General features: G+C 41.6%; 1 protein-coding gene across 1 annotated transcript; it reads right to left on the bottom strand.

The window, feature by feature from the left end:
- Nucleotides 1-37,062: 37,062 nt before the first annotated feature.
- Nucleotides 37,063-53,839, bottom strand: ST8SIA3 (ST8 alpha-N-acetyl-neuraminide alpha-2,8-sialyltransferase 3). The gene is made up of 5 exons (XM_055102784.1): nucleotides 53,771-53,839; nucleotides 52,975-53,514; nucleotides 51,461-51,583; nucleotides 48,515-49,072; nucleotides 37,063-45,988 (listed from the first exon to the last, which is right to left on the bottom strand). Exons 2-5 carry the CDS (start codon nucleotides 53,151-53,153, stop codon nucleotides 45,706-45,708), a joined length of 1,143 nt encoding a protein of 380 aa, XP_054958759.1. The 5' UTR covers nucleotides 53,154-53,514; nucleotides 53,771-53,839; the 3' UTR covers nucleotides 37,063-45,705.
- Nucleotides 53,840-72,089: the final 18,250 nt, after the last annotated feature.

Here is a 72,089-nt window from a genome sequence, read left to right as displayed (position 1 = left end):
AAGTGAACACTGATTACACAAAACAACAGTGTGTTGTGGGGTGTAACATATATTTATGTTAAGTATTTACCAACTCCAGGCCATAAAGTCACTTATCCTCATTTCATCTATAGAATAAGAGGATTATACTCCCTTCCAGCTTTCTGCATTAGGAGGCAAGCTATACTTATCCCCATTTCACTAATGAGGTATATAACATCCGGAGAGGCTAAGTCACTTGTCTGGGACAGGACTAGAAATAGTTCTCATGCTTCCTGGTCAATTATCTCTCTCTTTTGGATTTATTTATTCATTTGATCAAGATGTAAAAAATTTTAAATTACTCTGCTGATCATTGGGATACAAAGCTGAATGTGACAAGACAGATTTTACTGTGAGAATTCCAGCTTGTGACAGTTTTAAAGTGCTTTGCAATAGGAAGGAGACTCTACCAATGCAAACTACTATTGTTATTGAATATAATCTACAACTCATATAGCATTAACTCTGAAGCAAAAAATCTCTAATTGAAAGACTTTTCCCTTATCTAGTGAGACAGAGATGGATAGATAGATAGATAGATAGATAAGTAGTTAGTATATAGATAGAGAAATAGATCGAGAGAGTGAGAGAAGAAATGGATCTCTAGGTTTGAATAGCATCCTGCCAGCTATGGCTGTGATAAGAACCTATTGCTGGAAATTTAATAATAATACTTTTTTATATCACTTTACAGTTTCAAAGTATTATGTTATACTTTATCTCATTTATGTGTCACTACAACTCACTGGGGTAGAATACAGGGAAAACATTATTATTCATGGTTTATCTGTGAAGAAACTGAAGCCAGGAAAGGTCAATGGGCTACTGAAACTCACAGCTGGTAAGTGGCAAAGCAAGGACAATTATTACTTATTCTATTCCAGTTCCTGGTCTTGGCTCAGGGATCCCCCTGCCTCACCCTCAGCCATGTTGAAGACTAGAGTCAGACAAGACAAGACTGATGATAATTTTGCAGCTGGCATATTTTGGTGGTGGCTAGATTTCTGAGTGGCCAAATGTTGGCTATAACAATGCAATGACTAAACCCATACTGTGTGTTCTACTATGCAATGACTTTACCTGTTTGATCTCATTTAATCCTTACGACAAACCTATGAGATAGAAACTGCTACTATCCTCATTTTACAGAAAGGGAAACTTAGAATTAGGTTAAGTAATTTGATCATACTGCTAATAAATGGCGAAGCTGGGATTTGAATGGAGGTCTGCCTGACCATGCCTCTAATTACCACTCTATATGGTCATTCTATTACAAGTTCTGTTATTTAAGTGTGTTAGGATCAGATGTGAAATTCATCTGGAGACTGGATAAGAGGAGGAGGAAGCAGGAATGAAGACCTTGGACAGCAGCATGGTGGGTGCTTGGACTCTGTGTCTCATCTCATGGTCTTGCTAGTGAGAGGAGTGTTTCTCTTTAGCCCTGAAACCTTTAAGTCTCATGAGCCACTGTCTGTTTATACAGCTGGGTCATTTGCATATTGGTACACACAGCATTGAAGAGGATTGAAGAATTTGCTTGACATAAAATTGACCATTTACATGGGATGGTCTGATAGAGTTTCTGAATTTTTTGCTAAAAAATGACCCTTTACCTGGCTTTCCATGGCATCTGAAATTTCTGTTTCTTCTCATTTTTTTTTTTAAGGTCAGCCAGTGAAGATCTTGTGAAAAAACAGGCACTATCCTGAAAAGGAACATAGACTCAACTATCAAAACTTTAGCACTAATGCTTCCATCATGTTGCTCTGGCATAGAGCAGTAACTCAGGGAATGGAACTCTGCAAGGATATGTTTTCAGGTTCTATGCAAAAGTCAGCTTGAGATATGGCTGCTGTGATTTATGGGGATCAGTGTCTCAAATTAATCAAGTATGAGTGAATCTTATAGGTCTTCCAGGGTAATATCAGTGTAGATCATTAATGTGAAGAAACAACATTTTATAATAGGAATGAATGAAAAAAAAATTCTGTAGTATGTTTCCTCTGTGAAACAGAGAGCTGTCATCCAAACACCAAATGCTACAGAGTATCTTAGGTAGTTATTCTTTTTTTTTTTTTTTTTTTTTTTGAGGCGGAGTCTCGCTCTGTCGCCCAGGGTGGAGTGCGGTGGCGCCATCTTGGCTCACTGCAAGCTCCGCCTCCCGGATTCACGCCATTCTCCTGCCTCAGCCTACCAAGTAGCCTGGGACTACAGGCACCCGCCACCACGCCCGGCTAATTTTTTGTATTTTTAATAGAGACTGGGTTTCACCATGTTAGCCAGGATGGTCTCGATCTCCTGACCTCTTGATCCGCCCACCTCAGCCTCCCAAAGTGCTGGGATTACAGGTGTGAGCCACTGCGCCCGGCCTGTCTTAGGTAGTTATTCTATAATGATTACAACTTTTTCCATGATAACAGGTGGCAGCGCATGCTTTGGACTCAGTCCTCTGGGGAGAAATCAAGCTGAACAAAGCTCCTGGCCTGGCATTTGCAGTGATTATTTATATGAGGGACATTCCAAGTTTTGCAAGTGAGATGAGTTCTGGAAATTAATGTGTGTTAGGAAGGCAGTAGAAAGTAAGATTTGAGATAACTCTGGGAAAGAAAGCTGTTTGGTTGATGCAGAGACTGGGACACTAATAATAGATAAAGAGAGAGAGATGAGGGATAAGGGAAAAAGCCTCACTCATGGGAAGGGAATACATAGCTTAGGGCTGTCTAAAATATCCTTATCTAGAGATATACTGGCATTTATTTGAGGGTTTCTTGAATTTCTGTCAACGTATTTCCTCATAATATATATGCCAACATTGAAGTGGATCAGTGACACAGAGATCCAAATTCATGGAATCACTTTAAGGAGACAGATAGACATGTTTCTAAACCACCCAGCTATTTGGCTAAATTCAGGTCCCACTTAAAAATATTAACCGGATTTAAGATAATCTTAGAGGATTTTGATTCCATTAAAAAGTTTGAGCATAGGCTAGATATAATCCTTGGTTTCTCATGTAATAAAATGCAAAGGAAAATGGGTGCACATACACCAGCACCCTGAAATATCAGGTGGTTAGAAGTAACTCTTGAATAGAATACTTTCAGACAAATAGAAGTGCATTTGAAATCATTGGGTGATGTCTCAGGTGGTTTGGGGAAATGTAGCTCCTTCTCCCCTTTTCCAGTCTAATGCAAAAAATAAAAGATCTCTCTTCCACAGAACATTACAGAAGCACTTTCTAGTAGTGACAGGTTACCAAGGCATGGTATTACTCACTGATCCCTGCCTTGCAAGTTCAGGCAAAAGGTTTTAAGCATTTACCAAATGGCATACACTGCACTAGTTGCTTTGTAGTTAAAAGAAACGGAAAAGAGGAACTGTATTCACGTTGGGGGCACAAGGCCAATCCCCTGAAAAAATGTAAAACATTATGTATTAAATATGTTGCACTGTAATCATAATTGTTGTCATTTTTGTAGCATGTTCGAGTTTTCAAAGTCATTGGCAGGCATTTTATCATTTGATTTTAGCCATATGTGGTGTGTTCACCATGTGCCAGATATTGTAATATATGATTTCGTCTAGTCTTTCTAAGAAACCCATGAGATAGGTATTGTTGTCTTTACCAAGAAGAGTCTCATGAAAGTTTTGAGGGTAGTCAGAGCAAGCTTTTAAAATAGATTAGAAAACAGGGTCATGGAGGTTAAATGACCTTCATAGAGTCATTTGACTTTAATGACCTAGTCTTCTTATCCCTTTCTCATGGACTAGTCTACGATGACACCAGCATGTGAACTTTCTGACATTAAAATATCAGAAATGTCCTTACCTTACTGTCTTTACTGGCCCTTTTTGTTAGAAGGAACAGAGTGTTTTGCAAAGTGTATATTTAATAATCTCTGTACCCTCATAGATTTAAAATGAGGCATGGAGGGAGGATTACCCACCTAGGTTTTGAGAGGGTAGGTAGGTTTGAATAAACAGAGAACTTAAAGGAGATGGGGCCAAGACAAGAAACTCTCCTGCTCTCTGTTCCAGTGCTGTTCTGCTTGGGGCATGTGATAATGGGTGTGAGTGAGGCTGCCTGAGGTTGTGTACTGGGAAACAGACTTGGAAACAGAGTTGAAATAGACTTGACACAGAAAGTTATTGCAGGTGTTTTCAGGAGATACACCTGTAAGCTGATGAAGCAACTGACCTGTATTCCTGTGGCAAAGAAGGTCTCAGGTGGCTCTACACAGAAGTTTGGAGCTGGGACAGCCTCTTGGAGCTAATCCTGTTTGAAGCACGTGGTCAGACGTCCGTATCCCTTCATAAGCCAGTCATTGGCCATAGGCTGTCCCCTAGGAGGGGCCATCATCCTGGATGAGGCAGTTCCCTGCAACTGAGGTAACTGCTGGTGAGTAACTCAGCTGTGAGTCCCCAGCACTCAGTATTCTTAGCAGCAAGGGGTTGAGTGTGTCTGTGCTGAAGAGAGGATCTGGGTGGAGATCTCCTTAGTGTGCCCCATCCAGCCCTCATGTCGCTCAAACCCACTTACTTCTTATAATAACTGCACTATGTTTGGGAATGTCTTCTACTGAATTTTGGTTGGTCTCGTTTCCTGAGAGCTTACAAGTGAAAGTTTAGTAAGAAATACTACAGCGCTTGCTGCTGCAGTTTGGTCTCAAGGCTTATTACTGCTCCCCTCCTTTTTTTTAAACACACTCATTCCCCTCCACTCTGGCTATTCCCTGTGCTGCACTGGGTAACTTACCTGCTGGAAGTAATGAAACCCTCATCCCAGAGGGTCCTGAGCCCCAAGTTACTGTGCCCTTCTCAGTCTATGGTTGCTGTTCTTGTGTATTACCATTAAGTGGTGAGCATGGGAACATCAAGAGACCTCTTAGTGGACCACCTGACCGCCAAGCATATTCTTCCCTTCTTCTATTGTGTAGCAGAAGCTAAGCCCCTCCTGATGGGCAGGGTCGATTACCCTTGCTAGTTGGTTGGTTGATTTCTTTAGTTTATTGCTGGTTTCTTGGTATGAGGATCCCAAAGTAATTGAGTGTGAGGATTGAGTGTGAGTGTGAGTATAAGGATCCCAAAGTTGTAGCTTAAAGTTCAAAGGGACTCTTAACTATGTCCCCAGGTACAAGTGTTCCTCTTTTGGGAGTTAGGATCTTTAGATCTACAGAGCCTAACCTTGAGTGGATAGAAAACAAATATCTCAGGAGGGTTACTGGTTGCAGTATTGGTAAATCATTCCATCTCTTGGTTCCTGGACCTATGTATTCTACCTGCTGGGGACATAGAATCATATAGGTCATTTAGGGTATATGTTGAGTCCTGGATGATAGTGCACCATCCTTCCAGGGTATAATATCCAAAATGGCCCCTTTGCTGTATCATTAAGAGGGCATGCCACTGGTCTTTCCGGCCAGTGTCTTCCCAGTAGTGCAGTATGTGATAGAACCAGTGGATTCCATGGTCACGTATCCCTTTGTCATACTACCTCTGCTGTAAAATGGGTCACTTGGTCTTGAGGTAGTGTTTTGTGGAATCCCATGTTGGCGCATTAAACACCTTGCAAATCATTGGATAGCAGTAGCAGAAAAGGAAAACACATAGCTGCAATAGGTGTCTATCTCAGCCAAGATAGATTGCTGCCCTTTTCAGGGTAGAAGAGGTCCAATGTAATTGACTTGACACTAAATGCCTGGTTGATCTCTTTGAGGGACGGTACCACCACTGGGGGCTCAGCACTGGTCTCTGTTGCTGGTAGGGTGGACATTTGGTGATGACAGTGGCAAGCAGCAGCAGCAAGTAGCTTTGGTAAGCTGGGGCCATGCATAGGCTTCATTCGTGCAATCACTGCTACTAAATGTGATCAGGCACCATCCCAGCACTGGAGTGGCTGATGAAAAAAAATAGGCTGAAGTCAGTTGGCCAATTCATTCTGTCAACTTGGTTGTTTGGTGTCTTCCATCAGAGATGCTATGTAATGAGAATCAACAAATAATATAAAGATTTTCATCGTTCATCTTCTTTTCCTATAGGTTATTCACATGCCTCTTCCTAGACCTCCTTGTCCTCAGTCTTCCAAATGATCTGCCAACCCTCTGAATAACCAGCTAGGCCATTGTCCATGAGTTATTGTATAGCCTAGCTTTGGACCACTTATCTTCCCACGTAAGGTGGATGATGGGGCAACACCTGAAGCTCTGACTACTGGGAAGATTTGCCTTCATTGCAGTCTTCTGGGTCACCCAAGAGTGTGTTGAAGTGCAGCAGCAACTCAGCCTTTTTTCTCCTACATCAGCTGGTCCTGAAGGCCTCCCTCACAGTGAAGAAATGGTGCTGGGGCAACAGGGGTGGAGGATATGTGGGCCTGGACCACCTGTTCATGAAGCTTACATGTGTCCTCTGAACTTGCTCATGCCTCATCCCTGTTGTTCCTCTTCCATCTTTTAACCAATTCTTTTTTTGTGTGTCTTAGCAAGATGTGATACTGATAGTACTATGCCACCTGCAAAGGCTCAAAAACCTGTGGAAATACATTCCATATTTCCTGTGTGGAGGACTTAGTAATAGCTTGTGAAACAAATGTTGGTACAAGTTGTCCATAGTTGAGCTACGTCTGGGAAATTTGACAAGAGGTAAAAAGAGAATTTCAGAGGGAGCCAAAATACCTCTAGTCTTCAAGCAGGTAGGACTGGCTGATGGCTAGATGATGAAGGAGGAAAAGTTTGATTTTGCTTTCTATATAATTTTGTATTTGAATATTTTCATAGTAAAAATTAGAGAGTGCTTGGGCTTTGGTGTTCAAAAGACAGAGATTAAAATCCTAGCTCCACTGTCTTCCAGCTGAGTGACCTCAGGCAACTTATTTAACCTGTCTGAGATTCAGTTTGCTAGCTAAGATTGTAATGACAAGTACCTACCTCATAGGGTTACTGTGAGGCTTACAAGACATATTCTTTGTAAAGTGCTTAGCTTCATGCCTGACACATAGGAGGCATGAAGTGCTGAATGAATGAGTGGATAACTGGTATTATTTTGAGCTGATATGTATAGGGTACCCAGTGCAGCACCTGTTGTGAAGAAAAAGTGAAGGGGATGAGAAAAAAGGATCAAGATGAGTTTGAGTACCTCAAATGTTAGCACCTCTGCAAGCTGGAAGGTGATAGGTACTGAGTGATGGGCAAAGGGTGAGCCTGGTGACATTTATATGTCTTACAACTCCTCTTCCCCCAACTCTCTCTCTGTGTTTGAGGTGTCACCATCCCCAGTCTTGATGCCCCATCCCTCCTCAACTACTCCCTAGTTTCCCTGAGTCCTCCCCGCCCCATTCTTTGTCTTTTCTGCACTGATTCAGTATGTTTCTCCTGATGGGATCACCCTCCTGCCTTTCCTGCTTATCAAAATCCTACTCATCCCACCTCCTCTATTCAGCCTTCTGGGGTGAATCGCCCATGTAAATCTTCCTCCTTGCTACTTTGTATCAAATGGTCAGGCCTGCAGTTAGTACAGAAGGGGTCTCTGCTTACTTCACTTGTGTATTTCTCATTTTCCTCTGAAGAATTTAGAGTGGTCATTACAGGGCTCAAAAAAAAAAAAGTACTGGCTCAATACATGTTTGTTGAATAATTATCATTTTGTCTGTTTAAGCCTTCTCGCAAATAAACAGGGAAGTCCCTGTGTAATTTTCAGAGTGACTTTGGAGACATCATACTACTTGCCTGAGTCTCAATTTCATTATATATAAAAAATGGAGTGTTGAAGTTGATCACTGAGGTCCCTTTCAGTAAGAAAAGTACATGATTCTATGAAACCTGAGGCAAGAACTCATAGCTGTCACCCAGATGTTTGCATGGCTGGCTTCTTGTCATTCAGGTCACCTAGTCACTCTAACATATGACCCCAGCTTTTAATTTTAGATAGTGATACATTTTGCCTCCCTCCCTTTGTTCTTTCTTTTTGTCTTTGTTTATTGTCTGTCTCCTTGCTAAGATGTGAAATCCAAGAGGTCAGAGCTTATGTTTGATTCACAGTTGTATCCTCAGCACCTACACCAGTGCCTGGCACATAGTAGGTGCTCTATAAATATTTGTTCATGGAATGAATGAGGTCCATTCAACTGGATAAAGACATTTATACTTGAACTGTTAGTAGTCCAGACTCCTTACCACTGGAGAAGTTATTCTAGTTCATCCCATTTTCTTCTAGAACCGGACATAATTGGCCTGGGTAAATAGCAGGAAGTGCCACAGCACCTTCAGCTGCTTAGACATTATGTTTGGCATGTGTTCTTGCCCTTACATTAGTGCAGTGACTTCTTACAGCCCTAGCTTCTGGAATCACATATGATGGTGACTCAGCCTTGGTGACATCAGCCTTGGTGACATCAGCCTTGTGGTGATGATCTGAGGATTTGTTTAAACTTATGCATTCTTTGGGCCAGTCTTCTCTCCTTTTCAAGGCAGTCTGGACTTATCATTTAGTAAACCTTGTGGATACCTTTTCATCCCCACTGGCTGGTTCATTGCACTGTCTGGTTGACATGGTTTCCCAAAAGGTTGTTAGCTTGTTTGTATAATGGCTGGTTCCGTCTGCAGTGCTTCATTATTTTCTTTTTAAATTTTTGTGGGTACATAGTAGGTGTATATATTTATGGAGTACATGAGGTGTTTTTTTTTTTGTTTTTTTTTTGTTTTTTTTTTGTTTTTTTTTTTTTGAGACAGAGTCTCACTCTCGCTCTGTTGCCTAGGCTGGAATGCAGTGGCACAATCTCAGCTCACTGCAACCTCCACCTCCTAGGTTCAGGTGACTCTCCCACCTTAGCCTCCCGAGTAGCTGGGATTATAGGCATGCGCCACCACACCTGGGTAATTTTTGTATTTTTAGTAGAGACAAGGTTTCACCATGTTGGCCAGGCTGGTCTTGGACTCCTGACCTCAGGTGATCCACCCACGTCGGCCTCCCGAAGCTCTGGGATTACAGGCTTAAGCCACCGCTCCCGGCCAAGATGTTTTGATACAGTCATGCAATGCATAATTGTCACATCATGGAAGATGGGGGTCTCTATTCCCTCAAGCACTTATCCTTTGTGCTACAATCCAATTATATTCTCTTACTTGTTTTAAAATGTACAATTAAATTATTATTGACTATAGTCACCCTGTTGTGCTATCAAATACTAGGTCTTATCATTCTTTCTAACAATTATTTTTGTGCCTATTAACTATACCCTTCTTCCCCTTCCTCTCACCCCCATCTCCCAGCTACCGTTCTCAGTCTCTGCTAACCATTCTTCTATTCTCTATCTTCATGAGTTCCATTGTTTTGATTTTCAGATCCCACAAATAAATGAGAACATGCAAATGTTTGTCTTTCTGTGCCTGGCTTATTTCACTTAACCTAATGACCTCCAGTTTCATCCATGTTGTTGCAAATGATAAGATCTCATTCTTTTTTATGACTAAATAGTACTCCATTGTGTATATGTACCACATTTTCTTTATTGATTCATTTGTTTATGAACACTTAGGTTACTTCCAAATCTTGGCTATTGTGAACAGTGCTGCAACAAACATGAGACTGCAGATTTCTCTTTGATATACTGATTTCCTTTCTTTTGGGTATATACCCAGCAGTGGGATTGCTGGATCATATGGAAGCACTATTTTTAGTTTTTTGAGGAATCTCCAAACTGTTCTCCATAGTGGTTATACTAATTTACATTCCCACCGACAGTGTATGAGGATTCTCTTCTCTCTGCATCCTCGCCAGCATTTGTTATTGCCTGTCTTTTGGATATAAGCCATTCTAACTGGGGTGAGATGATATCTCATTGTAGTTCTGATTTGCTTTTCTCTGATGGTCAGTGATGTTGAGTGCCTTTTCAAATGCCTGTTTGTCATTTGTATGTCTTCTTTTGAGAAATGTCTATTCAAGTCTTTTGCCCGTGTTTAAATTGGATCATTAGATTTTTTTCCTATAGAATGGTTGACATCCTTATGTATTCTCGTTATTAATCTCTTGTCAGATGAGTAGTTTGCAAATATTTTCTTCCACTCCATGGGTTGTCTCTTTACTTTGTTGATTGTTTCCTTTCCTGTGCAGTTTTTTAACTTGATGTGATCCCATTTGCCATTTTTACTTTGGTTGCCTGTGTTTGTGGGGTATTACTCAAGAAATTTTTGCCCAGACCAATGTCCTGGAGAGTTTCTTCAATATTTTCTTGTACTAGTTTCATAGTTTGAGGTCATAGATTTAAGTGTTTAATCGATTTTGATTTGATTTTTGTATATGGCAAGAGATAAAGGTCTAGTTTTATTCTACCGCATATGGATATCCAGTTTTCTCAGCTACAGAATATGTTCTTGGCATCTTTGCTGTAAATTAGTTCATTGTAGGTGTGTGGATTTGTTTCCGGGTTCTCTGTTTTGTTCTGTTGGTTTATGCATCTATTTTTATGCCAGTACCATGCTACTTTGTTACTATAGCTCTGAAGTATAATTAGACGTCAGGTAATGTGATTCCTCCAGTCTTGTTCTTTTTGTTCAGGATAGTTTTGGCTATCCTGGTCTTTTGTGGTTCCATGTAAACTTTAGGATTGTTTTTTCAATGTCTGTGAATAATGTCATTGATATTTTGGTAAGGATTGCATTGAATCTGTGGATCACTTTGGGTAGTATGGACATTTTAACAACATTGATTCTTCCCATCCATGAACATGGAATATCTTTCCATTTTTTGGTGTTTTTCAGTTTCTTTCATCAATGTTTTATAGTTTTCATTATAGAGATCTTTCACTTCTTTGGTTAATTCCTAGATATTTAATTTTATTTGTGGCTATTGTAAATGGGATTAGTTAAAAATTTTTTTTCAGATTGTTCACTGTTGGCATATAGAAATACTACTGATTTTTATGCTACTATAAAGACACATGCACACTTAGGTTTATTGCAGCACTATTCACAATAACAAAGACTTGGAACCAACCCAAATGTCCATCAATGATAGACTGGATTAAGAAAATGTGGCACATATACACCATGGAATATTATGCAGCCATAAAAAAGGATGAGTTCATGTCCTTTGCAGGGACATGGATGAAGCTGGAAACCACCATTCTGAGCAAACTAATACAGCAACAGAAAACCAAACACCACACGTTCTCACTCATAGATGGGAATTGAACAATGAGATCAGTTGGACACAGGGCAGGGAACATCACACATTGGGGCCTGTTGGGGAGTGGGGGTCTAGGAAAGGGATAGCATTAGGAGAAATACCTAATGTAAATGATGAGTTGATGGGTGCAGCAAACCAACATGGCACATGTATACCTATGTATCAAACCTGCATGTTGTGCACATGTACCCTAGAACTTAAAGTATAATTTTAAAAAAAAAGAAAAAAAAAGAAATGTTACTGATTTCTGTATATTGATTTTGTATTCTGCAACTTTATTGAATTTGTTTATCAATTCTAATAGTTTTTCAGTGGAGTCTTCAGGTTTTTCCAAATAGAAGATCATATCATCTGCAAACAAGGATAATTTTGCTTTTTCCTTTCCAATTTGGATGCCTTTTATTTCTTTCTCTTGTCTGATTGCTCTAGCAAGGACTACCAGTACTATGTTGAATAACAGTGGTAAAAGTGGACATCTTTGTCATGTTTAGATCTTAGATAAAAGGTTTACAGTTTTTCCCTATTCAGTAAGATACTAGCTGTGGGTCTGTTGTATATGGCTCTTATTATGTTGAGTTATGTTATACTCAGTTTTGAGGGTTTTTATCATGAAAGGATGTTGAATTTTATCAAATGCTTTTTCATCATCAATTGAAGTGATCATTTGGTTTTTGTCCTTCATTCTGTTGATATAATGTATCATACTAATTGATTTGCATATGTTGAACCATCCTTCTATCTCAGGGATAAATCCCACTTGGTTATGATGAATTATCTTTTTAAATATAGTGTTGAATTTTATTTGCTTGTATTTTGTTGAGGATTTTAGCATCAATATTCATCAGAGATATTGGCCTGTAGTTTGTTTTCTTTCTTTCCTTCTTTTCTTTCTTTCTTTCTTTCTTTCTTTCTTTCTTTCTTTCTTTCTTTCTTTCTTTCTTTCCTTCCTTCCTTCTTTCTTTCTTTCCTCTCTCTCTTTCTTTCTTTCATCCTCCCTCCATCCCTTCCTCCCTCCCTCCCTCCCTCCCTCCCTCCCTCCCTCCCTCCCTCCCTCCCTCCCTCCCTTCCTTCCTTCCTTCCTTCCTTCCTTCCTATGTGTCTTTGTCTGGTTTTGGTATCAGAGTAATACTGGCTTTGTGGAATACATTTGGAAGTATCCTCTGTTACTCTATTTTTCAGAATAGTTTGAGTAAGATTGGTATAGGTTGTTCTTTTAATGTTTGGTAGAATTCAGCAGTAAAGTTATTGGGTCCCAGGCTTTTCTTTATTGGGAGACATTTTATTATGGCTTTAATCTCATTACTTGTTATTTGTCTGTTCAGGTTTTGGATATCTTCATGGTTCAATCTTTGTAAGTTGCATGTGTCTGGGAATTTATCCATTTTTTCTAGATTCCAAGTTATTGCCATGTAGTTGCTCATAGTAGCCACTAATGATCCTTTAAATGTCTGCAGTATCAGTTATAATGTCTCCTTTTTCATCTCTGATTTTATTTATTTGGAACTTCTCTTTTCTTTTTTTTAAAGCCTGGATAAAGGTTTCTCACTTTTAGCTTTTCAAAAAACCAACTTTGCATTTTGTTGATCTTTTGTGTTGTTTTCTTCATTTCAATTTCATTAATTTCTCCTCTGATCTGTATTATCTCTTTTCATCTACTAATTTTTGGTTTGGTTTGCTCCTGCTTTTCTAGTTCTTTAAGATGCATTGTTAGGTTGCTTAAAGTTTTTCTTCTTTTTTGATGTAAACACTTTTACAGCTATAAAGTTATTAATTTTTTGAAGTTTTAAGACTTGTTTTGTGACTTGACATATGTTCTTTTAGAATGATCCATGTGCCGAGGAAAAGAATGTGTATCCTGCAGTTGTTGGATAAAATATTCTGTAAATATCCATTTGGTCTATAGTGCAGATTAAATTAGATGTTTCTTTGCTGATTTTCTGTCTGGAAGATCTGTTCAATGCTGAAAGTGGAGCGTTGATGTCTCCAGATATTATTGTATTGGGGTCTATCTCTCTTTTTAACTCTAATAATATTTGTTTTATATACCTGGGGGCTCCAATGTTAGGTTCATATGTATTTATAATTGTTATATCTTCTTGCTGAATTGACCCCATTATCATTACATAGTGACTTTCTTTGTCTCTTCTTATAGTTTTTGTCTTGCAATGCATTTTCATCTGATATAAGTATAGCTCTCTTTTTTGGTTTCCATTGGCATGGAATATCTTTTTCCATACCTTTATTTTCAGTCTATGAGAGTCTTTATAGTTAAAGTGTATTTCTTTGAGGTAACACATCAATAGGTCTTTTAAAAAAATTATTTATTCAGCCACTCTGTATCTTTTTGATTTAGTCCATTTACATTAAATGTCATTATTGATAGGTGAAGACTTTCTCCTGCCATTTTGTTATTTGTTTTCTGGTTGTTTTGTGGTCTTCTCTTCCTTCTTTCTTTCCTTCCTATCTTCCTTTTAGTGCAGGTGATTTGAAGGTGATTTTCTCTGGTGATTTTTTTTTTTCCTAGACAGAGTCTCACTCCATCACCCAGGCCAGAGTGCAGGGGCTCAATCTCGGCTCACTGCAAACTCTGCCTCCCAGGTTCAAGCAATTCTTGTGCCTCAGCCTCCCAAGTAGCTGGGATTAGAGGTGCATGCCACATTGCCTGGCTAATTTTTTATTTTTTAGCAGAGACGGGGTTTTGCTGTGTTGCCTAGGCTGGTCTTGAACTCCTGAGCTTAGGCAGTCTGCCTGCCTTGGCCTCCCAAAATGCTAGGATTATAGGCATTTGGCCAATATGATTTAGTTTCTTGCTTTTTACTTTTTGTGTATCCGTGTAAGTTTGAGGTTATCTTGAGGCTTCCAAATACTATCTTATACCCCATTATTTTAAACTGATAACAACTCAACACTGTTCGCATAACAAAGAAGCAGAAAGAAAACTAATGAAGATACTACACCTTAATTTTGTCCCCCTGCTTTTTAACATTTTGTTGTTTCTATTTTTATCTTATTGTACTGTCTTTTTCTTGAAAAGATATCGTAGTTATTATTTTTGATTGGTTTATTGTTTAGACCTTCTACTTAAGATAAGAGTAGTTTATACATCACAGTTAGAGTGTTATATTTTGTGTTTTTCTGTGTACTTACTATTATCAGTGAGTTTTGTACTTTCAGATTATTTCTTATTGCCCATTAGCATCCTTTTCTTTCTGATTAAAGTACTCCCTTCAGAATTTCTTGTAGGACAAGTCTGGTATTGGTGAAATCCTTCAGCTTCCATTTGTCTGGGAAGGCCTTTATTTCTCCTTCAAGTTTGAAGGATATTTTCACTGGATATACTAGTCTAGGGTAAAAGGTTTTTTTCCCTTCATCACTTGAAATATGCCATGCCACTCTCTCCTGGCTTGTAAGGTTTCCACTGAAAAGTGTGCTGCCAGACATATTGAAGCTCCATTGTATGTTATTTGTTTCTTTTCTCTTGCGCTTTTAGGATCCTTTCTTTATGTTGACCTTTGGTAGTTTGATTATTAAATGCCTGAGGTAGTCTTCTTTGGTGTTCTACAACCTTCTTGTACTTGTATATTGATGTCTTTCTCTAGGTTTGGGAAGTTCTCTGCTGTTATTCCTTTTAATAACTTTCTACACCATCTCTTTTTCTACCCCCTCATTAAGGCCATAACTGTTAGATTTACCCTTTTAAGGCTATTTTCTAGATCCTGTAGGTGTGCTTCATTGCTTTTTATTCTTTTGTTTCTTCTGTGTATTTTAAAATAGCTTGTCTTCTAGCTCACTAATTCTTTCTTCTACTTGATCATTTCTGCTATTAAAAGACTCTGATGCATATTTCGTAAGCCAATTACATTTTTCAGCTCTAGAATTTGTGATTGATTTTTAAAAATTATTTCAATCTCTTTGTTAAATAGATCTGGGAGAATTCTGAATTCCTTCTCTGTGTTATCTTGAATTTCTTTGAGTTTCCTCAAAACAGCTATTTGAATTATCTTTCTGAAAGGTCACATATTTCTGTTTCTCCAGGATTGGCCCCTGGTGCCTTTTTTTTCCTAGATGGTCTTGATTTTTGTAGATGTTTGCCTGTGTCTGGGCATTGAAGGGCTAGGTATTTATTGTAGTCTTTGCAGTCTGGGCTAGTTTGTACCCATCCTTTTTGGGAAGGCTTTCCAGATATTGGAAAGAACTTGGGTGTTGTGATCTAAGCTGTATCTGCTTTTAGGGGGCACCCCAAGCCCAGTAAGGCTGTGGTTTTTGCAGACTCACAGAGGTACTGCCTCGATGGTCTTGGACAAGATCCAGAAGAATCCCCTGGATTATCAGGCAGAGACTCTTGTTCTCTTCCCTTACTTTCTCACAAACTAATGAAGTCTGTTTTTCTGTTCTAAGTCATCTGGAACTGGGGATGGAGTGACATAAGCACCCCTGTGTCTACCACCACTAGGACTGTACTGGGTCAGACCTGAAGCCAGCATAGTACTGGATCTCATCCAAGGCCTGCAGTAATCACTCCTTGGCTGCTGCGTATGTTTGCTCAAGGTCCTGGGACTCTACAGTCAGCAGATGGTCAAGCCAGCTAGGCCTGTGTCCTTCCCTTCAGGGCAACAATTCTCCCAGGCCCAAGGTAGGTCCAGAAGTGCCATCCTAGAGCCAGGGACTAGAGTCAAAAACCTTAGACGTCTACCTGGTGTTCTATGACTAAGCTGGCACACAAACCACAGGATGCAGTCCTTCCCACTCTTCTTTCCTCTTTCCAAAGGCAGAGGAGCCTCACCCCATGGCCATCACCACCACAGGCCCATGGAGGGTACTGCCAGACTACTGCTGATGTTCCCTTAAGGCCCAAGGGCTCTTTAGTCAGCTTGTAAATGCTGCCTGGCCTGGAAATCACCCTCTCACCCTTTAGGGCAGTGGGCTCCCCTCTGGCCCAGGGCAGGTCCAGAAATGCCATCCAAGAGCCAAGTTCTGGAATTGGGGATCCCAAGAGCCTACTTGGTGCTCTACCCTTCTGTGGCCAACCTGGTACCTAGGTGAAAAACAAAGTTCATTTTCCTTTTCCTTCACTTTTCTCAAGCAGAAAGAGTCTCACCCTGTAGCCATCACAGCTGGGAATGTGCTGACTGTCACCTGAAGCCAGTGAGTCTCAGAGTCTTACCCAAGGCCTTCTATGTAGTGCCTGGGTATTGCTGCTGGTTATTCAGGGCCCAAGGACTCTTGTTAGCTGGTGATTAATCCTGCCAGGGCTGTTTTTTGTTGTTTTTTTTTTCTCCCCTTCAAGGCAGCGGATTTCCTTCTGGCCCAGGGTGTGTCTAGAAATGTCATCTGGGAACTAGGGCTTGGAAAGGGAGCCTCATGACTGAGTGGTACCCTATCATGGTGTGGCTGAGCTGGTGTCCAAGATGCAAGACAAGGTCCTTCCCACTCTCCCCTCTCCTCTTTACAAGTAGAAGAAAAGAAGGATCTCCTTTGGAGCTGTGATCTGTGCAGTTTGGGGTTAGGGGAGTGGTGATTCCAGCGCTTCCTTAACTGTCTCAGCTAGTGTCTCACAGTAAGTCATGTTCCATGCCAGTCTTCTGGCTCTGGGCCCAGTTCAGCACTAGGACTTTCCTAGGAGTTGCAGTCCTTGTGGCCTACATTGGCTTTCAAGTTTATTTAGGTACCCATAGCACTTTAGCCTGTGGTGGTGAGGCTAGTGGGAGCTCAAGTTCTGACTATTGGGATTGGTGATTCTCCCCTGGCTAGGGCTGGTTTAAATGCTCTGTCTGTGGGTGGGTGTCAGCTGAGTTCAGTCTGATTCCACTTTCTGCAGCAGTGATTTCAATGCTTCACAATTGCTGTACTCTCCCTCTCCTCAGCAAGCAAAAATGCTGTCCACACCACACTACTGCTGCATGGAGAAGGGTGGGAGTGGCAGTGACTATTCAGGATGGTTTTTCCTACCTTTTCAGTGCCTCTTTCAGCAATGTGAAGTTAAACTAGGTACGGTGTATGCTCATCTGGTTTTTTTACTCTTATGAAGGTGCTTTTTTTGTGGGTGTAGATAGTTGTTAAATTGGTGTCCTTGCAGGGGGGACAATTGGTGGAGCCTTCTATTCTGCTATCTTGCTCTGCCTCCCTGTCATTATTTTCAAAGAAAAATAGTATTCACCATTGAGCATGGCTGCAGAACTCCTCTGCTGAGATTCTGGAGATGGATGCTTGCTTGAGGCCCAGGGCTAGTGGAATTTAGCACCTTCCTGAAATTGAGCGTGCTTTGGGTAGTGTGGTTGTCTGGAACAGCTAGAACCTCTAGCAAAGAGACAAGAGTCAATCTTGTCAAATTGTAGAACTAGGGTGAAGGGAGGGTGAGAAGAATGACATGTATGTGCCAAGGACTGTGTCATGCACAGTTATCTCATTTAATCCCCCGGCAAAACAAAGGAGAAAACCAGAGCTGATGGACTTAAATACCTGACCACGAGTAAGCTGAGTTAGTGACCCAGCACAGGCCTGGCTGACATCAAAGGCCATGACGTTTTTTGGTACACTATGCAGTGCTCAGAACAGAGTAGCCACTCAGGAAGTGTTTCCACTCTACTCCAGAACTGTTGGCTACTCATCTCCCCTCCCTTACTTTGATACTTCTCGTGATTTTGCCATTCTCTTAACTCTATGATCCATCTTTCACCTTGCATACTGGCTTCCTCCCCAACTCTGCCCTCATCTAGATCTTCTGGTCTTGCTACCAGTGTTTTCAGGACACTTTCTTTGCTAGGAAGTTGGTAAAAATAATGTGTGCCTCTAGGTTTATGGTGCTTATTGTGCACTTGTCAGGGTCCTTCTTGAATAATTGCTTTGACCTAAACCCGTGTCTCTGATGGCAGTTTTTTTTTTCAGGGACAGTTGCAATTAGGTAGAGGAGCTAGATTTTGGGTGGAAGGGAATTTGGATGTCTTTAAAATCATACCAGGCTGTCTGCTGCTTATTCTACTTACGCTTCATAGGGTGGAATTGAGAGGGAAACGTAGGGACAAGGAGAGTGTGTGTTTGGAAGATCGAACAAGGAGTTTAAGGATATTCCAGCTGTAAGGAAGGAACCATTAGGTGACAAGTCAAGGCTTTTAAGATTCTTGTGCTGAAAAATGAAACAAAATATTTTCTCCAAACCTCTTTGTCCCTTGGTGAAAGGATTTAATGAATAGAATGATGTGACTCTGTGTATAACAATCTACTCTCTCATATGAACCTAGACATAATAAACAGGGAAGTGCAGTAGCTTCTTAATGGCTCCAAAACTACTGCATCAAAGGTGCTCACTTTACTTCTGCCTCCCAGCCTTTCAGTGGTGCCTGCTTACTGAATCTGAGAAGGTTAAGGAACCCCAAAGGCTAGCCACTTCTGTTTCCTCCCAATGCAAGAATCTCTCCAACAGTTCCTGTCATTATCATCTGGAAAATTTTGTTTCCTTCCGAGGCAGCCTGTTCTATTGCCTTCAGGCTAGTAGGGTTAGAAAATCATCTTCACACTTGTAACTTCCTCTTCTTGGTCTCTATTTGGCCCTCAGGAGAACAGCCTCAGTCTTCTGCTGCTTCTGGACAGCAGTCTTGTGCTTCAGTTACTCAGCCTGCAGAGGGTTAATTATACATGCAGCACTGGTCTGCAGAAGAAAAGCACAAAAGGCCCCATGGAATTAAAGTCACAGAAACAGTTCTTTCTGGCTGATGGCCCTCTGCCTGTCACCCCCAAATACACAAAAGATACAGACATGGGTCAGGATTTTTGGTTGACAGTGCGGCAGAAGTCTGATAGTCTCTGCCTCTGCATATTCCTTTGAAATTTCTGGCTCCCCATTTAGTGAGTCAGCACCATGGAGTCAATCTTGGCTCTGTGTATGTGTGCGTGTGTGTGTGTGTGTGTGTGTGTGTGTGTGTGTGTGTGCATTTGTGCCTGTCATGGGGACTAGGGTGCAGTAGGGTGTTAGGAGAGAAGAAAGCTGGAGATCTAGACTTTTCTATATTTGACCAAGAAGGAAGACAGACCTGTCTGAAAATTTTGCAGAGTCCTTAAGTAAAGCTTCTGCACACAGAGTAGCCATAATCACTAAATTTGATAAATCACTGAAGATGGAGCCCAACTTTGAAATGTTCTCCTAGTGGATGTAGCATCATTCACACATTTAGTTAGTATTTACTAACTGTCCACTGAATGAATTATCCTATTGCTGAGTCTACATAGAATGCATTATCTAAACCGCCTGTGACTTTGAGATTGACTAAAAGAGAAAAGTCAGCAATACTAATAAAATAATAATAATTATAACTACTATTGAGTGCCCACTTGCTGGATACATATTGTGGAATTTGCATAATCTCCCCTCCGCCAATCCCTGCCTCTGTATCTTTCTTGCAAAGTGAATATTATCAGAAGTTCTGGGACTATTTGTGCCCGAGCTGAGACTGGAATCCAGGCTTTTCTGACACTGTAGTTTTGGTTCTATGAAGCCACACTCCTCCCCACAGGGACAGGGGCAGAAATCAGTCACAAGGCAGGAACAGCAGCTGTGTGCTGAAATACTGTGAGTGGAGTCCAGTCCACACAGCCTTATTGAGCATGCAAAGATCTCATGGGAGTAAATGTAGCCTAGGCAGACATCCTGGAGGAGATGTCTCCTTGGCTAAATCTTACAAGGAATGGAGAATTTGAATTCATAGGAAAATCGGGTTGGCCTTGACTTAGATTTGGTTTGCACAGAGATGGAAAAAAACTGACAAATAGAAAAGCTACCCTCCTTCCTCTTCCCTCCCTTTGTCCTTCAGTCACATGTCTTACTTAAAGGAAGTGGGAGAGGTCCTCTGTCTCAGGTCTCTCTTTTAGCCTGTGCTGAGGTAGCAAAACCAGCCTCCCTATGCATCTTCTTCCTCTCCCCTCAGACTGGAGTTCTCATCCTGCACTTTGTGGTTTTCATTTAACGAATGTTAATGAGATGGCATTGTAATCACCGGATTTTATAAATATCTCATCCACAAATTGGACCACAAAACCCAAATGAGCCAGCTGAGCATCTATATTCCGTGAGCCTGTGTTTTCCCCACAGTCTTAACCAAAGGATATAAAACGTGTTCTTGCTTTGAAGCCGTTCAGGCCCATGGGTGTTAGATGCTGGAGACAACTGCTGTTCGCCGGGCCCTAACTCAAGTGGCTTGCTGGGTCTGAGCCTTTCACACAGTCCTGGGTGATATAAAGGATTTAGGCTTGATCAATTATACCCTTTTCAAGTTAACGCTAGAAAAATGAGAAATTGATTTTTTTGACGAAACAATATTTTAGGAATTCAGGATATAAAAATGGGATTTGACCTCTCTTATCAAGTCAGCTATCATCATGATGATTACAGTCTACAATTATGCCATATTTTGTATGTCACGGCCTAATGTGATCAGCTTGTCAGATTTGTTCAGGGAGAGGGTAGAGCAATGATAAAGCATCCAGCTGTGTCTGCTTTGTGGGGCGAGAGGGGAAAGACTGGAGGATCCATCTCGTTCAGCGAATCTGCTAGAGTGAACATCCTCAGACACAGGTATCAGATGCTAATGATCTTGCTTAATCTCTGCACAGATCTAATAAGCAAAATCTATATTGAATACTTTTTCTGGAATTGTAGATTTTTTTCTAGTATTTCATATTTTTACCCCATGCGCTGTTATTATTACAACCAAACAATGTGATCTAACAATGAGCAAATTGGTGACGTATATTGCAGACAGACTATCGACATAACTGATGCGTTAAACAGTGTTTTGAAGGGAGGACTGAGCCTTATCATTTTTGTATCCTCAGGACTTAGCACACTGATGGCCCCGTAGAATGAATTTAATTTGTGTTTGTTGAATATTTGTAAATAATATGTCAGTTTTGAAAATATCTAAAGAATATTCCTTCGCTTTTCTATTGCAGCTTGTACTATGAAAGAAATCCCAATTTGTAAAAATTTGCCAGTAAAAATGTTGCTTACTTTGGGTAAATGACTATTTACAAGGTGATTAGTTATCCAAATGTTTGAGTGATCTGGTAAAAATTTCCTGGTGAATGAAACAAAAAAATAAATACAATGGGACAGATTTTATTAATGGAAACATGAGAGATGGTGTTAAAAGCAACAGTACAATGAGAATGGCAACAACAACCTCTCTTTAGATATGGAAATCTGAATGACCGTAACATTCTTACTATTCATTCCCAGGTGCTTAGCCAATTTTTCTCAATACCATTTGTTTAATCACTGATTTAAAATGTCATTATAATCAGATACTGAATTCTTGGATCTGCTTTCAGAATTTCTGTTTAAGAACAGAACATATTGATTTTTCTGTCTACTCATTCACTAACAATATGCTTTTAATTATAGTAACTTTTTAATATGTTTTAATATCTGCCAAGGCTAGTCATTCATTACTAATTGTTTTTCAATAATTTTTGGATTTTTTTTCATGGTTATTATTCAGGCTGAGATTAATAGTCATTTTGTCAAGTTAAGTTGGCCTTTGCCTTGATCTCTGCCTTCTATTACCATTATCTGGTTGAAATTTCTATTGGAATTTTGTTAAACTTACATATCAGCTTATTTAAAAATGGACTAATTGGTGAAATCGTGTCTCAGTTTGATGTTACATCTCCCACTAATGCTATGGAGACAACACAATGTCGCAGGAGAGCAACTAGACTAAGAATCGAAGCATGTGAATTCTAGTTTCTACCCAGCTGTGACTGCATACCTATTTGTGCTGCAGGTATCTCATCACAGACATTGAAAAACATAAACTCTTTTAGAAATCAGAGGCTTTATTACTTATGGATTTTTTTAATGATTTGTTATTGTTCTTTGATAGGCCATGCATATATTTTCAATTCTAGGATTTTGTGCCAGATTAAAAAATGAGATTATAACTCAATATATAGAGGACTTCTAATTCTTGTCAGGGAATAGGAGGTTGCAAAATACCACTGTTTCCACCTTAAAAAGAATAAGCCAGATAAGCTACAAAACCATAACTTAAAAAACCCATCAGACACAGTAGCCAAAAAGTAGAAGCCATCCAAGTGTCCATCAATGGATGAATGGATAAACAACGTGTGGTTTGCATACAGTGGAACATTGTTCAGCCATAAAAAGGAAGGGAATTCTGACGCATGCTACAACATGGATGAATCTTGAGGACATTATGCTAAGTGAAATAAGCCAGCCAAAAAAGGACAAATATTATATGAGTGAATTTCTATGAGTTACCTAGAGTAGTCAAATTAATGGAGACAAAAAGTAGAATGGTGGTTGCCCAGGGCTGGGGAAAGAGGGAAATGGGAATTGTTTAACAGACAGAGTTTCTGCTCAGGAAGATGACAAAGTTCTGGAGATGAATGGTGGTGATTGTTGCAAAACAATGTAAATGTGCTTAGTTCCACTGAACTGCACACCTAAACATTGTTAAAATTATAAATTGTATGTTACATAAACTTTACTATAAAAAATCAGAGAGCCAAGGATGGAAAGAAACCTGAAGCAAATATAACCCAGAAAGTGATGAGCTTTTCCTAGGAAAGAGGAATAGTGCAGTGGCCGGGGGAGAACACACAAAGGCAGGGATAAGAAACCAACTGGACTCCAAATAACTTAAAAAATATATTAGAGTTTTATTGAGCTATAATTGACATAACAATAAATTGCAAATATTTAAAGTATAAAATTTGATAAGTTTGACATCAGTATTCACCCATGAAACCTTCACCACAAAGTAGTGAATGTATCTATCATTTCCAAAAGTTTCTTTCTGTCCACTTGTAATCCTCCCTCTCAACCCTCCTCACCTACACTTCCATTCTCATGCAGCTGATGGTCTGCTCTCTGTCACTCTAGTTTGTATTTTCAAAAATTTTATGTGAATGCAATCATGCAGTATTTACGCACTCTTTTAGGTTTGGCTTGTTTCACTTAACATAATTACATTGAGATTCATCTATGTTGTTGGGCATATCACTAGTTCCTCTCTTTTTATTGCTAAGTAGTATTTAGTTGTAGAGCTATACCACTGTGTTTTTTTTTTTTCTGTGAGACTGAGTCTCGCTCTGTCGCCCAGGCTGGAGTGCGGTGGTGCGATCTCTGCTCACTGCAAGCTCCGCTTAGCGGGTTCACGCCATTCTCCTGCCTCAGCCTCCCGAGTAGCTGGGACTACAGGCGCCCACCACTACGCCCGGCTAATTTTTTGTATTTTCAGTAGAGACGGGGTTTCACCGTGTTAGCCAGGATGGTTTTGATCTCCTGACCTCGTGATCCGCCCGCCTCGGCCTCCCAAAGTGCTGGGATTACAGGCGTGAGCCACCGCGCCCGGCCACCACTGTGTGTTTTATCAGTTCATCTGTTGACGGGCATTTTGGTTATTTACAGTTTCTGGCTGCTACAAATGAAGACGCTGTGAACATTTGTGCACAAACTTTTGTATAGACGTATGCTTTATTTTCTTGGGTAAATAAAAAGGAATAGGATGGCAAGATCATAGAGTAGATATATGTTTAACTTTTTAAGAAACTACCAAACTGTTTTTCGAGGTGGCTGTATCATGTTACATTTGCACCAGCAGTGTATGAGAGAACCAATTTCTCTGTGTTTTCACCAATATTTGGTAGTGAGCCTTTTTGATTTTAGCCATTTAAATGAGTATGTAGTGGCATTTCATTGTGTTTTAATTTGCATTTCCCTAGTGGCTAATGATGTTGAGCATATTTTCATGTGCTTATTTGCCATCTGCATGTCTTCTTTGATGAAGCATCTGTTCAAATATATTGTTTCCAGTAAACTTTACATTAAATGTAAATTATCTGAATATCCTACATAAAAGACCTTTGTTGTCAGATTAAATAAACACACACACACACAATCTATGTGATTTTTGCATGAAACACACTTTATGAAGATACAAACAGATCAAAAGTAGAAGGGTAGAAAACCTATACCATCCATATTCTAAGCATAAGAAAGTTTGGGTAGCTTATTAATATATTAAAAAGTGACTTCAAGTCAAGAGTATTACCAGAGATAAAGAGGGATATATTATAATGATAAATGGGCCAATTCATGAAAAAATGTAATATTCCTAAATGTACTTATGCCTAATGAGATAACTTAAATATTATGACATAAAATTGACCTTTTAAAGGGAGAAACAGACAAAGATACAGTCATAATTGGTCATTTTATTCCCCCTCAACAATTGACAGAAAAATCAGTGATAAAGTAGCAGAACTGAACAACATCGCGTTCTCTGAGTTTCCTAGATATGTGGTTTGGTGTCATTAATTTTGGAAAGTTCTCAACAGTTGTTACTTCAAATATTTCTCCTGTTTCATTACATTTTTATTCTCCTGGTATTGCAATTTTACATGTGGTATACGATTTGATATTATCCTAGAGTTCTTGAACGTTCTGTTATTGTTACTATTGTTTTCACTCTTTCTTTTCTTTGTATTTCTGCTTGGGAAGTTCCTATTGACCTATCTTCGAGCTCACTGATTCTTTCCTTGGCTGTGTTCAGTCTACTGATGAACCCATCAAAAGCATTCTGCATTTCTCTTATAGCATTTTTGATTTCTAGCATTTCCTTTTAAAAATAATTAATTATTTTTAGTGGACAAATAAAAGGTGCATATATTTATTATGTGCAATATGTTGTTTTGAAACATATATACCTTGTGAAATGACTAAATTGAGCTAATTAACATACGCATTACCTCATGCTTATCATTTTTTATGATGAGAAAACTTAAAATCTCTTAGTGATTTTCAAGAATACAATACATGGTATTAGCTATAATCACTATGTTGTGAAATAGATTTCTTGAATTTATTTTTCCTACTTAACCGAAATTTTATATCCTTTTACCAGCATCTCCCAAACCCCATTCCCTAGCCCCTGGTAACCACCATTCTACCTTCTAGCATTTCCTTTTGATTCTTTCTTAGCATTTCCATTTCTACCCATTACCCATTTGTTCTTTCATGTTGCCTTTTATTTCCATTAGAGTCCTTATCATAATAATCATAGTTATTTAAAATTCCCTGTTACTCCAACATCTGTATTATTTCTGACTCTTGACCTAATGATTGTCTCTTTGGATTCTGTTGTTTTTTTTTTCATTTTGTTTTGCTTTATAGTTTTTTCTTGAAAGCCAAGCATGCTGCTTTGGGTAATAGAAACTGAGCTAAATAGGCCTTTAGTGTGAGAATTTACATTAATTTGATTAAGACTTGGATTGTGTTTAATATGTGCTGTAGTTACAGGTGCCAAAAGCTTCAGCTTCTTGTATTATCCTTGTTTTTGTGTCCTCTTGACTTTGGGCTTTCGTAAGTCCTCCTTCTCAGACAGTGTCTATGTTTTTGTGGCTCTTTCGGCTGTATGCCCCTGTTTTATACTAGTATTCTTTTGGTGTAGTAGTAAGGTATATGTAGAAAGAACATTCTCTAACCTAAATCTCAGTCTTTTAGTGGGCCTGTGTCTCAGAGAGGTGAACTTCACAAGTGTTTCTTCAGTCATATTCTTTTCCCTTTAGTTCTCTTTCCTTTCCCTGGCTGCACCACTCCCAATCTATTTTCTTGAAGCTCTGAGCTCTGTGGATTGCATTTTTTTTCTCTCTTAGGTGAGACAGGAAGGCTACAGCAGGCTAGAGTGGGAGGAATTCTCTTCCCCAAGCTGGTATAAGGCGCTGGCAAAATATTTTCCTCTGGAGGGTGGGCCTTTATTACAGATAAGGCTCGAACTGGGTATATTTTATAATGATTACATTCCCTCCACCACCCCTTCCAGACCTGTAAGCTGTAAGATTCCTTTTATATGAAGTCAAAGAACAGGCAAAATAATTGGTGGGGCCAGAGATCAGAATATGTTTTCCTCAAGGTGGGAGAATTGACTGAAAGGGGCCCAGTGGAAATTTTCAGGATTGACAGAAATATTTTGTATGTTGTTTTGGGAGTTAAAATTCATGAAACTGAACATTTAAAAACTGTGTATTTTAAATATGTAAATTATACTTCAATTGGAAAAAAAGAAAATCCAGCCTATAGATAAGGAAAAACAAGCAATGTTAGCAGAATGTCTGTAGTCATGAAGTCATGAAGATGCCAGTACAGCCTGGCTGGTTGGTGGTTGGGGTGGTCAGTTGGTGCCATCACCTCCCTTTGGGAGCTGATATCTGTCATTCACTTCCCCGGGGTTTAGTTTCCCCTTGTATGAAAAGAAGTGGCCAGACTAGATGATCAGTAAATAGGATGACCATTTTATTATATATTGTCCAAATCATGACATTAGAGTGAATCAAATAAAGCTATATTGATAATTATGCCAGTACAAGAATTGGAAACTGCTCCTGTCCTGGGCAAAGAGGGGTGAATTGCTGCCCTACAACTAAGCATTTTTAAAATGTCTCAGGCCATATGAGGTGACAGTGGCATATCAGCAACAGTCTGCATCCAGGAGTTGGATCGTATGAGTGATCTCAGGGGTTCTGTTTGATCTGATGCCGCATCAGGATCTATCAGCATGGCCGATATTGCACAGCAGTGAGAGGGGTTTTAGAAAGGCCTCCAGCCCTTCCAGTCTATGGGCTGCTGCCTTCCATGCCTGTGAAATAATACAGACTTCCTGATAAGAAGACATTGACATTTCTAGGTTCAAAACTATTGTTGAAATGAAGCTAATTTCTCAATAGGATGAAAAATGGATCCTGCTTTCCCCTGATCTGATAATATGAAAATAATGAATCTCCTTTACAACAGTCACCTTAAAAAAAAACTTGGAAGGCAACTGATTAATCTGTATTTATAAGAGCCATAGATAATAAAAACTATTAGTGTCACCTCTGGCTGCCAAAGATTTGAAGGGACTGAGGAAAAGGTCCTAAGTGACTAGGTTCTAGCCATTCTGAAATATTAGAACATCAAGTTGATGGGGTTCAATTTACTAAAAGAGACATATGACTAGAATTCAGTCCTAGAAGGCATCCAATAAGTAAATACATGTGTATTTAAGTGCTATAGGGAGTAGAAAATATTTAGGGGGCAACTGGATAATGTTCCAAAGGTTAGTGACCCTCCTTAGGGTCATGGGAGAGAAGTGGAATTTAGAAGAGGGAACAGACATCCTGCTTAGAGTTAGGAGGACAGAGACTCTTATAAATAAGTTTATTTATAAATAAATCCAGCTTCTTAGCTAGAACAGGAGGCAGTCTTCCAATTTTTGTGCTGCTAAATATGATCTCTTTGTACCCAAACATGACCCAGTGGATCTATCCTGGGCTAAGGAACCAGGAGGGGGCAATTCTGGTCCCAGGAAGGTGAGGCACACTTGGTTCTGATGTCCCTGTGCTTTTTCCAGTGTGATGTCATGCCTTTGCATGACAAGGTACTTAGAGTCCAATCTTGCATCTCTGTGACTTCATGACCACAGACACTGCTAATATTGCTGTGTTTTCCCATATCTATAGGCTGGATTTTCTTTCTTTCCTATTGAAACATAATTTACTTGAAGTCTCAAGGGACTTACAGTCCAGTCTTGCCTCTGTCATTTGCAAGCTGTGTGACTTAGGAGACATCGTTTTGCTTCTCTGAGCCTCTGAAATGTCTGAATTCCATTCTAAATTCCAATGTTAATATTCTAAATATTCTCTGGTTCTCAATCTGAGAATCCCACACTTTTGGTGCCTGTTCACCTGGAAAGTATCATCTCTTGGCGTCCTGTTTCTAGGTAGTGGAAAGGAGTAGGCTGGGGTCGTGTTGACCAAGACATTTCCTTCCTGCTCCCCGGTTTGAGTCCTGGTTCATGGAGCTGCTGGTGCCCACTCTGGTTCTCCCACCAGGAACACCACGGAGTGTTAATGGGGCACCACTGGCATCCAGCCCAAGTTGGTGATTTGGGACAACTTTCTGTGGAGACTGAGACTCCTGTGTGTAGCTGTACAAGTGTAGGGGCCTATTGACTTCTCTTGCTTAGCTTCTGTTGCTTGGCTGAACATTTTTGTTGATGGATGAAGACACCCATCACAGTACTTCCCCCAGTCAGGATGGTCACTTACAGATGGGACTGAGCCATAGACGAGGCCTTGATATCCCCTGAGGGAATTTTAGCATGTCTTTAACTGTATTCTGAATGAAATCATCAGATTTTATTGGGGGGGGGGGAGAGGATGCATGGGGGGTAGAGGGAGAAGGCAAAAAATAAATGTTTATAAATCATAAACTCAGATCATAAAAATAAATGTTCACTGGAGAAAATTTACAAAATACAGAAAGGCACAAAAATCTCAACGTGCAGAGATAACCATTGTTTTGTTGTTTGTTTTTTGAGACAGGGTGTCACTCTGTCACCCATGCTGAAGTGCAGTGGTGTGATCATAGCTCACTGCAGCCTTTACCTCCCAGGCTCAAGGAATCCTTCCACCTTGGCCTCCTGGGACTACAGGCGCGGGCCACCATGCCCAGATAATTTTTGTATTTTTTTGTAGAGGTGAGGTCTTGTCATATGGCCTAGGCTGGGGTCTTGCCATTTTGCCCAGGCTGGTCTCAAACTCCAGGGCTCAGTGATCCACACACCTCAGCCTCCCAAAGTGCTGAGATGACAGGTGTGGGCCACTACACCCAGCCAGCTACTGTTAATTAACATGCTAATTAAAGGGATAAGAGGGAAGTGTCATGATTGAACATTGGAAGGTGAAGGGATTTTTTGGATATATAGACTCATGAAAACTATCTCTACTATTCCATTAGCATCATACTGTGTGCTGACCTCTCAGAGCAATTTACTTTTGAAGAAAAGCAACAACGACCACAACAGAACTTTCTAGCTGGGCCTGAGACAGGCCAATCACTGAGGAGTAAATTATCCTACAATTTGCTGTTTAGTCTGTTTAGTACAAAGACCACAAACTGAGACACACCATCTTCCTGTTTCTGAAACTGTATGAGACACTTTCTGTTGATAGAACTGATACTGCCAAGGATACAGGATGAGCTGTTACAGGGACTTCACAGACATGATTGTAAGAAGAGCAACAGGTACATCTCAGCAATTGTGCGGTTAGCAAACACTGTGTACCTGCTAGGAATGCATCAGAGTAAAGGACATGAAGAGGTTGGGGAGGTGGTCCTGGCCCCCAAAGAACTTACATTAGTTGGGTTACAAGGTACACAGCAGAAATCTAAAGCAAAATCTTTGGACTTTGAGCTAAAGTCCAAAGAAGCAACAAATACAAGGAATGCCATCCATGGTGGGGACTTTAGGGCAGGGTGGGAGAATAATTCCACGTCAGGAGGAGGGAATAGGAGTGGGGAATGCAAGCCTATTTGTTGGGGAGGTCAGGTCTGCAGCTGGATACCAACAGGTTAAATTGGGGCAGTTTCTATATGCACAGCATCCTTCGGTTATATTTGTTTTTGAAAGCTTAAGGTCTAAGGTATTGTATTAATCTGGATAAGCTAAGTTATGCTTTGATAATAAATTAATCCCCAAATCTCAATGGTTTAACAGCAGAAATTCATGTGGCTGACTTAAACACTGCTAGAAATGCAAAATCATGAATGTGTTTTTGAAGATGCATTTTTGTCTGTGACGTTATCAGGAATCTGCCCACTCCAGCTTCTTGCCTCTCTTTCTACAGATACTTTCTCCCTACTTACAGGGACTCAGTTAATTTCTCTTTTAATTTTTCTTTCTTCATCACCATGCTACTTCCTATTTTATCCCTTGGGCTTCTTTATGTCCCCAAACTGGCAGCAGAGGAGGCTAGATTTCTAGTTCCCAGCTCCTGGGATTATTCTCATAATTGTCTGATTGCCCTCCCTAAATGGGCTTGGTTATTGGGGTGCTGTGGGCTTGGTCAGTCATTCCCAAGGGCCTGGCTCAGGTTTGGGGGCACCATCATAAGTCTGAGATTGTGGCTTGTGCATCTCAAGAGTGATCTTGGTTACAAAACAAGGTGAAATCTGGAGTTGGAGTTACATCCATACAGGGGCAGCAGAGAAGGGGGCACCAAGCTGGGAGCTAAGTGAGAGGGAACTATAGGGTCAATGTGTGAGGAAGGTTGGTGTAGGCAGAAAGAAATAAATAGAGGAGGATTTTCCTGAAGCAGCATCCTGGGACAATGTCTTAGTCCATTTGAGTGGCCATAATAAATACAGTACACTGGTTGGCTTATAAACAATAGAAATTTATTTCTCACTGTTTTGGAGGCTGGGAAGTTCAAGATCAAGGCACTGGCAGAGTTGGTGTCTGGTGAGGGCCCACTTCTTGGTACACAGATGGCACCTTTTCTCTGTGCTCTCCCATGGTGGAAGGGGCAAGACACTCTCTGGGGTCCCTTTTATAAAGGCACTAGTCCCATCCATGAGGTCTCTACCTTCATGATCTAATCACCTCCTAAAGTCCCCATCTCCTAATACTATCACCTTGGGGCTTAAGATTTCAACATATGCATTGGGGTGGGGAGCACCAACATTCAGACCATAACAGACAACGGTTTTTTTTGTTTTTGTTTTTTTTTGTTTTGTTTTGTTTTTTGAGACAGTCTTGCTCTATCACCCAGGCTGGAGTGCAATGGCATGATCTCGACTCACTGCAACCTCCACCTCCCAGGTTCAAGCAATTCTCCTGCCTCAGCCTCCCAAGTAGCTGGGATTATAGGCACCCACCACTGCACCTGGCTAATTTTTGTGTTTTTAGTAGAGACAGGGTTTCACCATGTTGGCTAGGCTTGTCTCGAACTCCTGACCTCGTGATCTGCCTGCCTTGGCCTCCCAAAGTGCTGGGATTACAGGCATGAGCCACCGTGCCCAGCCCATAACAGACGACTTAAAGGGGCTGTCAGAGAGGAAACTCTACCTGCAACATGGAAACAGTCTAGGTATTCATCAATAAGGAACACAGGGAATTACAAAGAGCTAAGAGAATGGTCTTTTGTCCCTGGTTTGTAGTTCATGATTCTCTTCTTTAGATAACATCCAGATCAACCCAACCCTTCTCCTTTTGTACCAAAGATTCACTGAACTTACCCTCTTCCATCATTGCTTCTCCCTCCCCTAGTGTTTCCCGGATCCATCACATGGAAATACTTTCTGCTAGGGCTGGATTAAAGAATGAGAACAAATAAGCTGTGTAGTGGTCCCTGGCACAAGAGGATAATTCCCTGGTCTAGACACCCAGATTGGGGGTATGTGATGTGGTGTGCCTCCAATCTGGATACTCTAGGCTATCTGCAGGAAAGATCAGTTAGGCCATGTCCTCTTAGAAGTCTTCACATTACATATACTTTTGTCTCCCAAGGATGAAGGATCCAAGCAGCCATTCTGGTATTGACATACTTGAAGGCAGAAAATTTTCTTGTTTCTGTTTCATTTTGAAGAACATAGTACTTCCAAAAGGAGGAAACAAGTCTTGTGGACACTTTAGTTTCTGATTTCCTGTTGAATTCTGACTTTTCTCTCCTTTAAGTCATTTAATCAGCTACTGTTTCTATTTTCTACACGTTGTTAAAGATAGTTTCAATGTGTTCCATTTCTGAGAAAAATATTTCTGACTAAATTTCCACCTTAGTTCCCAATAGGTTTTGTTTGCTGATTAGGTCACAAAGGTTTCTGGAAGCTAAATCAGACATATTAGTGTTTGTGACTAAAGTTGTTTAAATCTATATCTATATATCTGTGATACCTGCTGCTAAGATGAGAATGAGTTTTAAATTGATCTTTAAGGTGTTGAACAACTGTGTCCACTGAAACATTTTAGACATTTTTCTGAACTTATCATTTCATGTCATAGGTTGATCAACTTTCATATTTTCTCTATCCATGTTTTTTTTTTTCATCGTGGTGCATGCAGCCCAGCTGGAAAACTCATATGAGATCAATATCCTTGGCTCTGAGCATGTCTTTGGTGTGGGACATAAATTCTTATATATTAGGAACATCTTTGGAATTTGTTGATCTTGGAGGTGGTGTTTGCTTTGTTTTTGAATCTGTTGTTGGAAGTGCATATATTTACTGTCTAATACAGTGGAAAGTTTTATAAAATATAATTTGAGGACATAACTTCCATCACCCAATAATGCTGTTGGACTTTTGCAAGGTAGATTTGTTACCTCTGAAGGGGACCAGTCACATCTAGAGTACATCTGAGTCTGTGTGTCACTGAATTGTGTTCCCTGAGCTCTACTCTGTGAATCCTTGAGTTATTTGGTGGAGGGGTCCTGCTGTAAATGGATGTAGTGAGTTGAATTGTGACCCCAAAAAGATTATGTCCACCTGGACATTCAGAATGTTTTCCAGAGGGAAGGGTCTCTGCAGATGTAATTAAAGTAAGAATCTTGAAATGAGATCATCTTGGATTTGCGTGGGCACTAAATTCTTAGAAGAGAAGGGGAGCAGACACAGACACACGGAAAACCCTTGTGAAGATGGAGGCATAGACTGGAGTAATGCTTCTAAAAACCAAGGAATGACAAGGGTTTGGCAGCTTCCAAAAGCAAGGGAAAAGCATGAATTGCATTGTTTCTCAGCGCTTCCAAAGGGAATCAACTTTGCTGACATGCTGATTTCAAACTTCCGGCCTCCAGAACCTCAAGGGAATAAATTTCTATTGTTTTAAGACACTAAGTCAGGCCTGGCACAGTGGCTCACGCCTATAATTCCACACTTCGGGAGGCCAAGGTGGGAGGATTGCTTGAGCCCAGGAGTTTGAGACCAGTCTGGGCAACATGGTGAGACCCTGTCTCTACAAAATATAAAAAATTAGCCAGCCCTGGTGGTGCAAGCCTGTGGTCCCAGCTACTCGGGAGGCTGAGGTGGGTGGATCACTTGAGCCTGGGAAGTTGAGGCTGCAGTGAACTGTGATCACACCACTGCACTCCAGCCTAGGCCACACAGCAAGACCCTGTTTTTAAATAAATAAATAAATAAATAAATAAATAAGGACCCAAGCCTGCAGTAATTAATTATGGCCACCCTGGGAGACTAATACGATGAAGGTCAACTGAAATATTTTATATACAGTAAGGAGCTTGTTTCTTAAAGCAGGGGTTGGCAACTGTGGTCCCATGGGCTAGATCTGGCTGCTGCCTGTTTTTGTAAATAAAGTTTTATTGGAACACAGCCATGCTCATCCATTTATATATCATCTATGGCTGCTTTTGTGCTGCAACAGTGGAGCTGAGGAGTTACAACAGAAGCCATAAGGCCAACGAAGATAAATATATTTACGATTTTTTTTTTTCACCTGAGACAGAGTCTCGCTCTGTCTCCCAGGCTGGAGTGCAGTGGCGCGATTTCGGCTCACTGCAAGCTCCGCCTCCCGGGTTCACGCCATTCTCCTGCCTCGGTCTCCCGAGTAGCTGGGACTGCAGGTGCCTGCCACCATGCCCGGCTAATTTTTTTTATATTTTCAGTAGAGACTGGGTTTCACCGTGTTAGCCAGGATGGTCTCGATCTCCTGACCTCGTGATCTGCCTGCCTTGGCCTCCCAAAGTTCTGGGATTACAGGTGTGAGCCACTGCGCCCGGCCATATTTACAATTTTTTAGTTGGGCAGAAATACAGATTTACTTAAGAGAGCGACAGTGGTAGATAGGGAAGCCTGTGGTGACTGCTTTGGCTACCCTTAATAATATCTGCTTTGAAAATCTGTATGTTCATAGTTTGAATTTGCTTAAAGCAAATTCACATCTCTCCTATAGAAATGGAGATATTGATTAAAAGAGGTTCAACAAAAACAACTGATCTATAGGATTTGTGTAGCCTCAGGTAGATTGTTTAGTTCAACCTCCTCATTTTGACTTCTTGGGCTTAATGTGAATTGGAAGCATTATTAGGTTGGTAGGATTGAGTAAGCAATAAACATACTCTCAGAATAAGGAAAAGAGCTATCTATCATTGTATTGAAGGTCCGTCTCTTCCAGATGGTCCTGGGTGCTTCTTATTTGATTAATAATGATAATGCAATTGCATAGGCTTTCTGTCTTGAGTGTGTGAAGTTCTCCCAGATTCTAAACAATAGATGTGGTAACTGAATTGAAGAAGCACACAACAATAGCTTATTTATTTTCCTTATTTAGTACACAAAAATGCATAATCCTTCTGTTGAGGAAGTCTTCCTTAATGATGATGCATGTTTTTCTCCTAAATTGTTGGTAAGTTTTCTAGGAAAATCAAGATTTAGAAATTTGGTCATTGAGTTTTTTCTCAAATATTCCTGAAAAAGACTCCTCTTACAAAAATTGTTCATACCTCTTGAAAATCCACTTCAAGGGATTTATCTAAGGAAATAATCAAACATTTAATTCCAAAGATGTTCATCAAAGCACTGTTTACAGCAATGTAAAGTTGCAAAGAACCTACATTTAAAACAATAAGAAGAGGTTAAATAAGTTATAGTGCTTTCATGTTTTGAGTTTATCATAGAATATTTAATGACATGGAACGATGCTGTTGATATAATTTGAAGTGAGAAAAAACTAGAAAACACAATAGTATGTATTGTACAGAACAAATACACACTCAGAAAAAACAGATGAAAGGTTTAGGTCTTTTAAAAATATTCTTTTGCTTATCCTATTTTCCAACTTTTTTGATGAATAGTTTAGTAATAACAAAAATGTTAATTTAAGTGAAATGAGGAGACTGCCATTTTAAATACTTCTATTTAGAGCTGAGAATTTGTAGTTGATATAAAAAAGAACTTTCTTTTTCTTTCTTTAAAAATTGATAAGGTACTTACACTATTGCTCACTAGGAGAGCATATCTGAATAAGTCACTTTCTCTTCCCAAGCCTCAGTTTCTTCATCTGGAAATGAGAGCATTGAATTGACTGAATCTCTAAGTTCCTGATCAGCTCTGCCATTCTGAGCAGTATGAATTAATGTTCAGAGCAGCATATTCCTTGAGCCAACCTCACTTACCAAGAATTGCACACTCAAAACGGGGAATGATTCTGGAGCTGAGGCTGATACCAGCCACCCTTGGACCCTCAACCTGTGTGGGAACCTAGTCCGAGGGCAAACTCACACTCTTGCTTAGATGGAATCAGAAGGCCAGCATCTTTACTGGCCTGGGAGCCTTGGGCTAGGTTGGATCTTCTATGAGGAGGGATTCTCTCTCTATCTCTCTTAAAAAAATTCTTCCTTGTCTTGATCAAGCTATGGTAATGTATCTTCTCAGAAAAAAAATTTCTACTTTAAAAATTTAATTTGTACTAATCAGCCCCAGGCAGAGAGCCTGCAATAAACTTGGTGTCAATTTCGTGTTTTGCTGAAGTTTGTGAAGTGTTTTGTTTTCAGAACTTACCATTTGCGTGTGTGTGTGTGTGTGTGTGTGTGTGTGTGTGTGTGTATTTGCCAGGGATCATCAGCTGGGCAAATAGTTTTCAGAAAATATAAGCCCTGAGCATTACATTTTACCTCTAAATTTTTTGTTGTCTTCACTCAAATTTAATGGGGTCATGGGGTCATCTTTTTCTTTCTGTTTCTATCTTTCTCCTTATAAGATATACACCTGTAGTATGTTGCACCATTTCCCCAAGAAGATTTTTTAAGTTCCTTCGGATAAGCATTGTGATTTTGCTAATTTCGTATCCTGTTCATATCTTGCCCAGTGTTATGTGCAGCGAACAGTAAGGATTTTAGGTTTGAATTAAAGACCCACAGGCCCTCTCAGGTGTCTACTGAAGGTGGAATGCTTTCAATCATGCTGTATTTTTTTACCCAACTTGAGTTTCTCCTTTTGCTGGAAATTGAAATCAACCAGGAACAAGAACAGGATGTGTTTTTGTGCATTGATATGCTGAGACATTTTTGACATTGGAGCACAGATATTGAGAAAAATAATTCCTAGGACTATTCGTTCATTCCTTGAGTCCATAAATGCTTACTGAGTTTTGTTCACAATGCTGTCTGAGGCAGCACAGTCAGAGAAAAGCTAAGACTTTTGGTGTCTGTGGTGTGGGTACAAAGATGGGGAGGATGATGAGAAACAGTTGAAGTGTTACACAGACTCCATGGTGCACCTGTTCATCCATTTATCCATCTGTCCATCTCTCCTTCCCCCCATCTGCCCATTCATTCATCCATCTATTCATCCTATAAATATCAATTGAGAGTCTACTTAGCTCATAGCACTGTTCTAGGCATCGGGGGTGTAGTGGGAATAGACAAGCAACGTTTCCTGCTTTGTTGAAGGTAGAGCTTATAATATAGTGGATGACACAGATCAACAATGAGTAAACAAGTTAATAGTACCATTAAAAAATGATATGAAGAAAACCAGCACAGGGAAAGGGGATAGAGGCTGACAGTAGCAGTTGGGGAAGGTTCTATGAGGAGGTGATCTAGAGAGAGCCTGGGATGGGGTGAAAGGTACAGAGGAAGGAGAACTGGACAGGGAGTCAGGCTGAGTTCTCATTTTGACTTGTCACTTAACTGCACAGCAGGGACAACTCCCTCAGCATCTCTCCCTCACCTGATTATTCATTAAATAAAATGATGTATGTAATAGTAACTTTCAAGAGTAATGTATTATTATTAATAATGTTAAGGCCTGTCACATGATTAGCATTTAAAGGACCAATGGAAAAGTTATGTGTAGGGACTTTGAGTATTTCCTGCTTGTTCATGGCTGTAGACAGCCAAGCTCACCCTTTCTGGGGTCCTACAAATTTCCAACGACCTCAAAACACTGAGAATATAAAACAGGAGGAAGCATTCAATCTCTTCACTGGATGAAATGTGAGTATGTGTTAGCACATGTATGTGTGTGTATGTGTGTGGGGGGGCTCTCCCGAATGTGACAGACAACCAGCAGTGTTTCCCAAAGCAAAACAAAACGGTTTATTTAAAAACAACGCATTCAGTACTGTGTTTGGAACACAAGGCAATGAGGCAGGCACATTCACACTTAACAAGTACATTTGAGGAGCTGTCGAAGCAAACGGTTGCATTTTCTTCACAAACTACAGTCACAATATACACGCAATTGCCTCTGTCCTTGTTCACCAAGAAAGCAGAAGATATTTACAAGTTCCTCAGTCTAGCAGTGCTGGCTTCTCTTGGGTCTCTGTGGCCCTCACATTCTGGCAGCTTGTTTCCAAGGGCAGGCGAGGCTGCCTGTCACAAGAGAGGTCAGTCTGATTTGTTAAGGCCCTCGGCTTCTTCCAAAGAGAAAGAGAACTTCTGACAGAGTTGGGAAAGAGGGAAGTTTTCAATACCAGTATCTCAGCATAAAATGGCACTTTCCAAAACAAATGCATCAAGTGTTGAGTGAGGGGGTGAGCGGGCAGGGAATCACGGTATTAACAATATAAGAAGCATTTATTTTCCCTAACACATACTTCTTGCTCATTTATTTAATAACTTACATTCGCTGTTATTCTACTTTTTGACCTTTTGGTTTCATCATTACTCTTAAAGAGCTTTGCTCCTCCTTCTATACTGATACACTATTCTTTAAAATGCTGAAATGCAATGGTGAAATCAAAGTATGTTAAGCGAGAGAAGATATCACAAACATTCTTTTGTCTTGACTTCTAATTAATGCTTTCACAATTAATTGTCAATGTCCATCCAACTAATGGAAGCAGCACAGTGTGGTGTAGCAGAATCAGTGGTTGGGAGACCCAGACTCTAATTCCAGTTAGCTAGCTGGGCAAATAAGTCACTCCAACTTTCTGAACCTCAGTTGTCTCATTTCCACATGGAGGATGTTGATCTGGAATCCTGACTTGAGATAACATCTAGATCTGTAAAGTTTTGCTATGGACTTAGGTGGTTGTCCCATGTGAGTAAATGATAGTGTATTGTGATGTTTCCATACATTTGTTTTGTGTCCTGGGAGAATTTCAGTGCTAACTAACGATGCTTGGTGACCGGATCTCAGCCTGTTACTCAACTCCTCCCAGGGCTCTTGGCTGTAAGCGCTCTTGTGCTTTTCTGCACAGTATGGGTTCAGATCTGGATCTTGAAATATGGCTAAAGAGCACTTCTAACATGGGGTACAGTTATTCTCTGTATTAAAAAATGGTCTAGATTCCTTCAGAGGGAAAACTCCTTCTTCTTTTTGCAAGTACTTCAATGACTTTATTCCACTTATGCAGGTTGACCAAACCTCTTTCCCATTGTCTGCCAATTTTTCTTCCCTACCAATTTTCTTCCCTAAGACTAAAAATGCTATGGGAGTGGCTGGTTCCTCAAGAATGGTTTTCTGGTGAATTTGTTCATAATAAAACAAGGCCTACCTGTCAAGCCCCTTGTGCTTGTAGCTGTGGGCTTCTCTGTTTGGTGTCAGGAAAAGAGCCAGAGGGTGAAGGCATACTTGTGCTCAGGCTGCATGCAATGTATTGGGAATACAGACATCTGAACATGCACCTGACTCATTTAAAATAAAATGTAGCTTGCTCAATGTAGAGAAACAAGCTCATTTCAATGACCATTAGGAAGAAAGAAAATAGAGGTATAACCTGGCATTTTACACATAGTATAGAAAACGTCCAACTTGCATTTCAAGCATTTACAGTTTAGAAATGCCTTACAGAACCTGTAAGGTATTTTATTATAGCAATGGAAGTAGATTTGGTCCTTCATGATCTAATTTTGATTTAGTACATGCAGATAACAACTTACGGCCACTCACTGTGTCCTAGGAATTAGGCATATTTTTTTCCCAGCATTGCCTCTCCAAAGATGTAATGAAGCCCACCTAAGAATGACTTCTACCAGAAAAATTTGCAATTTGCAAACAAAGCTTGTTCTGTGAATTACCAGATTACCTGATTTCTAAACACTCAGTTGGAAGTACACTCACAACTAGTGGTGAGAAAGGACAGTTGCTCTATTGCTCAATGCCAGGGGACTGCAGGGGCCAAATGTGTATTAGTAGATTTTTGTTTTTCATGGTCCAGCCTTACATCACATGACACCTTATCCTACAAAGTTTGCCCAGTCAGCAATGAAGTTGCCCAGAGATATTCCTACCCAGTGGTATTTCTTCACCATTGGAAACTTTCCTGAGGGCAAATCAACTCCAGTTGAGTGCAACTTAAACTCTCAGCGTGATGTTTACTGGGTGTCCCCTGGTGGGGTAGAAACCTTGGAACCTCAGTGCCTTTCCAGATATGTAGAGCCAAGTGAGCTTACTGGGTGCCTTGTTCTTCCCCTGCTCCTTTGCAGGCACTGTTTTGTGGGTACCTGTATTTTTTTTTATTGTGTCAGAAGGATGAGGGGCAAGTGGATAGGGAAAATGACAAAGTTGGGGAAACAAGTGATGAACTGTAGGTATAGATTTTTTAAAAAAGATCAGCCAAACATGGTTTTAACTGGTAGTTAAATTAAAGAATGTTTTCCTGGAGGGTCACCCTTAGAAATTAGAAAAGCCACAGTTGGTAATCTCCCAAGATACTGGGGAGTCTGTTGAGAGGTTCCCAAGAGTCACGTGGAATATTTGAACACCTTGGGATCCAATAATATGCTCTTTTACTAAAAATCAGTAAAACTAACCAACATGGAAATGCTTCCCTTGGTGGAGGGGACATTTAAAAGTCCCTCCAAAGCCTCTGCTAGCCTCTCCTATTTGGTACTCACTGACTTAAAAATTGTTCAGGCAGTGCTATGCTGGAGCTGGCTCATGCTGTATTGGAGCCAACTTATACTGGCTCTTGAAAACATATTGTTGTGTTTTCAGCTGGTTGACATTAAGTTAGTAGCCTGAAATTGGCTGAGATGAGAGTATTTACACCATAGAAATTGGTAGGTGCTAAAAATCTGGGTTCCACTGTTTTCCAGAGCCAGTTGTTAAACATTTGGCAGCACACCAAAGAGCTAAAACTGTCTGAGAATCACACAGAAGGAAAATCAAAGGAACCCTTTGGTATCACTGTTGTCTAAAGCCTTTCTGTGTGCACAGCTATAGAAAGAAGTCTGGCCAAAGCTTCATTAGGACGGTGGCACATTATTCAACAGAGGTGGTACAAGGCCACAAGTAATAACTGATCACCCTTGTTATACTGGGTTAGTCTTAGAACTGGAGCCTCTTGAATTTCCTTTTTTGATTGGTTTCATTTTAGCCTGAATGCCTTTGTGTTTTGGAGACTACCTGAGGTTGATAAATCAGACCCCTTAGATAAATATTTTAGGCTCTGGGAATGACTTCCAAATTGAATCTGAATGAATCACTTCAGTTCCCTGTTTCTCATTCTCACCAATTCTAAAGATGAGTGACCTGAGATCTGCCTCTTAGTTTGAAATATAAAGAGGGAAATATGAAGAGCTGGCCTTGAGATAAAGTGTATATTAAAGCTTGCTCTCCACCTTGTCTTTGGGCTTGCATCCATTCTGACTAAATTGATCAGTTATTATTTGCTTATAAATTAGCAACTGGTCAATTTGGCTGAAATAGCTGAATTGTTGAATCACTAAGACTGTGTCTATATTGCCATTTAACATGATAACCTCAAGGAACATGTGAAACTAATCGCACAAGGAGAGATAAGCATTTAGCTACTTTGTTCAAAATGGTATATATGACTCCGGGTGTATACATTACTGGTTTCCAAATGGTGGTCACACGAATCACCTGGGAATCTTTGTAAGTTGGACTTATCCCAGGACATTATGAATCAAAGGTCCAGAATGAGTGGCAAGAATTGTATTTTGAAGAGTTGCTTATTTCATACAGCTGTGTTTGCTGGGAGATCAGCTGCATAATCCGGGTCCTAACCCCAGAACCCCAGGGTAACCTTAAACTGAAGTCAGTTACTCTGCAGCAACTCTTCACTCTGATGCCACTGTCATCAACAACAAGAGAATAGGCTTCACTGAGGAACATCTATTCATACAGATGTCTTCAATCAGTCATCACAATAAAAATAAATTTTCAGAAATACTGCATAAGATGACAATATATAATACAATAATGACATTCTAAAGTGTTTCCCATTTCAAATGCTGTTATCTATGTGGCAAAGCAATCGGAGTGTGAGAGAGGCATAATGAATCATTTTGATGCTTAGTACCAACTGATCTGTGGCCTCGATTAATTGGGCCACAGAGTCCAGACAGGTCAATCAGCTGGCCAAGGTGCCCTCAATCCCCAGCACCCAGAGTGCTCTATCTGGGCTGCCAGCCACAAACACACAGCCCCTTTGTAAGCAAAATGACAGTTCTACACATTCAGGGAGAAGCAGAGGCTTAAACAGAAACTTGTGCCTAGTGCATTCAAACAACTACGGGAAAAAAGGTTTTAAGAATCTAGAATTATACAGAAAATTGCTCAGTTTGTCATTTTGCACATGAAGACTCACGAAGTTATTATTTGTATATCTTCTTAGCATATTGAACCAAACACAATATTTCAAAGTCTGCTGTTGAGATTACCTATAAAATAGAAGGCATTTCTTAACTCAAGGGACCCCGATGAAAGTTGTATATATATGGAGAAGTACACAACAATTTTCAGCCTTCAACTTCTAAATTATGCATGTATATTACTAAAACGAGGTTTTACTAAGATGAATAGCTTATTGGTAAGATTGCAGCTGTCAAGCATGAACCACCAGTAACTTGTTATTTATCAAATCATGATTTACCAAGGGTGTTTTGTTTCATCTCAGGGAGAAGGTAGGTGATAATTGGTGGACAGTTGCATACCCACACAAGCATTTCCTTTATTGTTCTGTGTTGGGAAGTCATTTTTGGGAGGGAGAGGAGAACCTTTTTTCCTCTTTTATAGACTTTCTAACTTATTTTATGTGCTCTGCAGATCCCAGACCAAAAACCACTTTCCCTGTGAGCCCAGCTTCATTTGATGCTGGTAAGACCAAGAAGTACTAGAGGAGGAATCATAATTTCTCCACTAATTGACAGTGTCATCTGGGGCAAATCACCTAGCCTCCCTGTTTCTCCATTTTCTCATTTGTAAAGTCAAGAATCAAGACTGGCGAAGCTGAAGGCCTCTTCATTTCCAGTGTCCTAGCATTCTACAATATTGTCCCTGCTTCCTTTGATCTCAGGTCAATACCGCTTTGTTGTCTGAGAGTGTCTAATAATTATTGCCTTGACTCAAATCATAAAATAACGTTCTCCCATTCCTTGGCTTCCCCACCAAATTAGGTTTCTCTTGGCACTCACATTCACGGATAAGTAGTGGCTCGGGCATAAGGAAGCTGAGGGCAGGGGCAGCGGTTCTTCCTTTGCACATCCTTGCTGGTAGCCCCATGGCCAGGTACCTAACATCAAGGTCACAGACAGATGGCACAGTAGTCATAGTCAGCACTGCCAGGCACACAACACTACTAAACATACAGCACTTTTACAATATTCACAGACACTTAAGACACAGACACAAGGTGGAGAAATGATAGACATTTTAATAATCAAATATTGGAAAGAATTTTTGGGGTGTGGGAGGAATTCTTGACACCACCATTTAGCTCTGTCTCCCTTGGATCTGCATCTGCATATGACACTCAGAATAACCAGTGAAAACAGAGGGTCTAGCAATAAGCAGGTTGCCAAAAGTTTGTGATTATTTCCCCCCTCTGCAACTTAATTGGTTTTTTGTGTTGGTGTTATGGGTAGAAAGCCTTGGGGGCTTTATGGTAAAATGTATTCCAATAGCTGAAAGTGGACTCTGTTGTGAGTATCCTAAAAAAAGGAAAGTGTCTGACAAAAGGATAAATTAGTCTAGAACTAACAAAGCAAGGTCAATGCAAAAGCCAGGGCATGTGTCTGTAGCTGAAAGAGGAGGAAAGAGCCAATGGTCCTGAGCTGATTACTGCCCAGTTCACTGCACTTGACTACACAAGCTTGGGAGCTGCAGGAGAGCCAGCTGCCTTTCTAATTAGGACACTTGGGACACAACAACTTTTTTGGTCATAAAAGTGGTTGTATAGATTTAATCTTTGAAACAGTCTTTAAAAACAGAGATTTTGCATGGTCAGCTAGAAGCTGCTATTCTTCAAAAGTGAAGGGTGATCTATTGGGATCATCTCCAGGAAGTCCTCCTTATAAGCAGAGATGAGCCTGATCTCTAAACCCCTCAAGTTCTGAAGAAAAGTCCATTTCCTCACTATTTTGAGTTTTCATTAAAGTGATAGATAACACGGTGGTGGGGGATGGGAAAGTCCTTCCACTCTAAGGTTAAGATGGAGCCAAGACTGCAAGGAGATTTAAAAAATCTCCCTGAACTTAAAAAACAAACAAAAATCCTTGGCATTATGATGAGATAAAATTTAAATTGTCCACTACAGAACAGTAAACTGTTTTTTAGAGATTCTGGTCTTTTCCTCTTTTAATCTTCTTGGTTTAAAGTGTCTATGCATTTATATTTAGTGAAAATGAATGGGCACATTGGGATTAAAACTCCAGAGTCAGAATCTGGCCCAAGTAATATTGGCATTAATATCACTTAGGTATAACCAAATGAACTAAGTGCTCAGGAACAGCCAACTAAACACTTCTGTCAGTTGTCAATCTCTCAGTGATCCCAACAGAGCACAGTGTGAGGATGGTAGTATAGTCCTCTTCAAAGGGACAGGGAACAAACACGGTGTGGTTGTGATACCCATCAAATTATACCACTGAATTACAAAATGTTTTTAATGTCTCCCCTTATAATTATATTGTAATGTGTGTCATAATTGGTAACACATTTGAACTTGGTGTTTCTTTCATTAGTTAATATCTAGATCTACGCAAGTTGCTCTAATTAGATTGCTTTCTGAAAATAATAATAAGGCAGGTTTAGGACCAGGCAGAACGTGAGCATAACGATAGTGTCTTTCCTTACCATATTCGGTTTAATTTTAGGCATGATCTTACCTTCCTAAAGAGGGGTAATGAGCTCATCACTGAACTACAGCACATTTTTTAAACAGTTATTTGTCGCATTGCAAGCAATCTAGATGAGATTTCAGGAAAAGAATGAGCTACCCCACTCAAATGCATAACAAATATGCTTGACTGGCATTTGGAAAGAAGAAAGAAACTCTTATTAAAATTTAACATCAACTTGGCCAGACTTTGGGCTGAACTGGAAGAACAAAGTGCTGCTCAGTAAAAAGCCAGGGATGGGAATGATTTGATTTCTACTCATGTGGCTGAAATAAAGAAAATGAGAATGGCCAGCTACTTCCTTCATCGCAGGTCTACATAATCTTGGATTCCAACTCTTGCCACTGCACAATGGCTTTTTCTTTTGAAATGCTTAATTTGTAGTTGTATAGATCTGACTTCAGTGGAAAGAGGGAATATCCAGTGCTACAATGTTCTCAAAGAGAACAAATGGTTCTGGATTGGTGGTGGTGCACACAATGATACGGAAAATGATCACACCTCAGCACTAGTCACCTGGGCGCCTGGCCTGGCCAAGATCCTCCTCCACTTTAACCCAGCTGGAATGGGTAACATGGTTACCACACTTTAGGGTACACAGGATTCCATAACAACTTCTAAATATTCTTCTTCCTTTTCCTTTGTGTGTCCCAGGGTCTTAAGCTGATTCATTGCCTCTATATTCTGAGAGAACACCCAGCCCAGTGCATGGGTTGGGATTATGGGAGACACTAAATTTAGGCTGGAATGGCCTTACAGATGTGGCCACAGTGCTATTATTTGCCATAACAACGCCTACATCAAGAGATGCAATGCTATCCACAACATAGGCTTTCTTTGTGATCATGAAAGATGCACTGCCTTATATCCCACTCACCACAGAGGGACCATCCTGCTGTAGAATGACTGAACAGACTGGTGAGGACTGCATCAGAGGCATTTCTTTAAAAAAGGAATCACAAGGGAGTCCATCGTGATTTGCTTATTTTGTCATGAAGCATCAAAGTTACCCAGAACCTTAAACACATCAAGTACAAATGCAACATATACAAGCAAAGCGAATTCAATAGGATTCCTAGCAAATTATTAAACTCCACGGTGGTAGGGCAGGGAGTAGTTGCAGAGGGAGGGAGTGAGATGGTGATAGAGATAGAGATAGGGAGATAGATAGAAGATGAGATATGCAAACCAGTTTTTTACGTTTCCATTTTTCAGAGTCTGATCCCACCAGCAAAACAGGTCCTGCCCCAGTTGGCCAGAGGCCTCTGATTATGAGGACTATCTGAGCAGAGCTGCAGAAACTATAGCTCTAGTCCTCATAAAAATGGGAGGCAGTTTATTATTAAAATCCAAACATGAAAATACTTCAAACCATTTCGTTAGCAGCATAGTCCCAAATGCAACATTCCCTTTATCAATCAAGTCTAAACCATGTGGCTTCAATGCATCTGTCCTGCTAAATCTGCTAAAACTCTTAAAAGAGCAGTGCAAAAGAGAAAAGACATCTTTCCTTTTAAATGGCAGACAATCCTTATAAGACATTCTCTAGGGTTCTATTCTGAAGACTATTCAATTTGATTTGGGGCACTTTTTAAACAGCCATTTGGCACTTTCCGTTCGGAGTTCTTAGGCACAGTGTGACAGAGTCAGCTTGGTGAGCCCTTCCCCATGCATTCGGTACAGCAGCTGAAACTCAGCAGGCAGCTGGTGGGACTCCTGCCACTTGGTGGTAAATTTGGTTCCTTTTTTGTCATAGTAATGGTATGGAAGATCTTCCCTTGTGTTGGGGTCAAATCCAAAAGGCCAAAATCCATACAAGTGGATCTCTTCACATATTGCTGATGCAAGGGTGTACATAAGAATACCTGTGCTCAGCCGTTTAGGTGACAAATGTTTGTTTTTCCAGTACCTGTGGAACAATAAGTACATGTGGATTCAGAGGTCAGCGTTGAAGGTTTCAATCAGCAAGGTCTATCTGACTGGGCTGGGTAGTGGATTTGTTAATGTAACTTAAATAGTGCTTGTTTTGAAATTATATTTTAGGCAACCAAAAACAACTTCTGGGCACAACTGGTTACATAATCTGTGAGATCCAGTAAGAAATAAAAATGTGGAGTCTTGGTTCAAAAAGTATTGAAAATTTCCAGTGCAAGAGCAAAGTATTAAACCAAGTGTTGGGCCCTTCTGAGCATGGGATTTCCTGGGATCACACTGTTGGCACACCTTTGAAGCTGGCCTTTGAAGCTGCCCCTGGGTTTTTCTAAAGAGTGGTGTGGCTCTGACCCAGCGGTGACACAACAGAAGGCCACCAAAAAGAATGACTGTGCTTTTCTTACATAAAGGGTTCTTGGATAGGGTGAAGGAGGTCATTTAATTTAATCTAAGGGAAACTCCTCCATCTCTTCCTTTCTCAAACCTAGAAATAAACCCTTCATTCGGGGTTTAGAAAGATTGTGGAGCCTTATTTTTCTTCTCTCTTGCAAATAATTGTATTCCTTGCTTCTTTGTCTTCTAACTAGGGGTTCCCAAGCCCATCTTCAGCATGCCACAATCTGGCATGCTAAATTTTTTAAATTCAGAAAGTGTGTAAGATACATTAAGTGTAAATAATAAATTATAGTTATTAGTCCTTCCATATTTAAATAATATTAATACTCTGAAGCCTTCCTGCTGACACTGCCAAATATTTGAGGCTTCTATGTGGTGTGTGTATTTATCATTGGAGATGCAGGCAGAATGAAACTGTGCATTAGTCAGGTTTCTGTGGACTGTATTTCCTTCCAGTTTTCATTGAGCCCATGTATTTTTTTGAGGCCCGAGTGGCTATGAAACATTATGATTAACTCCACTTTTGTGGCAGGCAGCCACACAGGATAGTTTCTGGAAGTTTCTAAGCACATGCAGTTTCTTCTTCACTACTTGAAGATTTCAAAGGTGAACCTTTCCCCTTCCAAATGAAATTTAAAAGTTCAGTCTTGGTTTTACTATTCCTGTCTAAGGAACTAGAATGACTCTGACAACCCTTTCGGTATAGACAAACTTAAATTGAACAAAAGGGGAGCAAAATGAGGAGATCAAAAGACCATGGGACAGGTTGGCAGGAGACCTGACTTCTAACTCTAGTCTTGCTCATTTAGGGCAGTGACTTTGGGTAAATAACTTCTGCTCCTTGTACCTCAGTTGATTCATCTTTAAACTTAGGAGTTGGGCTACATCACCACTTAAAAAGGTGACCATATATCCTGGGGAACTGGGACAGTCCCAGTTTGTCAGTTATCTGTGTTGTAATTATTAATAGCACCCTCTTTCTCTCAAAGAAAAAGTTCCAGTTTGGACTGTAAATTATGGCATCACTCTACCATTGAGATACAAACCAGTTTATTAGGCTGTAATTCCTCCTCCTATGAGAGGTCAACTAAACAGATCTTACATCTTAAGAGGCTACAGGATGGGAAAAATCTATTGTGGAATAAAGATCTTCAGAATTCCCTGTTTACCAGGTCTCCAGAACCCACCCCAACTTATAATAATATTTAGGGCTATGTTAGGACACTGAGGCTACTTACATAGGGGAAACTGAAGTTGAGATAATTTTCTCCAGATGATTTAAAAGAAAAAAAATCTACAATTAATCTTGTTTTATAAAATGCCCTGGACTAGTGGTTCTCAATTCTGACTGCATATTGGAATCATCAGGAGAGTTGTTAAAAAATACCAAGTACCTGGCCTCCACCTCCCTGCCCACCAGATAAATTACATTAGGATCTCTTGAGGCAGAGCCTAGAAAATAGTATTTTTAAAGCTCTCAAGTGATTCTAATATACAACCAGAGTTGAAAATCACCAGACTAGATGAAAATATTGCATCTCTGGCTGATCTGTCTATCAAATTCCAAGAGATAACAACATGCTCATAAAATACTTTCTTCATGTTTTTGCACTCAAATATCAGATTATAAAGGCAGATTGTGCAATTTATGATTTATCTAGGTGTTTTGCTAACCTTGGACATCTACAAAACATAAATTTAAGTCAACTGCATCGTTTCTAAAAAGAAAAACCACTTGATTTGTCTCTAATTTAGCCATTGGCATTCTTGGAATATAGCTATCTATTTAAAGAAAATTCTTGATTTGTGGTGATTTCCATGACTGCTCCATAGCCTTACTACCAAGGGAGAGGACAGAGAATAGAGACGGGAGACTGATGAAGCCCCAATCCTTCCATCTGACACTTGGTTACCAGCTGTGGGTAGATGGAACTTCTTAGCTAGAATGATTCATTCATTCGCTCATTACAAAACATATGAGTTTCTTCTAATTACTACTAAACTCACCACAACAACTAATGAATTGGATGGCTCCCACCCCCAAGAGATTACAACATTGATTTGCCATCTGGTGGAGTATGAGTAAAATGTAATAAAATATACACACCTGTTGACATGTTGCATTATATTTCCCGGCCAAGCCAGTTGGACTTTTAACTGACCTCTGTGTTCAACAAAAAAGTCAACTAATGTCCTTGTCACAGTTGCTGAAGTGTGGAAGAAAAATGCAGGGATCCAAAGAATGGCCCCGTCAAGCTTTTTTAAACTGAGGAAAAAGTTGTTACGGTCCTGAATAGTCAAGAGATTGTTGTAATATTTTTCCAGGATGCTGGGGTTGAAGGTGGTAAGATTGGTTTTTCTTCCAACATCTCTTTGGAAAGCCTCCGTAGGGGCGAAATTGCAACGGAAAACAAAATCTGATTTATCTATTTCTTGTCCACACTGGCTCCCTGTCAGGATCCCACTATTTCCAACCACAGCACAAATATTATAATGCTTGTTCATAATGGGTGACACATCTGGAAGAAGTGACCGGAAGTTATTGCTAATAGAGAAAACATATTTATGGCTGGAATAATCATAGTGCATCAGTTGTCCAATCCGAACACTATTCTTGGTCAAAGAAAAATTTTTTATTACATCGACATGCTGAAGAATTTCTTGCCTAAAATAAAAAGAAATTCATGAAAAGCATTCCATTCAGAAGAATTGATTTTCCATCTTATGACTTATGCTGACATTTCATTCAGAGGGAATCTTAGGCTCACTGAATCCAAAAAAGATTATACATACATAATTGTGGTCCTTGAAGGGAGGACTGCTTCAGAATCTCCGCATATTCTAATCTTTCAGTCAATTTCTGGGTATATTCTTTGAGGCTTGTAAATGCAACTTACAGTTTTAGCTGCCATACCTTGGTTTTCTGCTCTACGTGAAGAGTGTATCTTATTTGATCAGCAGGGAGGTATAGGGCAAATTGTGTCAGAAAATACAGGGAGACAATTTACACAGGCCTGAAAGAGCTCACATTAATGCACAAACATTAGTAACACATAGTTTGTAACTAGGGTCTACTTGTTTGCTACTGGACTGAAGTGCTCAAAGAATATCAAATATCACTGGTGTCCAAATAAGAGCCAAATAGATATGAGTCAGTACAGCACTATCTATTATTAAAATATGAAGATGGTAATAGCAGTGGGTGTAGCTGAATATTTAATAGAAATGAGATGATAATCTCATTAAGGTCCTTTGAATAATGAAACAGGGAGTTTTTTCTACTTGATTATATAGAAACACAATTTAGTTGAATAAATCTAATCCTTAGAAAACATGGCTATTATAAATCCTGAAAATATTTCCATATTCTAACAATTCAGTACATAAACAAGGCAAGACTGATACTTAGAACTAATTTCACGTTGCTTTCATATTGAGCTTTAAGTAAAATTAAGTATCTCTTCTTAAAGTTTAGCTATTTAAAACATTCAAGAGAGACTGGTAACATGCTACTGCTGCTAGATTCTCCGATGTTAAGTAAACCCATTGAATTTCTTATAACTTTTGCCTAAATGTAGCAGGAATGAAATGAAATGCTTTGCATATCATCCGTTGCTTGGAATTTTAATTTAAAAATGACTTCATTCTTCAAAATAGAGGCAACAGCAACTGAAATCTTTGAAACTCCCCAAGTTACCAGTACCACTCTTACAAGTTGTTAAAAAGGTAAGGCAGATTTAAAATGCTACTGGTAAAAATTTAATGAAAGATTATCTAATTAATTAAAATGAATGAAGTTTTGAGAAGGAAATATTCTTCTGACTGGTCATTTGGGTCACATGGCCTAGTGTGGGAAGAACATTTTTTATTGAGTTAGAAACATGTTTTGGGGAAAGCTAGAATGTGTTCTACCCATGAAAATGTTCTGGGTTGTCCATAAAATTAATATTGAATTAAAACCCAATTATTAAAAAAACACTTCTAGAGTTTTAGAATTGATCAATTTTCATGAACTAATTTATAATTAAACATAAGTGTTTTTAAAATGTTAATCATATGACTGTATGCTGACTTTTCATCTGACCAGTATTTTCATGAGACCATGAATACCCACTGAATTTGTTTTAATTCTGCCCATAGATTAAACTTTTAAAAGAGAGAGAGAGCAATAACTAGAAATGCTAAGACCAAAACACAACTCCCTAAATAGAGTGGTTTGTAAAATAAGTATTCACACTTCTAATGAATACGCTAGATGGCTCACATCCCATTCAGCAGTAAAATAATCCCACCATGAAGGAAGGAGTAATGAGTTATCGTGGTTTGCTAAGAGTAGACCAGAATCACTGAGCAGAATAAATACATTTGAACAAATCTCATCCTTCTTCCACCTAAAAAAACAAAACCTCAAAACCATCTTATGTGTATAAAATGAAACCGCTACAGTTAGTAGGAATTAAGTTAGGTACCTTTACAGTAAGTTAAAAGCTGTAAAGACAATGAAAACAGGCAAAACCAAAACAAAACCATAGTTAAATATCTATATACATTTGGGCCAGCATTTTCAGGAGTAATTTGATGGAGACAGATTATGGCATTTTCCGTGTGTTTCAATGAAACAATACCACTTTATTCTATTTTTCAAGTTTTTTTCAGTGAGGAAATGAAAATGCATTGGGTGGTCTTTTTGCAACTAACCTTTTGTCTGTTTTTTTTTTCAATAGATGGCTTTGGCAGTACTTGCCAGACTTGTTAGCTGTAAATCATGGTGCTCAATCAAGCCCAAGTGGAATGCTTTTTTTTTTTTTTTTTTTTTGCTATTCAAATTGGTCCTGATATGTCCTTTTTATGAGAGGACACTACACACACAGGAGAAGGTTCCTGATCATTGCTTTGTGCAGTTATACCAAGAAAACAATGCAGATACACCTGATGGTGAGGGTGGGGCGTATAGATGTTTGTTGTTTTAGATGTTTTTGTTTGCTTGTTTTTGTTTTGTTTTGAGCTCTTGAATTCTTAAAAGCACCTTTTGGATCTTTTCCTCCTATCCTACCTTTGATGTAAAAACGCTGTCCGATTAAATGTCCACTTAGAAGGTTTCTCTTGGAGTTCCTGGGTGAGAGAATTCGTAATGGGCACGAATGACGGGTCTAGAAACTTCAGCGCAAATTGTGACCTGGAGAGGAGCATGAGCACAGACAAGCGTGCTGGCCTCAGCTCGGGGAAGCCGAGGTAGCCATTAAAGTCCAGCGGCTGGGGCGAGGGCGGCTGGTACGCGTGCGGGCTCCGTTCCGTCCCGGAGCCCCTCTCATTTGGTCCACCCTCTGCTCCCACACACACCCGAGAGAAAAAAAGAAAACTAGGGAACCCCATCTGCATTGTCCATCCCTCCGGGTGCCGGAGAGACCATAAAATGGCCGTCACGCGGAGAGCAGGGCGCACGCCGGGCGCAGGGCTGGAGCCCGCGGCGCTGCGAGGACCAGGGAATCAGCACCGCGGACAGCGGCCGCCCCGCCAGCCTGACCCGCTACGCCTTTGCAGCCCCATAGAATTGTTTTTGGAGAAAGGGCAGAGGAAACCGGAGACCCAGGGAAAGTCTGGGGGTGGTTCCTGCCTTAACCTCTTCCTTCCCAAGCCCACGTCCGATTTCACTTCCTATAACTTGGCTGGGGACCCCCGGGGGCCGCCGGCCAACTCCGCTCCTCGGTCCAGGCGGGGCTCCTCTGGGTTCCTCGCCTCGGTCCCAGCTTGGACCACAGGTGGCACTTTGTAGTTGCCACCTGCCCGTCAGGAGGCCCCGCTGGGAGAGTTCCCGGGGTCACAGAGCGGGGCGGGGGCTCTCGCAGAGCGGCGTCAAGCTGCGCCTGGAGCCTTCACAGTCCGGCCCAGCGCGGAGCGGTGACTCCGACCTGGCGAGGGTGGGCGGCCCTTCCGAGGCTCGCTTCCCGCAGGGGGCGGGGGAATTGCAGAAATCCCGGAAAGCTGGGCGGGGGTGGGCGGTGGCAGCGGGGGAAAGGGTCGAGAGAGAACGCCCCAGGGGCTTCCTGAGAATAAACCCGCGTGTCCTTTGATAGGCGTGGGGGAGGAAAGGAGGAGGGCGTGAGGGGAGTCCGGCGCCTGCGCCATTAAACTGCCCGCACCGCCCCGGGCCCGGCCCGCGGAGTCTGCGGACAGGGCGCGGGGAGGGCGCGGGGAGGGCGCTCCCCTCACGCCTGTCCATCTCTGCTTGCCGCCCCCTCCCGAACAAACACACCGTCTTTCCCTCCACCCTCACCCTCCTGAAAGCCTCCCCCAACCCCCATTTCTGAAATGAGGGAAGGGATGCTGAGGAAGAATACGAGAAATGCAATCACATCGATTTGGACAACGGCTTCTAGGGGCTTTGGGTTAAAAAAAAAATAACAGGGAGGGGGAAGGGAGAATTAGAGAGAGGAGTGGAAGGACCGCGCAGTTATCTGGCCCAAAGAGTCTCGGAGAGGCCAAAACACCCCTCCCCCACGCCTTCCCTTCCCCAAACACCTCATCAACCAAATTCCCGAGGGCACTAACACAGAGGCCCGCACTCACCGGAATCCCGCGTGGAACATGTACATTCGGGGCGCCCCCGGGCTGGCGTACTTGGGAGTGGTGAAGATGTTCTCCTTTTTCAGGGACACGTAGCTGATGAGCGATAAAATCAGCAGGGCGACGCTGAGCATGACCAGCCCCAGCACACTGGCGACCCGGGCCATTTTGCAGTTTCTCATCCCGGGCTGGGCTGGGTTCAGGGAAACCGGGGAAATCGGTCCATTGAGCGGCCAGCAGCTCGCTGGCGTGTATATATGTGTGTGTGTGTGTGTGTGTGTGTGTGAGCGCGCGCGCGTGTGGCGGAGGAGGGGGACCCGGGCGGGGATGGGGGGAGGCCACAGGGGCCGGGGGTTGGGGCCGGCAGGAGCCCCGGAGAGCAGCGGGACCCCGTAGGCAGGGGCGCGCGGGGCCCGGTGCCGAGCAGGAAGATGGAGGGGCTGCGCGGCGGCGTGGCGAAGGAGCGCGCAGCGCCGTGCGTCCCCGGCCGCCGGCTCAGGCTCCCCCGCGCGTTTCCAGCGAGGCTGCCATCTCCGCTGCCGCCTGCAAGATAAATGTGATTGGAATAATGTTACAGTTCGATCTAAGCACAGGATTTAATTAATGAACTCTAATCTCCCAAATAACCGGGGGGAGGGGGTGCAGGAGAGGGAGGGAGTAGGGGGAAATGGTGGAGGGAGGGGGACTGAGGCTGCCAGGCTGCAGCCCGAGCCTACGGCCTCCCCGGCTGAGGGTGCCGGCGAGGAGGTGGCTGTGGGGAGACGGGATCCCAAACTTAGTTTAATGGACCATTCATTACTTTATAATATCACGGAATAGAGAGACAAATAACCGGATTTGCTGTCCTGGAGGGTAAACAACAGCTGGGTGCTTCTCAAAGAAGCAGGGAGGATGGTTTTTGGAAGGCAGCTATTTGAAAGCATCTCCCCTCGTTAAGGCACCGCCCTGGCCCCCCGCCCCCCCATCCTCCCACCCCAAAGGAAGCTCCAAACAGCAACTGGGCCTGCCTGCCTCGGGAGCCCTTAAAACCTTCTTGGAATTTGCCAGAATGACTCCCCTGTGCGCCTTTTATGCCCACCACATACTTCACTTATCCCTAAAGGGTGGGTAGTGCCTAGCAAAGTTGCGAGGTGACCTGTGAGTCGGGAGGGCCTGCCTTCCTCTCCCCTTTCCGTCTTCCAGTGGATGGACAATGTGCTTGCCCCTGACTTGACTGGGCCTGTTGAAGTCAGCCCTGGTTTAACTCTCCGTTGCCCACTCTTCAGATCCATCCCTCGGGCCTGGTCTCCTGATGGGCTAGGTGGCCTGAGCCTCCCAAAAGCTGAGGCCATTAAAAAACACAGAACTTTTTATGAAGCAGCCCAAGAACCAAATAAGAGAGGCTGCCTCTGAGAGTGGAAGGCAAACGCACTAACACTTTGCATTGCTTGACCTTAAATTTATTTTAGCATATTCACGTTTCTTGTATATCCATTAGAAATACAAATTAATCCATTTTCAGTCATGCAGTTTGGTGCTCAGGGGAAACTAGCATGTTTCTTTAGCTCTGTCCTTTGCAATTAGCTTATGGCCTCTGCTACCCTAGCTTTACTCTTCGCTTGGTCCTCCCAATACTAGTTAATAAGCACTAATGAGGGAAGCTAGGGGTGAGAAATTGGCGTTTGAGTTCTGATAAAACAGGTTGAGATTCTTCCAAGATGGTTATGACTTCTTTCTCTCCTGAACTTCTTGCCTTGTAGGCTTTCATGGACCTAATGTTATTATCTGTCTGGAGGCTGTAAATTCCTTGAAGGGGTGAGCTCCTGGATTGTAAGCTTCGGCAGAGCAAGGCTTGTCTTACTTCTCCAATACTGTCTCTTACACATGTCATGCTTGCTAAATGTTTGAAGACCTGATGAGCTCCCTTGGGAAACATATCTGTGTGGTTGTGGACAGTGGCACAAAGAATGCTCCTATTTGTTTCCAATGACAAAGGGGGTCACTTTGCACCCACTAGAGACTTTTTAACCAAAATCTAAAAGTGTGTGTCAGGAGGACACAAATAACCTCCTTTCCTCTGTGGGGCTTTTTTATTATTTTAAAAAATTTAGAAAAGGCTTGCATGCCTGGATATGATGAACACTTGAACTGTATTTTTTTAAATTGCTATTTTTTAAAAATGATTGTATGAGTAAGGTGTAAAATGCCAAAGGGAGTAAGATCTTAAGAGAGCCATCTAGGAATGACACCTGTTAGAAAAAGTCTTCTTGAACCAGAAATCAGGAAACATGCTATGGAGAGGCAGCCTGGGGTAGTGTTACACCTTCAGACTGTGGAGCCAGAAAGACCTGACTTCAAAAGCATACTCTGGGTATTATCAAAAACGCAAAAAATAACAAATGCTGGCAAGGATGCAGAGAAAAGGGAACTCGTATACACTGTTGGTGGAAATGCATTCTAGTACAGCCACTATGGAGAACAGTACAGAGGTACCTGAAAAAAACTACAAACTGAACTATTATAAGATCCAGTAGTCCCATTACTGGGCGTTTATGCAAAGGAACGGAAATCAGTATGTCAAAGAGATATCTACCACCATGTTTATTGCCACATTGTTCACAATAGCCAAGATATGGATCAACCCAAGTATTCAACAACAGATGAATGGATAAAGAAAATGTGGTATATATACATAAAGGAATCCCATTCATCCATAAGTAAGAATGAAATTCTGTCATTCTCAGCAACAGGAATGAGCCTGGAGGACATTATGTTAAGTGAAATAAGCCAGGAACAGAAAGTTAAACACCGCATGTTCTCACTCATACACAGAAGCTAAAAAAGCTGATCTCAAAGAAGTAAAAAGTAGAACAGAGAATACTAGAGGCTGGGAAGTGTAGAGGGGAGAGAGGATAAAATATTTATTAAAGGATACAAAATTACAGCTGGATAGAAGGAATAAGTTCTAGTGTTCTATAGCACTGTAGGATGACTATAGCTACAATAATGTATTGTATATTTTCATATACCTAGAAGAGAAGATATTGAATGCCCCAAAACAAAGAAATGACACAAGTTTGAAATGACAAATATGCTAATTACCCTGATGGGATCACTATATATTGTATGTATCAAAATATCACTATGTACCTATATATTTATGATTATTATGTATCAATTAAAATAAATGCTTACTCTGGCATCCACAGCCAGGTGACCTTGGGTAAGTTACAACTTCTCTGTGTTTCAGTCTGCTAATCTGCAGAACTGGGATAAAAATCTCCCAGGGTTTGGGGGAAGGTTAAACAAAGCATATAAAGGCCTTTGCACCCTGGCCTATATTAAGCAGTTAATAAATATGAGCTAACAGCTTGGGTAAGTTTTTAGTGTCTTTTTCTCTGACCCTGTAAATGTCCTGCTACAGAGTGCATAGGAAAGGATGTACTTAGGTGAGATATTTTCTTGCAGAGAATAGAAAAGATCAAGAAACTCTTCTGTTCCCTTTATAAAACAGCATTGCAGGCTTTCCTGAGACATCTGATATGGGTTCGCTCTGCCTGGATTTAAAAACTGATGTATTACTTATGCTTAGCACACCTCTGTGAACCTTCTAAAGAAAGTCCTAGGAGGACGATTTTCATATTGCATACGGGCCACTGAAGGTCACATGATGTAAAGGGACCAAATTAGCCAGAAAATAAACAGGCAGGCAGGCATCCTTATTACATGTGCCAGGCTTATGGGTGAAAACGGATTGCTCAATAATTACCAGGGGAATAATTTTGGTGGTGGTGCTTCAAAAAACAACTGTAGCTACTGGATAAGGGATTTTTCAGGCCTGGGATTATAGCTATTTAATAATTTTTAAAAAATCAGGACATTTTAACAAAATATCACTTATCAAATTTCATTGGAAATCAGTCCTGTGCAAGAGTATAGGCGAGTGAAAATAAGAAGCACAGAAATGAAAAATCCCCCAGATGTAATGTTTTCTAGGAGAGTGTTATTCTAGATATAGGAACTTACTTCCCTTCTTCCACTCTCATGAGTGCCCACCTTTTGCGAACATGACTCTGCTCCCTGGCTAGCCCCTCACCAACCCATACTGGCCAAGAACAATTTCCAGGAACCCATTTAGGTGGGAAGGCCAGGAAAGGTGGTGTATTTTGTTAGAAACAACATTGTTCCTTTGGGAGGCAGAGGCGGGCAGATCACTTGAGGTCAGGAGTTTGAGACCAGCCTGGCCAACGTGATGAAACCCCGTCTCTACTAAAAATACAAAAATTAGCCTAGCGCAGTGGTGGGCCCCTGTAATCCCAGCTACTCAGGAGGCTGAAGAAGGAGAATCACTTGAACCCAGGAGGCAGAGGTTGCAGTGAGCCGAGACTGCGCCACTGCACTCCAGCCTGGGTGATAGAATGAGGCTATCTCAAACAAAACAAAACAAAAAGAGCATTGTTTATTCATTCATTTATTTCTGTTTTCTTTAATTATTCATGCAATGAAATGTGTTGGTTATCAGACACCATGCTTGGCAGACTCAGGGGTTATAAAATCATCCTTGACCCCACGATGCTTATGGTCTTGTTGGGGAGAAGGATGTAAACGTAACAGAGGTACTACACAAAAAGCTCCACACTAGAGGACTGCTGAGAAAACTGGGCAACACGCTTTGTCTGGGAGGTTAGCAAAGTTCTTCATAGGGGACAACATTTCAGCTGGATTTTAAAGCATGAGTAGGATTCATTAGGTACAGAAGTTTAGAAAGGCCATTCCAAGTAAAGGAAAGACTAGAAGCAGGAAAGATTATGGTGGGCTTGGGGAAGAGCAAGAGGTAGGAGGTGACTGCTGCAAGAGAAAAGCCTAGAAGACTACAGTCAGATCGGGATGGGCCTGTGGGACATGATGAGGACTTGGTCAGGATCCTCTCGCAGCGCTGCTCAGAACCATCCAAAGTTCACAGAGAGGAGTGACTCAGTGTGATTTGCACTGAATGGATGTCAAGGCAGCTGGAGCCAGGCCCGTGGGGAGGTGAGACACCAGCTGCTCCTGCGGATGTCAGCCGACGCGCCTCATGGCCCTCCACTCTGTCCATGTGCTAGAAGCCCCAGTGTGCCTTAATTTATCAATGAACCAATTGGCCATTTTATTTTATGAGACACCCCTGAATAAGGCATCAGGGAGTTGACTTTCAGGAGGGCAAGTGACCCCTCCCAGACAACATGGAGATCATCGTGTGGGGAGCTCAGAGTGAGTCCACTGAGGAGCCGCTCTTTGGCTGCATGTGACCGGAGTCCTTTCTGCCGGCTGTTGCCTAACACCTTGATTTCTAATAAGTCTAACAGAGGACTCAGAGGAAGGGTCTTGGAGTCTTCTGGATTTGCACCTCCTATTTCCCTACAGAAGATAAGCAGTCTATGAATTCAATTGTGGGAAAATTCACTGTGGTCAGAGAAAGTGTCATAAAATCTCTCAGATGAAACAGAGGCATGAAAGTTTCCAGAGATGGAGATGGAAAGAGAGGACGGGGCAGGTAGGGCAACAGAACTGAACAAAGATGTGGAGGCAGAAGAGGGCAAGGCTTGACAGGAGCCAGTAAATAGATCAGCCCCCTTGGAGTAAAGTCAAAACAGCCAAGATATGTAGGGCACTTAGGTGCTAGGGCATTGTAGATATTATCTATAATCTTTGCCCCACTCCTATGAGGAAGGTATAAAATTATTCTCAGTTTATAGTTAAAGAAATTGACATTAAAAGAAGTTAAGGACTTGCTCAAGGTAAAGCCTCTCTGGCTGGAAAGCCCACCCTTTCCGCTAATCCACACTGTGTGTAAGTGAGTCCCAGGACAGAGAGCTGGAGATGTGTACGGGCCTGCGGAGGTTGAAACAATCATGTTTTGGCAGTGAGAACTACCATTGCTTCTACTGACAATGATGACGATGATATCATCCAACACTTACTGCTCACATGCTATGTGTTGAGTGTAACACTGGGCATTTTACATAACTGATCTCATTCAATCTCTATTCCATTCCCCTGAGGATATAATGACCACCACCATTTCAAGAGTTCAGAATCAGGCTCGGTGAGGTCGACTTTATCAAGGTCATATTGCTAGTGTGTTCCAGAAGAGGATTTGGCCCCAATGTGTTTCACTGGTACTCCAGAGCCCAGAGGAAGAGGGGCTTTCACCTTCTCCCTTATTCATTGTGTCTCAGAGTTCCTGAGGAAGGGAGTGCACGTTGGCAAGGGTGGAGGGGTTGGGGGCAACAAGGAAAGGACCAGAGTGGTACATAAGATATGCAGAGGCCTCCTGTGGTCCCTGGAGAAAGCTGAGTAAGGCAGGAGCCTGGGAAGGGAGGGCTAGCAATCCTGTGCAGACGGCCCTGAGACAACCTCTTATGTTCATTGTATCCTTTCAGTGCCAGCACGGCACCCACCTAGTGCTCAGTGTGAAAAGAAGTCAGGGGAGTTTGCTGTACGGCATCCCTGAGGTCCAGGCCAGGGAGAAGGTCAGCATCCAGTACTGATGGTGGAGAAAGATCTGCTCCACCGGGATGGATGAGCTGACTCGCTTATTGAAGAGGCCATGTTTAATTAAATTAAGTGGTTAGATTAAGTTAGATTAATATTAATACATGCACACAGTACAAAATATAAAGCCAAGGAAGGATGCACTGTGAACAAACGCCCTCCCACTGTTATCTCTCAGGGCCTCAGTTACCCTCCCAAGAAGCAGCTGCTGTTGCTGTCCGGAGATGATCTATGCATCAGATACTAAGCATATGAGTATGTATTCATTTTTAAACAGAAATGCTGAGACCAGTTTAAAATGATATTTACTTCAGGGTTTTTTTTTCTATATCTCTACAAAAGACATTTTGCACAACATTTTAACATTTCAGATGTTTGCACTGATTGCATTTTCTAGAAGCTGGGGAATTACTCATTTTGCGCCTACAGACGAATGCTTCTCTTAAAGCTCAGTGAAGTGTCTGTATGTGAAAGGAATATGGAAACTTCAAATCGTCTTTTTCTTCATTGAATAAATAAAATATATTTGGAAAGCCATCTTCAAGCTTAAGGCTTTTTGCAGCCTAGTCCCTAGGAAATGGTTTGAAACGAGCTATTATGCTCAATTGTGTAAATCTCCCAGACCCTTGCATAGAATTTTGACTTTTCAAATGTTAGCAGCGATTACTTTTTCTAGAAGCTGAGGTATTATACTTGGAGAAGCTCCTTGAAAAATAATCTTACAGTTTAGTTTTAAGCTATTGTGTCTCTTCATTGCACCAACTGTGTGTATAGGCAATCACCCACGGTTACAACAGCCACAATAACATTACGAGGTACTGTCAGGGGAGGTGTTTGAAAAAAATCGAATTTTAGCCTTCATCTTGAGTTTTGGGGCAGTTTTTGTGCCTTGTGCTTCTGAAACTGTAATTGTCAACAACGTATCTTTGAGAGCAGGGGAAAAATACTCTTTTGTTTGTGTATGATTATAACAGTATAAAATGGTAACATTTCCATGCAGTTTTGAAAAATGTCCTGTCACTTGCTGATTTATTGATGAGTACTGCTTCCACAGATGAAACGATAGGAATTGTTGAAGAATAAACTGCTAAGCACCCCCTTCCCTGGGCTCTGGGCCCCCTGCTCCAATTATAAGCACATACTCCAGGCTGAGATTTCTTGTCTTGTGTTCACAGGGAATTCACATAGTAAGGAGGTCACCGGACTTTCTAATATTGAAAAACTCAGTCTCAGCAGCAGCAAAAAAAAAAAAAAAAGATTGAGTTACACCATGTTTGACATGATGGCCCTGCATGTTCTATCTCAAATCATGCTCACAATAATGCTGTATGATAATATTTTTATTCTTTTCCATTAATATAGGAGAAAGATACTCAGGGAGGTTAAATAACTTGGCCAAGATAACAGCAGCTTTTTAAACAATGAGATTTTAGTAAAGGACTGAATGACTACAGTATTATTCCTCATTTCCTCCCAAGCCAGAGATTTAGGCTCCTGTACCCTGGGGCATGAAGGATCCTTCTTCAAAGTAGTTATTTGTCATTAAGAAAGGAGCCATGGACTTGGTATTTCCATTGGCTTCTGTGCCCCTTTCTCCTCCTGGATTTTTACAAGGATGTTTGAGCACAGGGAAAGTGACTTCTCACTGGATAAGAAGATCCGTGTACCCTTGTGAAGCAACCTTATGCCTTCATTTCAAAATCCCATTTTGTCCTGTGGTTTTACATGAAAAAAGCTCTGAGTCCTGTTGGAGGTGGTGTAAGATGAGGGGGTGGCTGGCTTTGGTGTCTGTACTTCGGTTTGGAGAAGGGCAGTTTTGAAGTGAGCCTTTCTGCTGGTGGAGAATGTAATTAGCACCTTCATCCTAATTGCAACCAGAGTAGAAGGAGCCAGGGCAGGCTCAGAGGAGAGATGGAGGTAACTGATCTTCCCGGGGATACCTCTGATGCTTTCTCCAGTTATCTGACACCTGGCTTCACTACTAGTTAGCAGTTTGTCCTTCATTTTCTTTTTGCTCTGAATTCAATCTGCTAATTGGAAAAAAGAAGCTGAACTATTAAGTATGCTATTACCTTGACAAAGAATTGTATTTTTTTGGTATTTTCCCCTAAGGAAAATGTCAGCCTGAAAGTGAGTAGAAAGCACTTTGTAATCCTACTCTTCACATCTAAGATCATCTATGATTAAAGAAAGCCTCTCTCCTGGACCTTAGTCACCACAAAGAAGTTCCATTGCTCACCTGGGTACAGGTGTTACCCCAAGGGCAGTCAGAGTTTGCAGAAGATTGAGAGAAGTATTGCTTCATTACTTGGAGACCCAGCATGACATATATTATGTAGGTGGGCATATCCAAGTACTCAAATAGACCTCAAGGTGGTCACTGAAAAAAACTGCTGGGTTTGGCTCAGATATTTGCCAATCCTTCCCCATCTGCCTGAGAAATTAGGCTCTTCAGATACTGCAGCGTTGCTTGCTCTCACAGATGTCTCTCAATCTGTTCTGCTTTCCCTTTTCTCTATAACCACAGGGTTGACAATCTAATGGGGATCACATCACAGTAAACTTCCTTTTTAACCTTTACAGCAGCATCCTTCAACTGTAGTGTTATGCCAGAAGGCTGTGTTGTTCAGCAATTTTAGGCAAAATTTGAAAGACTATGGAAACTGCATCTATTATAGATCCAGTGCAAAGCTAGCTGTGAAAAGCGAGAGTTGCAAACAGCATTAGACCTTTGGATAGTAGCTGTGAGCACTTATCAAAGGGTGCTGACTTTGTGAGCTCAGTGTGGAAAGGGATGCTGGTTCCATGTAGGTCTTTACAGTTGATAATCACTATCTTCAGGACCATCTTTGGGGAAAAAAATCTGACAACCATATAAATCTTACATTTTTTATAGCACTTCAATCTTTTTTCAAAGTACTCTCACATCTATTATCCCATCTTGACCTCCCAAGGAAACTGTGAGTTGGGCACAGCAAGTATTTCTATCCTGATTTCACAGATAAGACACAAAGAGGTTAAATCACACAGTAAGGCAGGAGACTGAGGCTAAACATCCATGTCTGATGTTAAGACTGCTAGTCTCTCTATGAGAAAAACACACCCTTCTTTTTAATCTCTGCAATTTAGCTTCTACTGCTATCACTCTACAAGAATCACTTCCTTATTTTCCTTGTCAGAGCTCCCTTAATTAATTATTTAAATTGACAAATCACACCTGCATATATTTATGGTGTACAACTTGATGTTTTATTATTATTATTATACTTTAAGTTTTAGGGTACATGTGCACAATGTGCAGATTAGTTACGTATGTATACATGTGCCATGCTGGTGTGCTGCACCCATTAACTTGTCATTTAACTTGATGTTTTGAAATATGTACACATTGTGGAAAGGCTAAATGGAGCCAATGAACATTTGCTGGAATCCCTTTCTTTAAAGCAGTGTTTCTTGACTCTACCTGCCTCTTAGCATCATCAGAGTCACTGAAACATAATACTGGTGCCCAAGTCTCACTTCAGACCAATTGAGTCTGGATCTCGAAATTAGCTCCCAGGCATCTGTGTATTTCAAAGCTCCTCAGGTGATTCTGATGCACAGTAAGGATCAAAAACCATTGCTAGAAGCTTACCAATGGCAACCCTCATGTCAAATTTCATGACTTTTTCTTTGCTGCTAGCCTGGGGCCATTTGATACTAATTTCTTCTTTAAACTCATTCCTCTTTTGGCTTCCATAAAATGACACTTTCTCGATTCTCTGTTCTCCGATGGTGCTTTCCCTGTTTCAGTTTTTATTTGTTCACCATCTTCGTTGTGTTTTCCCAACTCAGCCTCACCCTTTTCTTTGCATGGTCACACAGGATATAGAAAATAGTATGGCGAGTTGTGCAGAGGATCATTTCTTTTCAAGGGCTTGGATATTCGATTGCATGCTGCACAAGGGCAGAAGCTTTATTCTAATCATGGCTGCAGCTCTAGAACCTAGGACAGTGCCAGATACACTCTCAATAATGGAATGAATGGTCACATCAATGTGACTGAATCTCATCTCTGTGTATAAAGTCCTGCCCTGCATTCTAGTTCTGCCCCTCTAATGCCATCTCTTGGATGTACCATCATCTTCTCAAAACCAGCTATTCAAAACTGAACACCTTCCTTCCTCCTACAAACTTGTTCTTTTAAATGTTCTCCATCCACTTTGCTGCTTCCAGGAACCTCATCTTCCCAGTTCTTTGGGTCAGCTTTGATTCTCCCTCCTTTGTTATCCTGCCTTGTGTTAGGGTCTATTTAGCTGATTCTGCCCTGCCTATGGCCCTTGGTGGGAAGCAGTGCTGGGCTGTGCACCCATGACTGTGGTCCGCCCACCCATTGATCAATAGCCTATGTGGTGACCAAGAGGAAGACTCCTAGTTCCCTCTGGAACATGGAGGCAGAGAATGGAGAATACTGACTGGCAGATATGGAGGAACTACAAGTATGGCCTGTGAGCCAACTCGCTTGGACACGGAATGGCTTTCTAGATTCATTTCCAAATCTCAAGAATCCTTTATAGAAACTCAGTTTTTCTTAAGGCTGATGACATGAAACTCAGTTCTGGAAACACCCATCCATCATTAATTATATTAATGTTAATACTAATATTTCCTCTTTTGAAAATAATGTATATACATATTTTCAATTTGCCTCTTCCTTTATTTTTGGACCAACTAACAGAGGTCCTAACTGCCTCCTGCCTAAACCTGCTAATACATTTCTAGGAGGTGTATTTGATCCTTCTTATCTCCTTCTGATTTGCTGCCCCTTCTGCCTGAACTTCCTAACTTCCTTTCTCTAGCTTCACCATCTGGGGAACTCATATTTGTCTTCTTAGAAAGTTTTGTTTTATGAGGTTAGAGAGGAGGAATGGCCAGGGATTAAGTAACAGAATGGGTCTGAAGTCAACCAGAATCAAGTTAGTTCAGGGACCAGTGAACAAAGTTAATGACCTAGGAAAAGTTACTTAACCTCTCTGTGCGTCAGCTTCCTCACCACCAAATGGGAACTTGCAGTAACTATGACGGGATGACTGAAGGGGTTCAGTGAGTTAATGCATGTGATGCACTTAGCATTGTGTCGGGCATATACTAAATGCTGAAGATGTGTTCACTTTATTATTGGCGTCTCCTGTAAGCAACCATCCCCAGTTTCCTGCCCTCATTCTCCACTCTCCAATAAAGAGTTAGAATTAGGCATTTCTCTTGTCTGCTCTCATTAATGATACATTTTCCCCTTAATTTACAATTTAGGATTAAGCAATCTTTTGCACACTGTGTTTCACAATTGGATCATTGCATTGAAGCTTGACTCATCCACAAGCTCTGCATCTTCTATTACCTCAGAACACACTGAGCCTCCTGATTGATACCTGTAACAGGCACTGTCGTGGATGCTCCAACACCCATCTTCTCCTTAAGATCAATTTCTGGGGCTGGGTGTGGTGGCTCACACCTGTAATCCCAGCACTTTGGGAGGCCGAGGCTGGTGGATCACTTGAGGTCAGGAGTTGAAGACCAGCCTGGCCAACATGGTGAAACACTGTCTGTACTAAAAATACAAAAATTACCTGGGCATGATGGTGCATGCCTGTAATACCAGCTACTTGGGAAGCTGAGGCAGGAGAATGGCTTGAACCTGGGAGGTGGAGGTTGCAGTGAACTGAGATCATACCATGGCACTCCAGCCTGGGCAACAGAACGAGACTCTGTCTCAAAAAAAAAGAAAAAAAAAAAGATTAATTTCTGGTGAGTCTAATCCCACTATCCTAATTCCATATTCTTTCCACATAGTCTCTCAGTGGAGCACAAGCCCCTTCTGGCCGACAAGATGTGAAGGGAGGTGTCTGGGAGGATTTCTGAGAAAGATGACCTCAGTTTTAAAATAAGACCCAAGGAAGAGCAGTCCCTCTTCTTCCCCTGAACATTGTGTTTGTTGGGAGCTCTGGAACGATGGCACCCATTTTGTGACCATGAGGGGAGACAGCTGAGGACAAAGCTAACACCGAGGATGATACAGTGAAAAGGCAGAAGGAGCTGGGCCCTTGAGGATGTCATGAGCCATGGAACTAACTGATCCGGCAGCTTCCATTCACCACAACCTCTAGCTATGTGAAGGAAAATCAAATATCCCATATTGTTTAAACCAGATGAGCTGGGGTTTAATTTGGCCAGAGACATTCTGACACAGTGCAAATGATATGTTGTTTAAGGTCTGATGTTTATTTTTTAAAAATATGGTTCCCAGTCCATGTCAGCTGGGACGTCTTGCAGAAAGACATTTCTAATGGTAATGGATGAGAGCAGTAGGGCATCGCCTCATCACCCTACACTTCTTCTCTGCCCCGGCTTCTACCTTCTTCAAGCCCAATAGGCTGAAGATCTCCAGCCCAACTGGGAAAGGGAGAGGGAGAGGGAGAGGGAGAGGGAGAGGGAAATGAGAGTCCATGCCAAGGGAGCAGGAGCAGCAGTCAGTGGGGAGGAAAGAAGGGTGGCAAAAGAACCAGGAGCAATGACTGCCATTCCCTGGGGCCCCTGGAGATCAGACCTGCGCCACGTGCAGATGTCACCACACTGAATTCTCACACATCTTCCTAACAGCCTGCAGGTAATGACCACATCCCCATGTCATCAGTGCAGAAACTGAAGGTCGGAGAGACTAAATAACTTGTCTACTGTCACAAAGTGTGGAAGTCAGGAGTACTTCTGAGATTCAGGTGTTTGAGATCCATGAACCCCTGAAATCATAAGCTCAGTTGTGTGTGTGTGTGTGTGTGTGTGTGTGTGTGTGTGTGTATGTGAGTACTTTTCTGAGAAGGGAGCATCTGTGATTCCCTGAAAAGTTAAAGGCTCACCGCAGCAAATGGGGGAGCTGGGCTTCAACCCACTTCCATCTTCCTCCTGAAGCCCAGGTTGTCACCTGTACTCATGTGTTTCCTGCAGGGCTTAAGGCTCAGGCGTCCTTCCCAGCACAGCCTTTTCTTTGACTACCCCTATGGCGCTCCACTCTGCTTAATCTGTGAGCACCTCCCAGGTGTTGCCTGCAGTTCAATGGGCACAAACTTTCAGGACAATGTTGTAGGTTGAATTGTGTCCCTGCCCAAAATATATGATGTTCTAACCCTCAGTACCTGCGAATGTGGCCTAATTTGGAAATAAGGTCAGATGTAGTCAAGTTAAGATGAGGTCGTACTGGATTAGGGTGGGCTCCCGTCCAATGACTGTGTCCTTATAGGAAGAGGGGAATTTGGACACAGAGGCACGGAGAGAAGAAGGCCGTGTGATGACGGAGGCAGAGGTTGGAGTGATGCGGTCACAAGCCAAGGAACCCCAAGAACTGTGAGCCACCATCAGAAGCCAGGGGAGAGGCACAGAACAGATTCTCCCTCAGAGCCTCCAGAAGGAACCAATGCTGCCAACACCTTGATTTTGGACTTTTAGCTTCCAGAGCTGTGAGAGAATAAATTTCTGCCTTTTAAGTCCTCCAATTTGTGGTGATTTGTTCTGGAAGCTTTAGACAGTGCCACAGGGAGGAAAACTACGAGCAAATGACACACTAAGAGTTGCATTTGACCTGACACCAACATGGTCTCCCGATCCCTCTGGAGAACACCACGAGGCATTAGTTTCTCCTCTCACCGAGCAGTGAACTGAACCCTGAGAGCCAAGAAACTCACCCATGTCTCTCAGCTGCTGAGTGGCAGAACCAGGGTGCAAGCCTGTGTCTCTGGCTCTGAGACCCATGCTCCACACAGCCCACCTCTTATGGATGGAGTGGAAATGGGGTGGGATGAGAGCAGGTAGGGAGAGGAGGGAAGAAGAAGGGGAAAGGGAAATGGAGAGGGGGTGGGGAGAGTAGGAGGTAGAGACCGCCGGGGAGAGAGAAGGGAAGGTGGAGGGAATAGGGGAAGAAGATGAGAGAGTGAGGCAGCTCTAGGCAGTTCCCTCCCCCACTCAATCTTAGCAAAGGACAGAAGCTCCCCACAGCATCCCAGGGTACAAGGCCCCTTAGGTAAGTCACTGGTAATCTTGGCAGGACTGGGTTCTATGGAAGGGTGTAGGCAAAAGCCCCAGTAGGATAGATTTGGGGGAGAATTGGAGAGATCAAGAATAAATAACTCTTTCAAGGATTTTTGCTGTAAATGGGGACTGAAAACCAAGGTGGTAACTGGAGGAGTATACGGAGTCAAGAGTGGAATTTTTTTAACATGGGAAAAATTAAAGCATGTTGGTAGGCTGTAGGGAGTGAACTAGCAGAGAGTAACAACATGATGATGGGGGAGAGGAGAACCACTGATGTGATGCCCTAGAGTAGGCAAGAGCGGATAGGGTCCACTGCGCATGCACAAGGGCTGGCCATCTTCCATGGCAGCAGGAGGGGAGTCATGTTGACACAGACTCTCTGGTGGTAGAAGACATGCAGCTGGGGAAGTTCTGTTCTGGTTGCTTGTACTTTCTCAGTGGAGTCATCAGATGAGAGCAAGAATGAGGAAGGTGGTACCCCTGCAGCTTTGGGAGAGAGGAGGAGTGACACAGTCATCCAGATGAGTGGGGCAGTGGAGTGACTGGACTGTCAGGGTAATACATGCAGGTCCCTCCAAAAGCTGTTCCAATGATTCAGCCAGAATACACACACAAAGTGCTGAGAACAGTGCCTGACATAACAAACACACAACAAATATTAGCTCATATTTTTTATTACTCTTCCTAAATTATCTTAATCTTCAAGAATAACATCACAGGGTGGACTGAAGCCCCAGGTGGTCTCCACTTTTATGTTTCCTGGGATCAACCCCTGGAAAACAGCCCTTTCATCTGAAAACCAATGGAAACTTTGCCTGCCCAGGACATTTCCTTGCACATGTCCAGAAAGGAGCCGATCTGGAAGGCAGCCTTTGCTGGCAGCAGCCATGGCAGCAGCACACTGTGCTCTGCTGAAAGGAGAGACCACTTAAATGAGGTAGCTCTTTGTTGGTAATGACAGTTCCCACTCACCTCGGGATTTCTTCAGGACCTAGTGTGGCCCTTGTGCTCCCAGTTTCCAGTGACTTTAGGATGATGCCACATTTGGTACAAATAAGAAAGAATGGGCCCGGCCTGGTGGCTCATGCCTGTAATCCCAGCACTTTGGGAGGCCAAGGCGGGCAGATCACGAGGTCAGGAGATTGAGACCATCCTGGCTAACATGGTGAAACTCCATCTCTACTAAAAATACCAAAACAAAATTAGCCGGGCGTGGTGGCGGGTGCCTGTAGTCCCAGCTACTCAGGAGGCTGAGGTGGGAGAATGGTGTGAACCTGGGAGGGAGCTTGCAGTGCGCCGAGATTGCCCCACTGCACTCCAGCCTGGGTGACAGAGTGAGACTCTGTCAAAAAAAAAAAAAAAAACAAAGAAAGAAAGAAAAAAGAAAAAAAAAAGAAAGAACAAACAGCTACAGAGTGTGCAGACTTGGGGGATTTCTGTGCAGGGGTCCTTATTGTAAACTTCCAGCCATGAGAATGGGTTAACTGATGAATAAAGGTAAATCATCCATGTGGTCGCAGGAGCAGGGTGACTGGGGTGATGTCGGGGAAGATGGTGCAATGTACTGAACCAGGAGTCCAAAGGCTTGGGATGTTATCCTGGCTCTGCCACAGTGAAACAAGGCACCTTGAATGATTAAGATTCCTTTTGGGTGAACAAGAATGATGATGAAAATGAAGAAGATGAAGATGGTAATGATAGCTTTACTCTGGCTCTAATGAAACACAGTCCCTACAATTCTGAACTCTATGCTCCAAAAGGATGGGGATTGAAGGAGGCAAGATTTCTGTGACAGCTGTCTCCTGGGTGCTCTCCCATATCCCCTCTCCATTCTGGACTGCCTCTGTGGGCTTCCTTGCCCTCTGGCTCTAGACTGGATTCAATCATGCAAGACTCCAGCTGGAGATTAGAAGCCGGGAGTAGCATGAGGTCAGATATTTAGATGCTAAATCTAATGGCCCATCTTCAGTACTGAATTTACTAGGCTGTGAGCATAAATGGACATCTGTGATCACTCCCTCTTTGAAATGGGTTTGTCTCTGGATTTAGGGACTTCCTGCTACTATGGGCTTTCCTGCTCCCTCACTGACTTTTCAGAATTATTTTTTGAATTGTCCTCATTTCTCCAACCTCTCAGCCAGAGGTCTGAGGACCCCAGAGTTCAGAATTCAGTCTATTTTCTATTTATACTCATTCCCTAGATGAACGTAACCATGGCTCATTCAAAGCTCAGGACTTTAAGCATTTATACATGCTGAAAATTTCCAAACTTATATTTCCAGCCTGCACCTCCTCATATATTCCTGACTTACGTTTTCTTCTTAACACTTATCGCTAGCTGATATTCTATATATTTTATTTATTTTCTCACAGCCAAATGTAAACTATACAAGGCCAGAGTCTTCTTTTAAAAACTTTGTACTAGGGAACATTTCAAATATACAATAAACCCCTGTATCCATCATCAGCTACAGCAGTCACCAATTCCTGGCCACTCTTATATAACTAATACCACCCCCTCCACCAGCATTGGATTAATCTGCAGCAGATTACAGCCATCATATCATTTAATCCATAAATACCTTTATATGTATCTCTAAAAGATAAAGACACATAAAATACAGCCCTAGTAATTCATTACTATCATCAAATATCTAGTCAGTGTTCAAATTTTCCTAGTAGTTTCATAAACTTTTTTTTACGTACTAGCATGTAGTTAGAAAAATAAATCATTTAAAAAATGAAAAACAATTTTTACTGTAGTAAATTATACAAAACATGAAATATACCATTTTACCCATTTTTAAGTGTACAGATCAATACCATTGACTACATTTGCATTGTTGTGCAACCATCACCACCATCTATCTCCAGAGCTTTTTTTCATTATCCCAAACTGAAACTCTGTACCCACCGAACGCATCATTTTTTTTTTTTTCTTGGAGACAGAGTCTGTTGCCCAGGCTGGAGTGCAGTGGCACGATCTCAGCTCATTGCAATCTCCGCCTCTCAAGTTCAAACGATTCTCTTGCTTCAGCCTCCTGAGTAGATGGGACTAGGGATGCCCGCCACCATGCCTGGCTAATTTTTGTATTTTTAGTAGAAATGAGGTTTTACCATGTTGGCCAGGTTGGTCTCGAACTCCTGACTTCAGGTGATCCGCCTGCCTCGGCCTCCCAAAGTGTTGGGATTGTAGGCATGAGCCACCGCACCCAGCCAGTGATTTTTAAATAGTGAGTTTTTTGTATCAGAACATGTAAGACTCATAGATTGCATGTGCTTGATATCTCTTTTTAGTTCACAGATTTCCCTCTTTCTCGTTTCCCCCCCTTTACAATTTACTGTTGAGGAAATTGGATGTTTTGCTGTGGATCTCATTGATTGCACTGATGTCATTCAACATATTCCTCTGTATTTCCTGCAAACTGGTAGTTGGATTGCGAAACTTCTTCAGATTCAGGCTTGTTTTTTGTTGTTTGCCTGGCGTACTTTATAGGCGGTGCTGTGTCAGAAGTCCCAAGGTGTCTTGTTGTCTCCCTTTTGGTGTGAGCTGCCATTGATGATCATGACCCAGATCTTTTAATTCATTAGAGGGTTGCAAGATGATGATAATCTATTTTTTTTTCACTTATGTGGAATACTCCTATACCATGAAACATCCTATCACCAACTATGGAGTTACTTTGAGGCATAGCTCATTTAGGGACAGCTGGTTTTCAGAATAATACATCTAGCATCTTCAAAATGCGACCACTGAAAAAAACAGGAGAGAAAATTGAGTAGCCCCCAGGCTGAGGACTGGAAACAGTGCTGAGGTTGAGGACAGCCATGCTACTGACAGCAAGCACAGAGGGTGGGGGGCAGAGGAGAGTCCTGCTTCTCTAACCCAGCTACTTGCGCTTTCCACTGGTCGGGGATGTTGTGTGTGCTGGGGTTATTTTAAGCCACACAATGAATGTGGTTCATCTTCTGGGGGATATCAATTTTACTTGAAGAGTGGGGGAAACGTTTTCTACACTAAAATAAATACAGAAACTTTATGGAATAAGGTAGAAAAAGCACATGCATTTTAAAGTGAAAAACAGATTTTTCTCTTTTGCTGTAGGTCTTTTTATGCATGATTTTCAGACCTCAGGGATTTGTCTTCTATCTTCTGCTTGTGGGAGGCGCTGCACCAGAACATTGCTTGTGGGTCTGTTCAGCCTGAAGGGCCACAGGCTGAGGAGACAGGCCAGCTCTAGCCCCAGCAAGCATGTCAGAGAAGCCGACTTGGCCTCCAGCACAGCACCCTGGGCCAGGAGCACATTCTGGGTGTCCAGGTCAGTCTTTACTGGGGAAATGTGATCCCACCCAGGGGTGCGGTTTCAGCTTCCCCTCTCTCTGCAAGCAGCTCTTGCCTCATGGTGTCACTTGCCCTGGGAGCTGGGACTAGGGAGAAGTTTTCCATTGTTGTAGAGCCAGACCTTTTTCTGGGGAAAGGGGGGCTCTTTTGGACATGATCAGGCCTTATTATTGGCGGTTTGAGCAGGATATCTGCCTGTGTGGTG

Source organism: Pan paniscus, chromosome 17, assembly GCF_029289425.2.
Source record: "Pan paniscus chromosome 17, NHGRI_mPanPan1-v2.0_pri, whole genome shotgun sequence".
In the NCBI taxonomy this organism is placed as follows: domain Eukaryota; kingdom Metazoa; phylum Chordata; class Mammalia; order Primates; family Hominidae; genus Pan; species Pan paniscus.
This window is presented reverse-complemented; position numbering and strand designations above follow the sequence as displayed.

Coding starts and splice junctions, on each gene's coding strand:
- ST8SIA3 (XM_055102784.1), bottom strand. CDS start 53,153: ATGAGAAACTGCAAAATGGCCCGGGTCGCCAGTGTGCTGGGGCTGGTC. Junction 51,584..52,974: donor ATGTTCCACGCGGGATTCCG/GTGAGTGCGGGC, acceptor GCTCCTCTCCAG/GTCACAATTTGCGCTGAAGT. Junction 49,073..51,460: donor ACAGCGTTTTTACATCAAAG/GTAGGATAGGAG, acceptor TTTTTATTTTAG/GCAAGAAATTCTTCAGCATG.